Below are 60,106 nucleotides of genomic sequence, written 5' to 3' on the forward strand. Positions count from 1 at the left end.
CCCAATAGATCAGTAGCTGGCATCAGGGTAGCCCAAGACAGGATTCCCACAGATCACATGGGGCCAATTATAAATAAGTAGAAGGGACAGTGAGTTAAAATTTGTGTTACTTTCTCCCTTCAGATCAGCTACTATGTGCTTATGGAAAGTGCTTATGGAAAGGTCGATGTATTTATTTTCTCTCTGCAGAGATCTGCTTTGCAAAAATGGAGTGTGACCAATGATATACCAGGTCAGACGTTCTAATTTCTTAACTCCACATACCTTTCCTTGACAGACTTCATTTATTTGAGTGATTTAAGAGGCTGAAAAATACAATTAGAATCCTAAAGGACAAATATTTTGAATACCAACAGCTAGAAATCACACACCCTAAGGAAGATAATCCTACCTGACACATAATTTTGTTACCCCTTATCACAGAAAGGGCTTCGTTCAGTTGTATTCCTGGAAAATATATGATGCTAAGAAGGTTTACTGTAAAAAATAGGAACTTCTTGCTTGGAAAGCACAAATGAAACAGAAGACATTAATTTCCAAGTGGTTTAGCTTGAAACTGGTGTATACAACATTGCCTCTCAAGATACACTCAGTGAAATGATTATTCTAATTATATTTTAACATAATTGACTTCATTTTTTTTTTATTTTTATTTAAAATTGATTTTTCTGTTTGCTTTATTTCCAAGAATCTACAATATCAAGCACTAGTTTCTAGCAAGATGAATAAGCCCAGCAGTTATCTCAGGCTTCTACTCCGTATGTTTTGTGTTTTTTTTTTTTTTTTCCATTGGCTCATGGAATTAGGTAAGATCCTGGTATCTAAAGATTTATACAATATGAAATAAAACAGTGTGAACAGGTACATGAATAACAGTTATGAATGTAAATGTAAATGTAACAAATTTCAGAATCACCAGAGTGCAACAGTTATAGTTAAAACTTGATGAAGAGGCCATCAGTCATGGCCTCTCACACTTGTTAAAAAAAATGACCATCTAATCTGGAAGAGAAAAACGATAATGTAAATAAATGATATTTTTAGGTTTCATCACCAACAATTTAAAAATAAAGTAATTTATACTCAGATCTCCTCAAGTTTGTACTGCCTCAGTGTCCTGAAACAGTACGCTGGATCTGATGAATATTTTGATGTTCTTCTAGGGCACTGCTTTTGCAACAGAGATTTAATAGGTGGCTAATTTATTTTGGGTGTTACTTTAATATTCTGCAAGATATTAGCATTTGCTGTATTGTTCTTGCAAGATATGAGAATGTGTATTTAATTATTTCTTCTTAGGAATAACCAACTTTTCACAAAAGAAATAGGATGTCCTTTGATTTGTTATTTTAACTATTTTTCACATTGTATAATTTCATGTACTTGCCTAGATTTTCACTGTCACTTCTGTATTTATCTTTGCTTTCTGCTTGTTATTATTTCATTTTCCTATTATTTTAAATAACTGCTTTATCCTCCTGAGTTTAGGATTTGCCGTGGTAGATAAGCTATCCAGCTGAATGTTCTATTCATACCAAAGGTGCAAAAACTAAGTAATTTTTGTAGTTAAGTAATTATGTAATCATCTGTCAGCAGCAGCAGTTTCTTTCTGTTGCAAATGATCAGTTGATTCACACTATAAAAAATGAAAACATTTACCCTTTCTGATTATTTCTATCCTATGTAATGTAACTGTGGTAATTGACATCACTGAGAATAGTGTCATCTCTTCACTGAATCACTCTAACCTATTACTGTCAGGCTTTCAGCAGAAGTAAATTGTTATTGCTCTGTTGATTTTCACTGTCTTGTGATAGTTTATACAAGCCAAGGTATCTTGAATCAGACTCCTATATACAGATGTATTTATCTGTCTGTTTTGTGTGTGTGTGTGGAGGAGTGTTTGTTTTTCTGTTTTTAAATGATTGCCTTCCTTTCCTGAAATTATTGCCCCAATTTCCCAGGTATAAGCACATTTACCTTCAAATCTCAGACATTCCCAGTCTGATTCTGCATATATCCGTCCCATAAATGAAATTGTTGAATGGAGACACCTGAGATAGGAAGTATATGGTTCCCTTTGGACTATGTAAACTGATTTTTTATCCTGCTTACTGTAGCACTCTCATGCTGCAAACAGGTGTAAACGTTCTATTTATCACTTCATACATATCTAGTATGCTCTGTATGTCTCATATAGTGCTAAATATTGCAGACCTACTGGAGCAATAGACATTAAGAGTGTGACATGCTTGATGTCCTCAGTGTCACCCGATTTGGGAATCTATCCATGATAATATATTCCTTTGCTTTTTTTGCACAGGACTAGATAGATATCTGAAGAAAAGGTAACATTATTGATATAAAGACTGAGACAAGTGCATTAAATAATTGCATCTGAGTAAAAACAAGGTAATCATTCTGATTACCTTGCATCTGAGTAAAAATAAGGTAATCATTCATCATTCTGAAAAGTTACTATGCATTACTAAGAAAAATGCACCTTCTGTAAAAAACTGTTTGTATATATTTGCAAAGATAAGTACATTATACTGCCTTTAACATAAAAAGGTATAATGTTTTACTTGTATCTCAACTAGTGATAGTTTTAATTCCATCAGATAAGGTTACATTTTATTTCAAATCTAAGGAATTCTTTCTTCGCTTGGGCAAAGGAGGTCAAAGTATAGGAGAGCACTGCTGGTTCACTAAGCAGCTTTCTCTTGTAATACCATCATGAACTTACTGGAACTGCCTAATTATACATGTGGCTGCCTCAAAAGCCATATATACTGTGACTACTATTGGCTTCAGTGAATTTTGGATGGCCAATAAAGTTTTAGATAGGAAGTGACTCAAATCCAAAGATAGGCATAGGCACTTAAAGTAGGTTAGAGGAAGATTACAAAAGCCTCTAACTAGGTTGATTGTCCCATTATAAACACCTTAAGAAGTTGTCATAAGAAAAATCATATAAAATCCTTGGGGCTAGAGATTTTGCTTCACTTGCTTTCTCAAAACCTTTGCGCATACACACACACACGTGTTTATTTTCTCTCTTATTCCCTTGCAATTGATACAGGTACTTTTTTGAAGAAAGTTTTAGTTTTGACAAATAAACACCTAGCAGTGGGAAAACTGCTTGTTCGAATGTTCCCAATCTGTTCTAGCATGTTTGTATTCATCAGGAAACAAGGAGTTTTTAACTTGGTATATTTTATTTTCAAGTATGCTTGCTTTGTCCTCATCTGAGTGCACCAGTGTTTGATGAAGGTGTAATCACCAACCCCTAAGCTGAAGATGGAGATGTACTGGGGAGATGTTACTGCTATACGTGCAGCTAGACCCTCTGATGGAACAAGCTTCATACTTGGATGTTTCTGAGTGTGCATTACTCATAAGATATCTAAGCCAAGCTGCTGTGATGTTACGATTTAGAGGCTTACAGGGCCTTGCAGCTGCCAGAAGTGGGTGAACATGCCAATATTTGTGTGTTTAAAGCTTGCAATTGTTTTTTGAGATGAGGTGCTTAAAAAACATGGTTTTGCTCACTTCTGACAAGATAAAGCAAAACTGAATAGAATACTATGGATTTCCTACATCTCCTCAATCTTTATGAAGGTTTAATCAGATAATAGTTTCTTCTTTTCACATCACGGAAAGAGAAAATTTATCTCTAACACTAATCAGAGGAGATTTCTCCAGCCAGGAGATCTGGAGAAAGTGCAGTGCTAAGCTAAAAAAAGTGAGGATTTTAATATGCGGTTAATTTGCTAAAAATATTGTTGGAAACATAACAATGTTTTCTTTCTTTTTATCTGTCAGTGAAAAACAGATCCAGCAGTAAGATAGTGTAGATTGTCCAACAGTTTGTCCAATTTATGATTGAGTATTTTGTCTTAAAAGGTTTGCAAAAAGATTTATAATTGAGCAGTTCAAAACAACATTTAGCACAAGGAAAAAATACTGCTTGAGATAGTCATTTAGTTTTATTTCCCCTAAAGAATAATGGGAATAATGGGAGGCCTCATAGAAAACATTTTTATTTGGAAACAGAGCCTGAAGCAAAGCTCTCTGGCAATGAAAACAAGATGCAAGTTTGGTCCCTTCGGACACCTCTTTCGTATGTAAACGTAACAAAAATCCTTTTATAAAGTTAGGGATCAGCCTTTGAAAACTCTGTGACCAGACTGATTTAGCATTGGGGCATTCAACTGGATGTCAGAAAATTTATATTCATTTCCTTCTCTTTCTGCTAGATGCATTAAGTTGAGCAGATCACTTCCTCTCTCTTTTCTGCCTGTCTGTCTGTTTGTTTGTTTGTTTTCTCTACCTGTTATCTTTTTTGTCCTCTTTCTTAGACTGATTTTTAAGTAGTCCAGCTCAGATTAAGACACTAGGATCTACAGGCACTATTGTAGCTAAACGTTGCGTGTTGTTTCATTTGCAATAATTTAAAATACATTTAAAATTGAAAAAAAAAATCAAAATAGAATTTCTGGAACAATGAATTGAGGTGGTGCAAGTGATATGACTTTACTTTTCACAACGCTTGTGAGTTTATTTCAGTTTAGGAAGTGAATCACATTTATGAACTAATCCTCGTAGCAATAACTGTTACAAATGCAGACGTAACTTCTGTTACAAAGGCAGAATGAGCAGACAAGCTCAAATATAGTCTTGAAGGGAAACAAAGGGAAGACTCAATAGGGAAGCATAAATAAGGGCTTTCATACCTAGCAACTCTTGAATCTGAGAAATCTGAATTGTAAGGCATATACTCTACGCTCACTCCCCCTTTTCCAATTTACATTTGTAAATTGTTACTCTTTCACAGGGAGTCAAGGATGTGCAAGGGCTGTTTCTTTGGAATGTGTAAACTTGAAAGTTCCATGACCTGTGATTTTAGCTCTGTGTTGTTTGTTGCAGGATTTGTCATGTCCCTTTCAGGAGGCAAGGGGGAAGAGAGGAGATAACACAACCATGTATTTAAAATGGAGCTTATGGAGTCTGACACAGCTGCAAATGGACAGTCTGTGATGTCAGTCAGTCTTCATAAGAGCATAATGCATAATACACAAACAGATTTCCCAGGTTATTACAACTGATTCTGTTCCTTGCCCACTGAACAACCACATTTGTTTTCTGGCAGCAGGGCAGTTCATGTGATGTGTTCTTCCACAAGGTAAACTCTGTTTTATTTTTGTTTTTTTGTTTTTGTTTTTCAACCTTGAAGTCTCCATGTAGAATTCGAGCTAAGTCAAAAGCAGTAGTGTTGAGGAGTTGTTGGAAATGACCAATTTAATCCCCCAGCTAGTACGAGTATGTTTTGTTCAGTTCAGTCAAGAAATCCAGGCTTGTAAAATGACCCGATAATGGGTTTTGAGGAATTGTTTACATGAGAGAATCAAGACAGATGAGAAACAGAAAGGGTCACTCTTCAGGAAGGACTGAATACACGAAATAGGAAACGTATGTGTCAGCTTTCTTTCCAAGTTCCAACACTGACATGAGGGAAGACCAAAGGCCATATGAGGGAATAAACTTGTGCCTATAGTTTGAATTGCATTTACATCATGATAGCTAAGAGAACACAGTGTTACTAAAGCCTGGTTAACAATGCAGTTGTTTCAATTTTTGGACTGAATAAGCTAAAAAACAAGGTGTGCAAGAGTACCCATTCCCCCTTCAGGACAAAAATTACTGAACTATTAGCAGTCTTCTAATTCGTTTCTCTTTTGCATAAAGTGAAACTTTCAGCCTAATGTTGAACAAGTCATTATACTTATTTGCTTTAAATTAAATTGAATATGTTATTTGTATAAGCCTTGTCATTTGCAATTCATGAGATATTTAATAAGTATTGCAGCATTCAGTGGAATTGCAGAGGAGCAGAATATTTCCCAACAACTATATGCAAAGACCAACTCTATCTTCTCATATTATTAAACAACATGTAACATTTTTAAAAGGAAAAAAAAACAAAGTTTTATGTTTTTAAAAGAAATGATAAATCCCAATCCCGACTGATTTCTGTGTCTCTATCACTGACCTTGAGAGAAGAAGGTTTGAATTGCCGTTATGCATTTTCATTTCAAACTGAATTTATAGGAACTTTTGAAATAAAAATGGTCAACTTAGGAGGGATAAATGTAGATGAAATGGTGTAATCCCCATAAGGAAGCATAATTCTCTTATGAAGTATTTACAATAGCAAGCTTGGAAATCCAACAATAGGTTATATTGTTAATAGGTTGTTTATAGCATCTTTTATTGACTGATTCATTCTTAAACAGTAATACATCTAGTCACCTAGCATTCTTCATGTCGTAGTCAGTTTCTCATCCAGTGTTGATTTAAAAATTGTCCCAGGTAGCAGAAAGTATCTTTACGACATAAATGAGTAAACAGAACATGTAGTTAGGATTACAGCCTTGCAAAGTGCAGAAGTTCCCTGAAATGTAGTTGAACTTTTTCATGCTCCCTTCCTGTGACCCTCCAATACCTTATCTCCTCTCTTCTTGTGATCCTAATGTTTTCTTGGCTCTGCATTCCCTTTATCCTCCTAAAGAGCTTGGCTACTTCTCAACTTGGATTCATCCAATAGGCCACCCGCCCTGGAAACTCTCCTAGTCTTTGAAAGCGCCTTGCAGTAGAGCAGCCCCTCCGCTAGTTTGCAAATGTATTGAAATTTGATGTACATAGCTGCATCAATGTACACTACCATTTGGGCCTGCCAAAGTCATGCAGTAGCAGTTTGTGGTGCAAAGTAATCAGCCTCTCATAAAGTCAAGGTCAGAAAAATTAAAAATTCTAAAATAATGAAAAGGTTTTTGTATTTGTTTCATGAATAACCTTTCTGATATTTTCTACAAAGAGTAAAAGAGAAAGAGGACTTATCTGTGGGGAAATTTTTTTTTCTTTAGGACTGGGAGAGCGCCACTCTGAAGCCAGCTAGTTGTGTGTGTGTTATTAACTGCTATTGTCCAAACTGCTTGTAACCTTTGTTTCTTTGTTATTTTTATGATTGTTAGTGTGTTTGTGTTTGAGTGTATTGTGTGATTGTTATTTTTAGTAGGTTTTCCTCCGAATGTTTCACAATTTTACACTCTGAAGGTATTGGACAAAAATGCTTTTTGATACCTATGATAAAATTTCAGTGCTAAACTTTCTGTACCTTCTAGCGAACAGTATATGAATATTCAATACCTTCAGGAATGAGAGAAGATGGCAACCTTGGCCTTTACAATGTTACTCAGTAGACGGCAGTTACGTAATAGAATTTTAGAGGTGTTAAGTGTTGAGAAGTCTACAATCCCTGAATGATTTATTTTTTACCAGCTAGTTTTAAAATCCTCTTTTATGGTGACTTGTTACAAGTTGGCTCTGATGGTCTTCCTATCTTCCAGTTTGCATATTTGCGTACAATTTGCAAATCTGATCTTCACAGGGGATTTTGTAAAATGAACAAGTATCACAAATGTCCCTGGAATATGCAACTGTGTGAATGTTCAAGCCAGAAATGTGAGTGCTGCTTTGTAGGATGGGCATCACTCTGAAAAACTGAAATTCTTGAAGGAAATAGGGTCTCCTGAAATGTCTGGAGCAAAAAATACTCTGAGTCCTGTCTGAAGTGCTTCTTTGTTGATGTCTTTTTTAGTAAGGTTTTCTAAGGTATGGAAAAGGTACCTTCTCTAGAGTGCCAAGTATGAAGGTGTAAGTCCTTAGAAAACCTGTAGGTAAAAATTCTCCAAGGTTGAATTAACAAACAGGGAAAGCTAATACTCTCACAGTAGCTTGCAAAAAACTAGAAAAGACTCCTAAATTTGTCATTATGTATCATGAATTATTTTAACACAGTTCTCTGCCTCTAATAAGATTTGGCTGCAAAATATGCATATATGCCAATATATTAAGTCGGTAACAAACAGAAAGCCCAGCAATCAGGCAATCACTAACAACCGAGTTGCTAAAGACAATTAGGCATTAAAAGGTCGTTGTCATATGTTGGTCCCTGGATTCTGGATAAACTGGAAAAGAGAAGTGTCTTCTGCTTTTGCCAGAAGCATAAGAATCAAAGATGAAGGATTTATTTTTGACATGTCTAACCATGTGCAACAAGACTTTGGGTAAGTCACTTTCATTTGTTAAGCAGAGTATTCATTTCACGTCTGTGTTGTACAGTATAACTCACTCATATTTTAAACATCATGAAGCTACAAGCATTTTTAATGTGACATAAATAGGATTTATATGATTTTTTTTACATTTGGGTTTGAAATACATAAGGGCATGGAATAGTTCTCTCTTGTTCTATAGTTGCCTATGAATTCACAGACACTGCAGTAGCAATTACAATTTAAGTGATTAATAGGATAATCTATTAATTTTAAATTGGACTCTGAGAAGGTTGAAACTCAAACCTTTTAAATTTTCCCTCAGCTCTGGAAAATTAGCTGCAAAACCAGTATCTCATAGTTGTAAATTTATTGTCCTGTTTTTGTCATGCCAGGCTTTTCTTGGCATATCACAGTTTCCTACACTTACAAGCAAAACTTGTAAGTTACAGGTGGGACTTGTAAGTCAAGCTGTTTGTCTCTTCCTTTGTTATTCACCTTTTCCATCAATAAAGCTCATCTTAAATCGTTATTGCTCAAGAATTTGGCCTCTGTTTGGGATACAGCTCTCAGTTCATTTACTGGTAGGTGACTCAGGAGTGATTTTAGCCCACACTCCCAGAACTAACTAGGCTGTGGTGTACTAACACGAGTGAAAACTAACATTTACCTCTGTCCCTAAAAGTCTATTTTTGTAGTTGCCAAGCAGAAGAAAAAAATCATTTTGAAAAACCTCACATTACAAAATTGAACACAAGACTGGGCATAAATTCTGAATTCAAAAGCACAGCTTCATTAGGCCTTTGACTTTTTATTAATATCTAAATATTAGGTAGGATTCCACTAAACAAGATGTGAGACAAGTCTTTTATCTTGGAGCTCATACTAACCTTTAAGTATCCATGGAATTCCTAACAGAAAATTTACATTATACTGAGGATTAAAGCTTTTTTTTTTGCTTTTCTTCACTTACGCTTACTTAATGTGATCCAAACCTCACTGCTAATTTGATTCTGTAACTTCATTAAGAATTTAAAGTCCAACTGAATATAGCTGCTTATAAATTCAGTTGTTGTATGTAGTCATTTACTTTACATGTGTTACATTTGTTTCTTTTATACAGGATCAAATTTATGTGCCAGTACCTTGTCTGGATTTTCAAGTTTGTTACATCTGTGATCATGAACTTGTCTTCCAGTAAACACTGAATCAGAAATGCTTGGAAGAAGGATGTCATGGAGATAAAAAGTAATTCTCAGTAAGATATTTGTTCAAGTATCACATATGCAAAACTGATCAAAATGAAAATCTTAGGTCATCTTGAATAGTCAAGATTTCCTGTATTTTCTTAAGACAAGGCACATATTGTTTCTACTGCAATAGACTCCAAAGGTAATCAAAGGATATTTCAGTGTAAAACTGGTTTTGTGAGAGGTCAAATACTTAACTATTTTTCATTTATCTTTTGTACCACAGGGGTCTGATTCTCTTCTCACATTTCACATCAACAAAATTCAACTACTGCATAGCTATTTCAGCCTTAGACTCTTGTAAACAGGAAGTCCTGGATTTTTAATTTCAAATACAGATCCATTTCTCATTTTTTAATCAAATTTAACTTGAAAATAGTGCTATTCCCATCATAATAATGTAAAACTCTTGTTTGTGCAAACCAGTCATATAAACTATTAGATAAGGTGATATGTGTAAACATCTGCCATTGAAGCTAATAACAAAAATCCAGATTTATGGCAGAGTGGAATTTGGTCTGCCTATTAGACTTTCAGAGATGGGCAGACCTTCAAGTTATTATGGTATCAAATACATCCTAGAGAATCAGAAAGATCACATAAGATATATTTTAATGCTTTTGTGTGGATTAAAGTGGCTTTCATTCTACTAACGAGTTCTTGTCTAAAGCGAATTTATTTCACAGTGAAATAAAAGGAAGTGAAAAGGATTAAAATGACAGCCTGTAACTGGTATAGTGTTGGTGCATGATGACCTTAAATTTCATCCATGCTAAGTTAGGAGGAACTGGAATCATATACTGAGCCTTAATGATCAGACTTCGGAGACTCCTGCAGTGTTAGAACATATTTGTTTGGAAGTCACATAGTACAACTTCCTACTCAAAGCAGAGCTGGCTTCAATCTTAGAACAATTGCTTGGGGTTTTATGCAGCTGAGTTCTGAACACCTCCGGGGACACAGAGCCCATTTTCAGTGCTTGTTGATTTTCACAATAAAATATCTTTTTCTGTATACACAGTGGGAATTTCCCTTGCTGCAGTTCATGATCATTGCCTCTTGTTCTATCCCTGTGCAACTCTGAGATGTGCCTGGCTCCATCCATCTCCTCTGTAAAAACTCTTTTAGATACTTTGAAACTGCTGTTAGATCCCCTTTTCAGTCATACCACTTGAGACTGAACAAACACAATGCCTCTCCTAGCATATTGTTTGCTTCAGCCCCAGATCATCTTAATGGTCCTTGATGGGAATTGGTCACATTTATTAATGTCTGTCTTATCCTAGAAGGCCCAAGACTGGAGAGAGAATTTGAGATGCCACCTCACAAATGCTGAGTGGGGATCCTAATAATTTCTTTCAACCTCCTGAATGGGAAGATTTTCCTTTTTAATTGACTGTGCTTTTAGAGAATGGACATTAACATCAGCTCCTTCATACAGGGATTTCTTAGCTTTTTTTTTTTTTCTCAGATAAATGATGTCTAACTAATAACATAACTAGTTTAGAAATTAAAGACTGCCATCAAGATGCCAGTTCTATCAGTAGCTGAAAATGAATCATACATATTGATTATACTAAATGCTGTGCATATTTCAGCACTTTAAGTTCATACAAACCTTTCTTTATGCCCTTCATGACTTTACATCCTCTGACTCTAAAGTTTCAGATTTATATTGTGCAACTCATGATTAGAGATAGGATATATTTGATGTTATTTGTCTGTTATTTAAAAATAGAACAGAGTAATACTGACTTTGGTGATAAACCATCTGTTGCTAACTTTAAAAAGAGATGTGGTATTTGTTAATGTGTATGGATTTTACTTGCTTCAGGATCATATAAAACCTAAAGACAAAACAAAATTACGCAGAAGCACTCTTCCCCACTGAAAAGACCATTAGGTGCAGTTTTTCAGTTTTAAAATCTTTGGTAAATTGAGATCCATGAATATAAATTAACAGAATTACATCTCAGAGCATTGCACTGGATGGCAGCCTTTCTCAAGCCCTATCTGTGTAGAAGAGAGAATTCTGAAAATGTTTTGCCCTTCGTGGAAACAATGTAAAGAAAAGGAATCCAAACAAAACTAGTAAAACTCTGCTAAAGTTGGAGAGGTCCGTCCTAATAGTTCCATCATTTTGCTTTCAGAACAGGTTTCATCATCCAGTGGGTCAGATTTTGCTGTAACTTCTTTGCCAGAAATAGTGTATCTTGAAGCAGGCCCCAAGGAAAGACGACCAGGTACTGCAGTAATATCAAAACAGTCAGATTCTTCAAACATGTCTAAGACACCACTGAATCGACCGGTCATCCCACCAAGAAGACCTGGCTTTAGAGTGTGTTATATCTGTGGCAGAGAATTTGGATCCCAGTCTATCTCTATACATGAACCGCAGTGCCTAGAGAAGTGGCGTATTGAAAATGATCAGCTACCAAAGCATCTCCGAAGAATGGAGCCCAGGAGACCTGAGGCCCATGCTCGTGATTCCTGTACGCTTACAGCTGAAAATGAGGCAGCATACCAGAGTGCTCAAGACCAGCTCCTGCCTTGTGAGAGCTGTGGCAGGACATTTCTTCCTGATCGTCTCACTGTACACCAAAAGAGTTGCAAAGGAAATAGCAGTGGGGTTTCATGTTCTAAACCCCATAAATCTGGTAAGGGCCCAAGTTTTGGGTCTGGCTCAACACGTACTGGTCTGTCTGGTGAAGGTCAGCAGAAGAGTGGGGCGGCACCAGCCATATCAGACAAGGTAAACTGCTAAGTAAGTGTGCTGTGAAAGTGTGCTGGGTACATTTTGATGCTATGTACTCCAGGTGGGACTGTGTTCTCGACTCAAAGTTTAAAACTTCTTCATTTTCCGAACAGTCTTCTAACTCCATGGAAATATTTCTCTGCTGAATAATATATAGAAGAAAGTGAAATACTGTGTGCATAAAAGTAACAAAAAGAGTCTTATATTTACTTCCTTTGTTTTCCTATTGAAAGGGGATAGCTGAATTCTCATACTCTTTGGTTATGCAGAATCGTGTCTCTAAAAGGAACCCTTATGTAATACCATTCATTAACAGATTCGATTGAGCCGCTTAGACATACTTCAAATATTACATAGTACATATTAGGCATTTTTATCTAGTTAACATGAGATATGATGTTTCCTTGTACTATAAGCACTCCAGTGATTTTCATTTATTACCATTATTCTTAACTTTGGTATGGAACATCAGCTTACTGAGGACTGCATGTTCAAAGACAGTTAACTCAGAATGTAACAACAACAAAAATAAACAAGACTGCACATTTCTTTCCATTGAATTTGATTCAAGATCTGAGAATAAAGAAGCTGATTCACATTATCCAAAAGCTACACAAAGTTTTGGAAAATGTCGTCTTTTTTTTTTTTTTCCTATGCTTGTTTGCACACAAGCTCTCTTTTGGCCAGGAGTTTTGTAAAGAGATAGCTGTCTAAATTTAGGTCTGGTGTCTAAAATAAATAGCCTGGTTTTTTTAACTAGGTCTTGTACTCCTTATTGCTTACATTACTTCTGAAAATGGGGTTTAGCTGTCTCGGTCACCAAAGCAATGCAATGCTATGCAGAGCATTTCTGAAAATGTTTTAAAAGTGACAACGTTGATCATGCAGTTTTTCAGTTTTCTAGATGCTGAATAAAATGAAAATAATAGCATTACCCCACCTATCATGAGAATAAAGACAATGTGACAGCAATGTGTTGCATTATCCTATTTAAGGCCACTGATTAATAGGTAATGGCAAGTGAGGTTCAATATTCAGCTAAATCTTTCCTAATACATAAATGTATTTCACAGAACATGCAAATAATGCAAAGTACTGTGCACATATATCTATGACTGTGGGAAACTAGCTATTTCCATGTATGACATTATATTGTACATTCTACCATTTGCCAAGGACCTTGCATTACCCTAACGGTGGCCATACAATGAAAGTCAGTGACAACATGTGAGTGAACCAGAGTTGTTTATCCTCTGCACAGTATTTTGTATGCTTTTTTTAAATTTTTTTTTTTTTAAATATCATGAAATATGTCCAGAGTTATAGTGACATACAAAAACAAGTTAGGAGTGTGGTTTGGCATGGAGAAAGATTTTGTAAAAATGTTGCCCTCTTGCGCAAGTAGCTGCTCCCTCCGTGGATTCAGTCACATCTGCTGGCTTGTTGAACAACAACATTATTACCACTTTTCCTTCTGTGAATTCTGAGGAGCCAGAATGAAATGCATTATAATTTCTTCCTCCCTGTGACTGAACAACAGGTTTCCTCATTTGCTTCCAGTAAGTTACAGGTTTTTCAGTCTCAGCAGTCCCAGCAGAACTAATGAGACTGTACAGCTGGCAGGGTATAATTGCCTCTGAAGGAGCTAACTAGTGATGGCTTTCAAAAGGAAAGGTTGATTTTACCTCTCTGATCTCCTTTGTTTTGGTACTTTTAGACCCACCTTGTTGTGCATAGGTGCAGTTTGAAAACAGAGGTAGGAAAGGAAAAACGGAAAGAAATGTCCTGTGCTCCTTTGTGTTGTTCAGGTTGGGAAGACTACTTCCAAGAAGCCAGCAAAGGAAACTTCTTTTCTGTAAGCTTCAATTTTCTATGTGAGGGTTGTTACCTTTGGTAAAAAGTTGTGAAAACTCCACAAATACAGGATGCTGAAAAGCACTATGCTCGCAGGGAGCCACAAATACAATATATTATGAGACAAGATATGGACTGCTGTACAATCTTCACTGTCTTTTACCAGCAAATGGTTTTAATTTTACTACACCAACTACTCAGTTGCTTATTAATTATACAAACAGAATAATAAAATAGTAGTCTGCTTTAGTTGTGGCAGTAATAGCATCAAGCTCAAGGCATCCGTTAGACAAGAAAGATATGGTTAACAAGAAATGGTTAACAAGAAAGATATAGATTAAAACTGCTTCCAACCCTCTTCTCAGTGGACTGATGTTACTTCAGATAGTGTCCTGATGGAACATGAAGGTGAGGGTCAAAGGGATATTTTTTAGAGAGACTTCACGGGATTCTTGGAGGAAAACTTTGGGAGGAGTACAAGTTTCACTTAACAGACCTACTCTGAATATAAATTAGTTGATTATTTATGTGTCCATTTAAATAACATCTTTTTAAAGTCCCGATTCAGTAAGATGTCAGAGGAAAGGAATAATGAAAAAAAAAACAATATATATGTTTAACGAAACTCTAATACTGCTATATACGAAATATAAATATAAATATATAAATATATATTATATATAATATATATTTTTATATATATATAATATATATAATATATAATATATATATTATATATATATATTTATATATAAATATAAAGAAAAAGGCCCTAAAATGCATTCATGATTCAGTAAGATGTCAGAGGAAAGGAATAATGAAAAAAAACACAATATATATGTTTAACAAAACTCAAATACTGCTATATAAAGAAATATAAATATATATATATATAATATATATATATTTTATATATATATATATATATATAAATATAAAGAAAGAGGCCCTAAAATGCAAAGGGGGATTTTCTTCATTTTGAAAATAGAGCTCAGTATTTCTGTCATGCTCCCTATGAAGGATGACCACCTTTCCAACTGCAACAGCTTATGCTGAGGTGTCGCTGTCCTGGACCTCTCTTTCCATTAGCAGTCCAGGATCAGCCAGACCAATATTATGCTGACAAATACTTGTTCAGTTTGGTCATGATTCTGTACTGTTCAGCCCTAGTGCTGGAGGCTGGAGAGTCAGTAATGATCTTCAGCCATTCCTTCCAGTAGCTGCTCTAGCTCTTAGAATACATGAACACATCAGAGTTAATTGTGTCTGGCAGTGTAAAGCAAACAGTCTATGCTTAATAGGCTCTGAGGGATTGCATCAGCTCACAGATGTCGATTCTTGCATACTATTTAGATGCTGTGATACCTTAGACAGTGATGTCCAGTACTGTTGAAACTCAGACTTGTATGGAGCAGAATGTGCTTGTTATTCTTTCAAAGACCAAGATGTTTTCTACTACCTATGTAGATATGTATTAATGACTTTCTATGGATATACATTTTACAATTTTTTGGACAACAGATTGTAATAACTTTAATCCTAAAAATCCTATCAGATGTATCACGATCATCTGGTGCTGCCATCTGCTGTTTTCTTCCTTTTATTTTATCTAGGTACAAAGTAAAAAAGGATGTTAATGATCTCCCCTTTCTGTATTTTAATACAGAAGTCTTGAAAAACTATGTAACAAAATGTTGATCCCATATTTTACTTTAACATAAAGTCATCTAGCCACTGCATAAAATGTAAACATCTTAAGGGGCCTTGTAATTCTAAGGGAAATGGGAGGTCAATTGCAAACAGCATTTGTCTCAATTGCTGCTATTTTGAATCTTTTATTAGAAGATTCGTGGCAAGCACATTTGCAGATAGGAAAAAGGAATGAATGGTTGGAGTGAAACTCACTGCATATTATTATTGTGAGTGATAGAGGTTCCTGCCTTTCTGCATTTACATATTTACATAAATTCCATGTTCACTAGATTCCAGTGATTCCAGTGGAGTAAAATCTGTAGTTACCTGCATCATCGGGCAGAATTATGTGTTGTTGTTACATTGCAAACGTAGGCAGGCAACCAGCCCTAACTCGTTACTCCGTTGACATGAGAGCCACCATAGAGTCTCTCTGTGCCTTATGCAAAGTGCCTCTTACTTGTCAGACAGAATGGACTTGGTTTCTTTCATATAACATGATGCTGTCATTAAGTATTTGTACTGGTTTTTGTTTTTGTTGTTTTGTTTTGTTTTTGTTTTTCTGATCCACTGTTCTTTGGGTAGTTCAAGCCTATGATGAGAGATATGATGAGGGTTCTCATTGGATCAGGAGGTCGCTTCTCCTCCCATTAACTTAAATGGATAATTAAAGGAATTAAGGGGGTCTTTCTCTCCTAGAGCAGAGCTAGGGAGCCAATCTTATTGGCATACGTAAGAGTAAATTAAAAGCTTAATTCAGTACAGGAGGGTTTGACCTCATGTAAGGTCATAACAGCAGCCTGGAACTGATCTCAGGTAGCGTCAGGTCTATTCAAAATACATAGTTATGTGGCCCTCTGAGTTAAATAACTTCATTCATGGTAACACAGACATACTTGACAGTCTTTGAAAAAAAAAAGAAAATACCGAGGCACCAGAGGAAAACCTAACTGCACTGTCAGGTATTTGTAGGTATTTTTATAGTAGCACATTTCCTCAGGAATAGTTCTTCCCTACACTCTTTTCAAAAGCAAAAAACAAAGCCATAAGCAGACAGTTTAGCCACTGGCTTGTGTGTAGTCTCGGTTGGAAAATTCTGGTGATTACAAAAATAGCTTAGTTTCAAACTGCAGGCCTCCAGATGTGACATTCTGGGTAGAAACACTCTGAAAAGAAAAAGAAATGAAGGATGAATACCAATTATAAAAAAATAGAAGTAAAACCTACCATACCCAAGACCCAAGACAGGTAAGCAGTGAACAGTGAGCTGTTAACTACAAATTTTAAAGATATTCTCCTTAGGTTTTAATTTTTCATTTTTGCAAGTGTGTGCTTTTGCAGAGAAGGATTTATGTGTGAAATTTAATATGTGGTGATGGATCAAAAGGGGAGATTTCTACATGAACAGATTTTTTTAAACAATTTCTTCCACCAGGTAGCATTTAGTTATGCTCATTTGATAAATACGGAAAACAGGATTCTCTGTTCAGATGCAGGCCAGGTTTCCCGCAATTGCAACACAAAATCCAGCGTTGTCAGGATCTGGAAAGATCAAAATAGTGCCCATTCAGTCTGCAGGTTCTCAGATGAGACTGCCAAAAGTGCCAATTCAGGAGCTTTGAACTGTGGCAGTCTGTCCAGATCACACATCATGGAGATGACCAGTCTTTGTCTAGCAGACAATGGTTCGATACTGCATGGTATCTCACAGCTACTTTAGAAGAAGTGCCAATGGATTTGAACAAGGGAATCAGATATAAAAAGCTATTTCCATTCGTTAGGGAAATATATTTATTTCCCTGTGGAAATAAATTCCGGGAAATAAATGTGGAAAAATATTTCTGGAAATATATTATTCTCAGAAAACACTGGGTTGTAGCCATATTTCTTTTTTTCTTTTTCTTTTTCTTTTTCTTTTTCTTTTTCTTTTTCTTTTTCTTTTTCTTTTTCTTTTTCTTTTTCCTTCCTTCCTTCCTTCCTTCCTTCCTTCCTTCCTTCCTTCCTTCCTTCCTTCCCTCCCTCCCTCCCTTCCTTCGTTCCCTTCTTTCCTTTCCTTCCTTTCCTTCCTTTCCCTCCTTTCCTTCTTTTTTTTACTGCTACATTAATTGGGAGTATTTAATTTTTAAGTCATTTTGCACCCATCATGTACCAGGACTTCCACCTTGGTTGAAGCAATAGATTTGTATTTATAATACTGCTCCCTACACTAGAAATTATTGTGATCGTGCATGATAAACTTTTTTGTTTGTTTGTTAAATGCATTTGTACCATTCTGGTGGTATGAAAGGGTCCCTGCACACTGAATGTAAATCAAATTGCTATTTTCCAGTTTTCATCCAGTAAATCATCTATTCTGCTGAATGGCTGGGACCAAGCTAATGAAAGTTAGAAAGTAAAGTATGTTTTCAGTATTCTCATACAATATTTTTTAGAAAAACAGTTCTAAAATACTGCAAGTGTATCTATAACAAGCATGCTCACTGAAATGAGTCCCCGCACTTCAAGAGCTTGCACTATATTATCCTCACCAAAAGTTACTTACTGGAGCCTAGAAAAACTGCTTTCAGAAGATTCTGTATCAGAACACAGAGTCTTGCCTCAAAATCAAGGGAGGCATAAGTCATTAGCTGAAAGAAGGAGCTGGGTGAAAACTGACAACGAAAAGTTACTGGGCTTCTAAAAATAACTTGCTATATTCAGCTATGGATAGGAAGAGAAGGTAGTATATATAATTGAATATTTTGTTGTCAAGATGTCTAAGGCCATGGCGTATGAGAACTTGAAAATGTCTATACTTCACAATTCTGTGTGAGAACTTTACAGATTAATTTCAGGTTGCTGCAATACATAGACCTTTGTTCAGCGGTGGGCCAGATGAGAGTTTGTGGGTCAGGATAAATGAGCAGAGCAACATAAGGGACGTTGCTGTGGGTGACTGCCATAGCACACCTGATGAGGAAGTAGAGGAGACTTTATCCTGACAACTGAAAGAAGCCTCACATTGGCACAACCTTGTCCTCATAGGGGGCTCCTGATATATACTGGAAAGGTAGTACAGCAAGCACAAGTAATCCAAGAAATTTCCGGAGTTTTCCGGAGTTCATTCATTGCAACCACAGGTGTTTGAGGAGAAGAGGAAAGGCATTTTGTTGGACCACATTACTTATTACAAGGAAAGTCTGGACAAGGGTGTGAAGGTCACAGTCACCTTTGGCTGCAGTGATTGTAGGATTAAGTATCCTGCAAGGACAGAGTAAGGCAAAAAAAGCAAGAACAACCCCAAACTTCAGGAGAGCTGAAAGGCCTCTAAAGAGTGGCAGAAAGTTCACCTGGATACCATTCATTTAGGAGTACATTCCAGAGGCCAATCCTGGGGCCAGTACCATTTAGTATCTTCATTAATGCTCTGGGCACCTTTAGCAGATTTGCAAACTATACAAAACTAAGAGGAGAAGCTGATATACAAGTTGATTCTACTTCCAGTCAAAGGGCCTCAGCAGCCTGCAGAAATCATCAGAGAACAAACGCAGGAAGTCTGAACATGAGAAATGCCAAGTGCTGCATCTGGGGAAGAGTATCTCCATAAACGTGTACAAGCTGGGGGCTGATTGAGTGGAAAGCAGCTTTGCAAGGAATGGTCTGGGAGTCCTGGGCAGCAAGTTGAACATGAGTCATCAATGTCCTGTCACAGCAAAGTCTATTGGTATCATGCAATGCATTAGGAAGAGTGTTGCTGGTAGTCTGGAGCAGGTCATCCTCCCCCTCTGCTAAACTCTGCTAAACCCTCCACATCTGGAGTGCTGGGTCCAACTCCAGGCTTCTCCGTACAAAGAAGACATGGGCATATGGACCAAGTCCAGGAACGTGTTCACAAAGATGTTTAAGGGACAGGAGCATCTGACATATTTGCAGAGGCTGAGGGAGGAAAGAGATGGCTCAAGGGAGATTTTGTTTCAATGTGCATAAATTACCTGAGGGAATGGAGTAAAAAATAGACAGACCTTCCTCAGTGTTGTCTAGTGACAGGATGAGGGGCAACAGATACAAATTGAAACACAGGAAATTGTGTCAGGATATAAGAAAAAAAACTTTTTTACCCAGAAAAAAAATGCCCAGAAAGGCTGTAGAGTTTCCATCCTTGGACATATTCAAAATCAAATGGAACCATAGTCCTGGTCAGCCTGCAGAGATTTTCCCTGCTTGGGCAGGGTAGTTGAACAAGATGATCTCCAGAGGCCCCTTCTAACTTCAGCTGTTCTGTGGGTGTGATTCAGTGAACTTTTCCCAGCAAAAGTACACTTTGTAGAGCAGTATTTCTTCATGTAATGGAGTTTACATGTGTGATACAGGAAAGAAAGCTTATGCAGATTATTCACTAAAGACATTTTCAGACTGTAGCATAAATGCAAGAAGAGCCGCCCAGAATTTCTTGAATATGCTGATGGACTGACAGAGTCATAAATACTGGAATACGTTATGCCTTTGTCTTAACCAGCAGAGGAAAAAATAAATGTCCACCTCCCTTGCTCCCTTGCTTTGGTCTGGCATGATTCTCTCTCTACCCTTAATAAATTGACAGTAAATAGATTTTGAAAAAAAAAATGAGGAAAATTCTGAGTTGCGAGAATCATTGACAAGCCTCAAAATGATATCTTTGCAGTATGTTTCTGCTTTACTCTGCTCATGGAGTGTGGCTGATACTGACACCACGCCTAGTGCAGGATGTGCTTAAAGACATGGTTTAGTCCATAATCTGCAATTCCACAGTAATTATATATTTTTCAAGCTTAGAATATATATTTCTGGGTTTAGGGATTGAGATAGATACTTTTTTCTTTAGTTAAGCTGTTTTTCTCCACATGCAAAAGCAGATCTGCAGTTCAGAAACAATGAGTTGTTCAGAGTCCAGTCTGCCCTCACTGAAGTCACTGGCAAGATTCACACTGATATCTTCAGGATAAACAAACAACAGTTCCTTCTTTAGCCCCCAGTCCTGAAGTGTCCTGCATAGGTTTTAATCTGTCAAGGTCAAGAATTTCACCAGTTAATTAATCGGTGGCAAAACACAGTTAGTTCCTACAATCACAAATTAATCACAGTTGCTCTTGCTGTTTGGCTTACGAGAGATACTAAGGTCTGATGATGCTTTAATTGTGCTCTGCCTGGAGGTGAGGTCTTTCTGCCGTTGGATTAGCACATCAGTAGTTCAGCTGAGGAAGATTTTGTTGTTCTTTTCCATGTTTCTTTTGTTCAGTAGATTAAAAAAAAAAGTGTTGAAGATGATTACTATTACTTGATCACAGTAACTTGATTAAGCAGAGGAAATGTCTCTGAATATGCTAAGTCATCATTTTCATGATCTTGCAAGCCCACTATGTGAAAATAAGCAAACTATATTGCTATTAATTAGGAGACACACATGGGTTTTCAGTCCAGGATGTACAGAGGAAAATAACTATTCCAAAGTGTCAGTTAATGAGGCAATATATCTTAAAAGCTTCAGGAGAGAATTCTGATATCCCGAAACTGTTAGGAACATTAACAGTGATTTCTCAGATTTGAATCAGTTCTTTCTCCACATGATTGTTTTCATTCGGGGTTGTCAGATTCAAAATTAATGTTGAAAACAATACTTATTCTTCATTACTGTTGTTTTTTGCAGCCACCAGTGATAAGACGGCCACCAACAATTATTTGTTATATATGTGGCCGTGAGTATGGAACAAAATCTATCAGTATCCATGAGCCACAATGTCTGAAGAAATGGCATCAGGAGAATGACATGCTACCCAAGCATTTGAGAAGGCCCGAACCCAGAAAGCCTGAAGTCAGTTACATACAAGGTAATCTACAGACCAAATGAGGAAATGGAATGAAGAAAGTGGGAGGAAAAAAAAGGAACTAGCTTAGTGGTTTGAATACATCTCAATAGCCCAAATACGATGTAGTCATCACAGGACACTACCTAGTTTTAAGCTTTTTGTTAAGCATTCTATTTTTTGTTTGTTTGTCTTTTGTTCTACATCAGTGAGAAATAAGAGCTTCCTTTGCCTTGTAGGACATGTCTCTTTATGTGTCAGTACCTTCTGAATCAAAACATGAAAAGATTAGCAACCTGCTTCACAACTAGACCATTAATTTTGTCTACTTCTGACACTGTAGCAAAGCATATTTTAAAATGAGCAAAAGCACCCAAGGCCTGACCCATACGGTCATTAAAACAAAATATCTGAGATCTGGCTCGGAGATACCTGAGCCAGGTTTTACACCCAGAGTGTTGATTATGTTTATATATAAGAAAAGGTCCGAGCTGTTACTCGATGATAAACAATGAATGGCCTCTAAAATGGAAGTTCAGTGGTAAAATAAGAAAATAAGAAAAATAGTACCAAACGCATAAGAATTGCTAGAAAATAGGGTATTTTGAAAGGCTAACCTATAATACATGCTGTAGTTTCTAGTTTCTATTAAAACACATATGCAGAGGTAAAATTGCAATATCTTCTACAACCAGATAGTAGATGCTGTTAGCCCCCTTTTATTTACAAGCCTTAGAAAATTATTTGGAGAGACATTATAAAGGTTCTATATCCCTAGGACCTTACAGAGCCGGGCTCCCATATTTATCCAAGGGGTGTGTGCTTGCTGTAGTATCAAACTGAATTTTTCTTTTGGCTTTGCTTGGAAGTTGATTTACTTTCATTGGATGCCTTCCCTGACCCTGCCAGGTGGTCTGACCTACACTGGGCCAAGTTCGGACCATTTGCACCCAGGTGACTAACTCACCAGCTTTTTTTGTGTGTTCTTTGTAAGCTTCCCTTAATGTCTGAAAAAAAAAAACAGACAACTCTCCCACAATTCATTGGGAAAGAATTATACATTATATTACTTCACCGCAGCACAAAGAAATATCCTTAGGAGATGTATCTGAAACAGAGCAGCATCAGTGAGAACACTAATCATCTGTTCAAAATAATAATAATAATAGTAGCTCATATAATATCAATAATGTTTATCAGATGTCAAGCAGAGGAGTTTAACCTGCTGTAAAAGATACGTTTGAAAGGCATTTTCATTGTTTTTGCTCTTGTTGGTTAGCCTTTTTTATATGTGTGGTAAAAAAAAATGGAGAGAGAATCCCATCTGAGAGAGGAAGATGCAAAAGGACAATTCAGGTTATTTTGAAATACACTGTTCTTATTATGTGGGAGTGGAAGCAGAAAGACATCTACTCTTTGAGAGAACAATCCAGCAAAAGGCTCCCAGATATGAATCAGAAAATTGTCTCATTTCTGCAGTGAGTCACATCAGGCGCCACACGTCTCCTGTGAGGTGCTCTGTGCCCACACTTCCCAGGCAGCCCAGATCTGCTTCCAGCATGTGTCCCTGCTGATGCAAGTCTGATCAGTTCTGTAGCCTGAGCTGAAACTGTTCCCCCTACAGTTCCTCATGCTCCTGGCCTCGTGAAAATAGGCTTAATGCTGTTCTTTTTCCATAAGACATACTCTGGATCATCTGCTAAAAGCTATAATTGACCCTTAGACCACATACACATACTGCATGTCTCATGGTTTCTCACTTTAAGGAGGAGGGGTTGCCCTGTTATTGAATGGAACGGGCAGTGTTCAAAATAAGTTCAGAAATATTAACTGCTTACATAAAACTTTTTATAACTAGCATAAATCCTTTCTGAAAACTAAAGTGTCATGGCAAGACAACCACTGCCCTGATTACATAGTGTTTTGTTTGTGGAATGCAAACATATGCCTGTAAGGAGAAAGTCATCTCTTTTTCTCTTTTTTTTATATTCAATAAACTTTCCAAAGTACAGAAAATACACATTCATTTCCTGCAAGCAAAGGGGTTATTTGTCTCAGCCAAGAAAAGAAACACTATTTGGTTGCTCTTCTAACAAAAAGAACATTAGGAACAGGCATATTAAGAGATCTAAGGCTTATTGTGGTAATGTGAACCATTGGATATGAGTCATATTAAAACTGTATGGGCCTTTAATGAAGAGATCCATGGTGTGCCAATGACAGAAACCATGGAACATTTTTAAATGTACAGATCCTTTTATTTTTAAAAATTGTCTGCTGCTAACAGTTCAAAGGCTAAAACTTCTTTCTTTTTTTTGACATCTTCTGTATTGTTATAACTTTTGGAAATGGCAAAGCGAATCCAGCTCAAATCAAGACATGTAGATACTTTCTTTGTGTACTTCAAATGAAAAATCTAAGATCTAAATTCAGGCATCAAGCTACCTACCCATCTTTTTTGGAAATGAATTTGAAACAATGCTCTGTGATTCAAGATGGACAGATTTCTTCTGCCCATTCAAGAAGAAAATAAATAAGATTATTTAAAATCAAATTTTTATAATCAAATTATTATGAAATGCAGTCTTGAAAACACATGTGATGCATGCATTTGTAGAATGCTTCTGAAATTTCAGAGCAGTCAGTCTTTCCGCAGTGGAAAGTAACTGAGAGCAAAACTGGGTTAGTGCATAGATGGCAATAGACACATCAGTGCAATGACCTCATTGGAAGCTGTGGCTTAAAAGAACTGTATTTTTTTTTCTGTAAGACGTTTTAGGCTTACCTAACCTTTAGTTAAGTTATTGGCAAAACTTTTATAGACTTCAACAGGAAGAAAATTGGGCCCCTTTTCCAGGGCAGTACAAAGACCACATTCTCAAGCACAATATACTCCCTCTTATTGCCATGGTCAGATAACACATGCTCATTAAACAAAACTTGAAGTAAAGCCAAAAAGTGAAATTTGCTGATAATAGTATGTACACAAAGATGTTAATAATTAGCTAAGAATGCATATCATAACACACAGCATGATGTTTCTCTGTTCTCTCATACAATACAGAATGATTCAGTTTGAAGTTAATTTAATTCAACCCCTGGGACAAAAAGCAGAGTCTTTTTAATAAGTATATGTATTTTTACTCTTTTACTTATTTCTTTCTTTTTCATTTGCAAAAGCAATATGGTTTGGTTAAAACTGAGAGGCTCAGTCAACAGGTATTTCCTGAAAATACTTTCCATAAAGAGTTGAATGTGGCTTTCCAGAATGAAAACTGATACTTTCTTTTTTTAATTTTCCAGCCAAAGGTTTCTATGATCTTGATTCTTTAAACAACGCTGCCTGGATCAGCGCCCAGAACCAGCTAGTTCCATGTGATATTTGCGGGCGTACTTTCCTTCCAGACAGACTGATCGTCCACCAGAAGTCGTGTAAACCGAAACCTGCAAAGTAAAGTGTATGTAACAAACATGCATACACATATATACACGTGTGAGTGTGCATGCACAGGAGTATACATACATACACACATAGCTTCCAACCACACTGTGAGAGCAATAAAATCCAGATGGAGAGTGCATTGTCAGGTCAAATGGTCTGAAGGTCTCCAGAGAAAGCTCAGCAGTAGCTACTGCAGTGTGAAATCAAATGCGGTGATTTTTATCGCAGTGGTGGCAGAAATCCCTCCTCATTTCAGACACTCAGGTAGCACCCACCTTGAAATCACAGTGTGAGAGGGGAGGACATACGTGTACTTGAAGGTAATGTTAAATTTCATCTTTACTCTTCTGATTCTGTGCTGTGTTGGGTACATGGAATATTCAACCAAAGAATCTTCACCAGCTGTTTTTTGAATCACTGTCCTGCCTGGATGTCTGTTGCCCAAATGTGACATATTCTTCATCTCTGCTTCTTTCATAGCCCTTCAGGTTTAGAAAGCTGGACCATGGAAAACAGTTATGCCTCTACTTGCAATACCCTATCGCTGTCTTTCACTACAGAGATACTCAAGAGAGTTTCCTATAGAGATTCTTCTTGTTGTCTTGCTCTTCAACAGATCCGTGAGAGTGGGAGAGACAGTCAAATGTGAGGAGCTTCCTTGTCAGCAGGGACATTCAGATACATGTCCTGCTCTAAATGAATGCTGTCACTTAGGCCTTCAGGAAAAAGGAGGCAGCTTATAGGAAATCAGCATTTTAATGAGGAGTAACTCACCAAGTCTCAATGGAGAATGTCAGAGTGATGTTGCTCAGGAAAATGAATACTTTAAATAATTGTCTTAAATTTGGTCTTCACTTCCATCAAAAATTTGTCTAATCAGTAAAGACTTCCAGCTGAATTAGACTAATTAGAGAAAGCCCATCTTGTCCTCAGCAAGACAACCAGAACTCTTCATTGGCCTCCACTGAAGAGCTTAAATCCATGAAGCACTGCAGTATTCACACTCTTGTGGGAAAGCGCAGCTCACAAAGTCCTTGACTGCCATGGATAAATCTTTCTCTGCTAAAAGAATACAAGTGTGAATCACAAGCAAAGACTGGCTGCTTTTGGAAAACACCATGGAAGTGCCCTCTTCTTGGAGACATTTCCTACTTAAGAATGGTCCTTATAGTATGATTTATCATCTACTCAATAAACCAAACATGCCAAAAATAGTGTAAGTCAGTTAGAGAAACACATCTTTGTCATGAACTTGGTAAAAGAGAAAAACACATCTGCGTCAAGCCAAAATAATCATGATGTGTCTGACGCCTGGAATGAAATACCACCCTTTTCTTTGTGCCAAATGTGACTATAACAGTGCCAATGCAGGCAAAAAAGGGCAGATACTATGCAGGAATGCACAGTGAGAGCTGTTTTAACATGCTATTTTGAAAAATGCTATTGCGTTACACAGCAGAATCATTACCAAAACACATCAGCGAATGGGTTAAAAACGTGAAGGAAATAATACTTCCACAGCATGGAGTGCATTTTTTATTATATTACTTATGCTGAAGCATTTTGTTATGTAGTCAGTGAGTTATTCAAAATGTAAGTCAAAATACAATACAGGTGTCAACCAGCAACCGACTTCCTGGAATGATGAAAGAAACTGTATCTCATGTATGTTTTTACCTTCAGGTTTAGTTCCCTGGAGCTGACCTTTGTATATTTTGTGACCAACGGGACTTTTCCCACAGCATTTGCACTTACTGCTGCACTTACTTACACAAATCAGCTGAAGTGGATGCCTTTACACACCAAAATGAGTTATGGGTACCAGCGTCTTTTCTTTTCCAGGCTATCAAGCTGTGTGATTTGTTGCCGAAGTGAAATAAGCAGTAATATCATTGTTCTGTTGTTAGAGGAACACTCCTGGCCCCAGCCCTGGTGGACTGTTAATTCAGACTGGGAGAGACACCAGCATTCCTTGGTGAAAACAATTTCCAGCACAATCAATGGCACCTTGGCAGTCCTTTCATCTTCCGAACGAAAATTCTATCGTCTGAAGATGGATATCTTCAGAAGTCAAAGGTTCAGTTTCTATTCTGCTCTGCAAAGCTGAACACACCCTGCAGATCTAGCCTTGTTCACTTCTCAAACGTGAGGAGATTCCCATGTGAAGCTGGAGTTGTGCTGTCTCACCTCCTCTTGCCTGGGCAAACACACATGACCTGAGGAGAGAACAGAGGCACAGATCTCTAATTACTGGTCTAGTTCCTAGGGGCAGATGCTGGGCAATGTGAACTCAGGAACCTGGGGGCTGTTGTAATTTACATCAGGTGCTGATCCACTGCTGGGCAGCTTGGTAACTGGAGCTTTTAGGAATGCCATGTAATTCCAGGTTTCTGGCCTCTCTTCCTCTTCTTGGATCCCTCTTCCTCTCGACAGATATAATAAGAACTTTTTGGCTACCTTTGCCTTGCGCGAGTCATCAGACCTTTATTTCAAGAGCATAAATGGTTTTAAAGAGATTAATCACTCTTTGCACAATCAGTGCAATCTCTGTCACTAAAAATTTGTGATTAAAGATTCAGAATCCATATGTCGTTCCACAATGGGATCCTGATGATTTTGATTCTGTAGGAAATTTTACCCAGAATGATTGTTCAGTTTCATTTTAAGCTTTCCCCTTGTCTTCTGGTTCTGCATTATTACCCCCAAGAGCAATAAATATTCCTGAAGGGTTGTGCAGAGTTGTACATACAGTACAACAACACATCTAGTAATCATATTTTCAGCATGGTGGTGTGTCTTGCACAGAGTTATCCCTATGCTGGACTTTCTATCACAAGCTTAAAATATGGTTTCCATGTAATCCTTTGTGGGAGTCAAGTGAAGATTTGGCAAATTGATAGCGGCCTCTACTGGTGATTCCTTTGGGGATCTCTACTCAGTGTGGGTCTGTGAAACAAATCACAGAGGCAAAATACTAGGGGGCTGCAAGAGGTGGTGGTGAGACCAGTGCCTGCAGGAACTCAGAAGGAGGTAACAGATTCAGAGATATCTCAGAGGCATTAAAGATGTGACATCCCCTTCCCTCCTCAAAACTTTTGGTTCAACAACTTCCAAAATCACCTATTAAAGGCACTGACCTAACAGTGTGTATCATTGCACTTCAAACACTGACCTAGATAGGGCTATCATTCACATATCCAGTTATTCTGTCATGAGCTTGTTGGCTGAGCTTGTCAGCCGTGATGATAACCTGCACGAGCAGGAAAAGATAACCTGCACCAGCAGTGACGGTGAGCCCTGTGGCAAGATGTGTTCGCTGGGAAAAGCACTCATGGTGCGTTTGGGAGTTTGCTGTCTTGCAACAGGGTCATACTAAGATCTGGTAAGCATTTTTATTTATTACTTGGCATTCATCATGCTGCATTTTTTTTGCAGAAGAGGAAAAGGAAATGAGAAACTGAGCTAGTTGGCTTCTTTTGTTTCTGTACTTTGGCTATTTGTCACTAAACCTTATCGCATCCATTGCTGGGATCCCCTTCAAGCCCCTGTTTCCTGCTGACACAACACACCTGACTTGAAAGAGATAGATAGAAAATGTTTTCCAGTATTTCAAAATTAGGACATTCCATTCATTTACATATCCAAATATGCTGCTTATATCTAAATTATATCTGTAAAATGTACAAAAAGTCAGAACATGGCTGAAGTTCAAAGTTTAATCATATTATACAAATGAGCATGATTTTTTAAACTGTAAGCACAATGCTTTTCTAATATTTTAGTTAACCAGTTAAATCAACCAGCTCCAACTGAAGAAACAGACAGAAAGCAATCATGAAGATCTTAGGCTAAATGAGTTTTACTGAAGACTTCAAAAACTGGACATTAGTAAAAGAACTCTCAACTGCATAGCATGTACTATTGTATATTGCTGGGTAAATAGGGTGTGTGAAATGGTATAGTGTCTCAATTTGAGAATGTCACAGTTCTTCTTTCTTTACCTTATAAGTCTCAAAAGGCCTCACATCTCCAGGGGCCATAGTAAAAAATGTGCAGAGTAGTTCAGTGGACCCTTTTCCTTAAACACTACCAGCACTTGCTAGCTTCAGGAACACAGATTTGTAAATACAGTTTCTCTATATAGAGCTAGTAAGAATCTATATTGATCTGTGAGTTTTATCTGCATGATATAGACCTGGAATAAATATCACACTGTACACAAGTTATGCTTCAAATACTGCTTCCTGAAGCTGTCATGGTGTATGCTTAAGCTTTGGTTGAGGTTTAGTAAACATAAAATATGATTCTACATCCACAGGAGCCAAATCCCACACTGGCATAAGGGTACAGAATGGGCCCAGGAAAACAAAAGGATCAATTAGTTAGACATTGCTGTGTATGTGCCTTAATCAAATTATTTCATAGGATTCGTTATGGTGATACACAAGGCTTCATGATGGAATTTTACCATTGAGGCCTAAGTTTATTATTACTACTGGGTTCAGAGAACTGATCTAAGCAGAAAGAATTCCAGAGAGGCTTTCATCTGAATCTGTTTTTTCTTCTGGTCTCCTATCCACCCAGGTATCTAGTTTTGGTTCACTCTTAAGTGGGATAGATTGTATAGATTTTTTTGAAATCTGTATTTCTGAATTATATCAACCAAAGTGGACTGAAGTCCTGAGACATGACCCAGCAAGATGATAGGATCATGCAAGAAAAATATTCATTTGGGACATGAGGTCCACTAGGAGATAGAGCTTACAGATCTTGAAAGCTCTCAGAAATAGCCTGAGAAAGTTCTGCAGCTGGGACTGGCAAAGGTGTCAACTTCCCTGTCAGCTTTTTTCATTCTGGGTATTTTCTTTTTTGTGCATATTTTGCCTCTGTTGCACTCCTATTCCAGCACCTCAGAGTCTCTTCATCTTGACCTTCATCCCTTCCTCCTTGATGACCTTCACACATTGGTTTCCTCTCCTGCTCCTGCTATTGTATCCATAGCGCTTTGTCTCTGCATTTTTCTTGCAGGACAAACTTGCTGTTTGTTTATTAGCTACTTATTTCCAGGAAAAACTAGGAAGCTTAACATTTTAAATAGGTCAATGATACGACCTTTGGAGGCTATCACACTTTTCTCTGTTGTATCAGTTTGTTGCATTCTGTGTCTTCCCTAACTCTTTAGATAGCTAACCTCTTGGAATCTGCAATCTTAAATGCTGTGCCTTGCCGTCTTACCCTCTTGTTCTTCAGTCTCATAACTTATGCACACAGAGAAATACTGAAACTAAGGCATGTAAGGGCTAGGAACCATATATGTGTATTATTGAGAAAGGAAGATATCTGGCACTGGCAGTTTAAGGAAAATTTTGATAATCATATGTAGAGTTAAGAGAGACATGACTATAGGATTAGAAAATCTACCTGATAAGTGATAATCCAGGAGCTCATACTATTTAGCTTATCAAAAAGATTAAGTGACTGACTGACAACCTACACATATCCAGATTACAGATACTTCTTCCCAGCTAGAAAGGTCCAATGAATGGAATTCTGTGCTGCTAGACAAATTCATAATAGAAATAAGGCAGAGATTTTCTAGAACACTGAAAGCTTATCAACATTTGCTGTAAATTGACAATATTTATAAGTCATGAATTTTAAAAATCCATGCGATTCTGAAGGCAAAAGCAATTGATCTGGGATAGGATTTTTAGCTGAGTAGGGTAAGATTAACTGGTTTTGGAAAGTAGATCAGACTCTAAAATTTGATTTGGTTGAGGACCTCTTGAGAGCAGCAGTGGGAGAGAGCTCTGAACACAGAAGAGAGACAATCTTCAGTGGAAGAGAAGCTACCAATCTGGTCAGAAAGAGGAGTCTGATTACAAAGCAGATAACTCTTTGCCTTTCTTGTTTTTCACTCTAGCCTGAAGTGGAGAAATATTTTCCTATGTTCACTCATACGATGTGTAAATCTACGTGGTTAGTGAACTGACTCAGGTTAATTCCATGCTTTATTTTTACAATACATCTAATTTAAGTTATTCCAGCTACTGTCCATTTATACTAGGTTTAGAGCCCAGAAAGTTTTAAAGAAAGGGCACCTCCTGATGCAGCTTATGATAAAGGCACACACCTAGGACCTCTTTTGCTGTTTGCCACCACCACTACCTTGCACAAGCATTGGGTATGTATTAGCTTGGAGGAGGCAGTAGTATCTCAGGAGCAAGATCAGAGCATAGACTTCTCCAAGAGACCTTGGTAGTGATGTGCTCCAGAGGGTGATCCAGAGACACCCATAGACTCAGAGTAACCCAGATTCAAATGCATATAAAAATGCTATATAGCTCTCTTCTGTGTGGTATCTTCCTCCTTCCCTCCCCTCCTTCACCACTTAGCCTTGTTTAAGGCATTTGGATAGAGGTGTCTTCTCTAAGCCAGTGTATTGCCACCAGACTGCAAAAGATGTGCTGCAAGGATCCATTGTGTGGATCACCCTGGCATTCAGCTTATTTTACAAAAGGTAAACTGGATGCGGTCAAATAATAGGGCAGAGTTACATGTGACAGAGTTTTTAATCCTTTGATATATAATGTTTACATTACATCATTTGGAAGATAAGATTTTAAAACAACAAACATGCAATTTGAACACAGTTATGAATGTATTTATCTTTAGATATACCAAAGTTATTCAGCCTGTTCAGCTTATCAAAGGGCATACTGAGAGCCTGTTTGATCACAACTGCACATGTCATGCTTCGTCTCTGAATTTGAAAAGACGAACCAAAGATGGGGATAAAAACAAGCACTAACAATCACAGGACTGAGGTGCCAAATATTTAACTTTGACACACAGAGCATCTTGTGCATGCATTATAAGTTCATCTCATTCAGGTAACTTACTAGTGGCAAAAATCCTCACTGATAGGGAGTTAAAAATACCCAGTAACTTTTCCAACTCTTCCAGAATGACACATTTATCAAAACAAACCTTTCCGAACAGTAAAGAGAAGACAGCCGGGCAAGCTTATCTCTTTTCTTGTGAAAGAGTCAATGGAAAGTGTCTGCTACTGCTTTAGTGTCTACTGTTTACTTCAGACTATGAAGCTGAACTGAATGCCAGAGAGGCTAGTCCCTGCCAGCTGGTAAGTTGTGGCTATGGTATGAAGTGTTCTGGACAGGTAGTTTTCAGGAAGGTAAAGGGGCCTTTCCACTTCACCTGTAAGTATATGATTGAAGGAGACAAGTGCTTGTATACATTGAGAGATCCAGATGTGTCTAAGACCAGAACTGTCAGCTGAGTGAACTGTAGGGAAAGCTGTTGGCTTTTGCACATGTTAAACAGGAGCTGAGGATGGTCTTTGGGCTTGATGGCAGGTAAGTGACAAGTATAATGCTAGATAGCATAGGGTAAAGAGTGAAGGTAGATTTGTGAAAAGGTTCATGGCAATGCTGTTCACAGCTTTCAAGCAAAGCTTTCCGGTCCTATCAGAGCTATAATTTGATTTCTTCTTGAGAATGACCCTATCACATTTTGTAAGACTTAGCTATTATAATGAGAAACTGCATGTGGAGGGGATCAGGTGATAGCATATGTCCTAAAGGCTGTGGTCAGTGACTCCAAATCTGGAACACTATTGCTGATCTCCATGACCAGGATGTATACTAAACCTCAGCACATTCCAGACAAGCCTAGGGATTTTACAGCACGCAAAACAGCTAAAGGAGAAAGGTTCTCATCCTTGATATTAGCATAGCTGGCGCTCTACATTTCCAACAATCCAGCCTGAGGTACAGGGATGGATCAACTCATACTTCTCTGAAGCCAAAATTTAACGCAACACAGCCCTTACTCTGTTTTCCCTGCTTCTTCAGTTTCCTTAGTCCAATTTACAGCCTCCAACTGTCTGTATCATCCACCAGTTGAGTCCCGCAGCTCATTTCTTGATGAGATCCTGACTGCAACGCGTCTCTTCACGGACAATTATTAAGCTGGTGACATACTGGCTCTCTCACAGGCTAGGCTTCCACATTTTCTTTTTAAACTTCTCATCATGAGTTTTCATTTTTTTATATATGATTGCATAGGAAACTCTGGATAGTACAATTATACTCGTGATATAGATAATCAGTCTAAAACAGTCATATAAAGTAGCTTTTCCTTGCATTCAAAAGCTGCAGTGCCATTCTTAGAGTCCCCACTAAAATGAAGGAGCCTGAATACTTGCAGAGCCATTTAGAGATAATTTAATGAATAAAAGCAGCACAAGGACCTGTCAGAGCTTCACTGTCCTCATTGGTGAAAACTGTCGTGAAAAGACAGCTTGATCAGCTTTGCCGTGCTGTTCTCCACACAAACAAGATGTTTCTCATGAAGAAGTGCTGGAGCAGGAGAAGGATGGCAGGTGTTAAAAGCAGAATACCACCACGTGGCCATTAGGTTCTTACCATGTTGTTCAGATGTGTCCGATCAGGACATAGGAAAGTTTGCCTCTCTGAGACAAAACCTGCATGTCTGAGACTGACATACTGACAACATGGCTATGCTACAGATTGCAGTATTGCATTCAAATATCCAACTAATTTCAAAATCTGACAGCAAAAGCAGTCTAAAACATGATGTTCAAGATGGCCTAAAATACCACGTTTCAAAGCAGATTTTGCAGCATGCATGATGTGTCACGCTGTTCCGACCTGTGCCTGCCTTAACTCCTTTTGCATTTCTAAATGGACATGAAGCCTAGAAGCAATAGCAAGCTAGAACCCTTTGAAGAATACCAAACATATTTTACATGAAACTTTTTTTTTTCAGTTATATGTTTGCCCAGAGGACTTCAATGTACATTTGTAAATGCTCTGATCTGGAGAAGGGAGAAATAAATGCCAAAGAAAGGTGAATATTTTTAAACTACATTGAGGAAGTTTTTCTTTTGTCTCTATTTCAGTAGCAAAATGGTTAAGAGAGAAAAGATAGTTTAAAGTAGAAAATAGAAGACTCAGCCTTTTCTAAAACTAGCTTTGTGCTTTTTTTCTTCCATCACAAGTTTCAGAGTTTCAGATTGAAAGGATATTGTATTTTTTAATTTAATTTCATTTGTTTCCTGAAATCTGTTTGTGTGGAAGAAGCAATATTATTTTTGTAACGTGTACGACATCTTGATGGTGAAGTCCTATATGTATTAGTTTCTTTCTTGTCTTTTTTTTTTTTTTTTTTTAGCTCTGAAGAGTTATTGGGTATAGTACACCAACAAAGAAAAGGTGTTTGAAAAGCATTTTGTTTTGCTGTTACCAGTTTTAGTCAACACTTATGTCTACACTAGGTTTGCTATAGCTTCCTGTGGAAGTGCTACTTTGCAAAAACATTAACAACAACAAAAAGTAAGCAAGAAACTGCATTTACATAGTTTCTTCAAGTTTGAAATAGGACTGGTCATAGTATAAGTCACACAGCACCCTAGGGTATTTGTGTAACTACACAAGGGGCTAAAATATGCAGTATAGAGGAAGTGTCAATTATTCTAGAACAACTACTGAAGTATTTGTTGGTACCCTGTCATCATAGTGTTAAACATTGTATTTCAGCAAGAATGCCCTGCTTTTCAGAACATCAGATGTGTTTTGTCCCTTCTTGTAGCCTGATGCTTTCGTATAAGAGAACAGTCACCAAACATGGATCTTAAAAATTGATTTACTTGCATTTTAACAGAAAGCAATTTGAAGTTAAGTTTAGTGGGGAGGACTTAGATGTTTGCAGGTTAGCACCAATTTAAAATCGTTCAAATTAGACTCTTGCAGAAATTAGCAGTGATTTGGGTGGCTTTTCGGTGGTATTACTTGCCCATTCGACTTGGAGTGATTAACCACTCTGTGTTTGCAAGAGGATTTGAAAAACTGTAAGAGAACTGTCTGGTCTGCCTTGTTTGCTCACGACACAGCAAAGCCCAGCAGGTGGCAATATAAGCACTTCTCGTAATTTGTAATCATTAAACTCTTGCCATCCAATAGCATTATTATGACTTAGTCATTTGTAACTCTAACATGTCTGGAAAAAAGCCCTGAACATTGAAGGTGATTTTATTTACTAAAATAATGCAAATTCCATGTGTGAGAGTCTGGCATTCTTTCCATCACTGGATCCTTCCTGTATCTCTGGTATTTACCGAGTACTATTCCATCAATTCAGGTTGAAGAGTGTCTTGCAGTTGCTGAGAACGGATTGCATCTAGAAATATATCTCAAAGATTTTCTTTACTGAATGGCTTTCTGAAAGATGTCAGAGTTAACTCTAATCAGAGCTTTCTCTTGAAATGCTGTTCCTTAGATGCATGTCACATGAAGTAAATATTTCCATCTGGTTAAGGTTTCAGAAGGTTTATTCTATCTGTAATTAATCAACTTCCTTCAAAAGCTTTGTGTGACTGTAAGGTCAAGTCTCCTGCTAGTTAACTGATCACCTCTTACTTTTGTACATGGAAGTACATTGTTTGGAGATGAGTGAAAATACTTGAGATAGGAGCAGAATACTTTTGCTTCTAAACTCACTCAGACAAAGAGCTCAGGGAAAAAGGCATAGTAAGTTACACAGGATATATTTAAGGAAGGTGTTTTTAGTGATAAACTACTCTTATGAGGTGAGCTGAAGTTCTGCACATTTATATGCCTAGAGAAATACATCAAGCAAGTGAGCCCGGCGGACATGAAATTTTCTTCCGGGCTTCTGGGTACTGAAGTAACTGGAGAGTCCCCCAGGGTGAAATTAAGAAGCAAGAGTGCTGGAGAGCCCTGGAAGTCTGCAAGTACTGTTAAGAGATCTGACAGACTGTAATAACTATAATACTTTGCACTTCCATCACACCTTCCAGCCAGCACTCTCCAAGTATTTTAAAATCAGCCATTAGTTAAGGCTTACAGTTTCTGCCAGGCAAGTCTCATTAATACTGTTGCAAAGCTGAGGAATTGATTGCTGGTGTGCAATCGTACAACACTAATCTTGCTTTCTTTTGCTCACTCTGGCCTCCAGGAGCTAAACCCTGGGTAAATTGTGCAGTGGCAACTTGGAAGCTTGCAGGAAGTCTGATCCTCTGAACTTCCACAACCAAGAGAGATTAAAATTTGTATTTAATGTTGCAAGACTAGTTCTGAAATGTCACATACAAGTACTGTATGTATCAATCTGCCTGTATAGAGCTCACTTAAAATCTGTGGAGTCTTCTGTAGTGTTGCAGATAAGCAGGTCTAAGTAACAGAGAACAAAATAGGGGTTATAAAGAGTAGAAATTTACTGGGAAACCTGCTCTATCACAGGCCCCTGATTCCCCAGTTATATTCATGTAATATAATATGTGCTACTCAAATGCTTGTCTGGCATCTGGAGTGAAAGATGCCTACACTGCAGACAAGCCACACACGAATGAGAGACCAGTTCATCCCAGGTCTTTCTCCTTACTCCCAGCTGTGCCTACAGCTTACGTCTTTACCCTGTGTTAGAACTGTTCAGAGGCAAAGTATAAGTACCAGCAACTCACCTGCTGCACAGCAATTTTCTCCACTTTTGGCCATTAGCTTTTGGGTACTCTGATTTCTCTCTTGTCCCGCTGCCCCCACCCCCCAAAAGAAAAAAAAAAAATGAAATGAAAAAAGAGGGCAGTCTTAGGCCCAGGCCCAGTCCTAATCATACAAAAAGTCCAGGGGAGATCACGACTCTGCCTTCTGGCCGGGCTCTGCCAAGAGCGAGATCCCAGAGGGGCAGCATCAGAGTTCTGAGCAGGTTGCTACACGAACTGAAGGCCAGGCAGTGAAAGAGACAGAGGACATCCTTTCCAAAGCTGGGCTCTCTGGCAGCTGTTCACGGGAAGAGACCATAGTCTGACAAGTCACATATTTCTGCCAAAAGTCTCATAGTGCTACTTGTGATCTGTGGCTCCCTGGCCTTGGGGCCACAGTGTGCCCCACAGTGGGGACCTGGTGTGGAAGAAAAGCATCGGGACTGCTGCCTGCCATTACCATCTGGGTTTGATGAAAACAGCTTAGCTGAAAGGCCACCCAATAAGGGGAATGCATGGACACCTCCCTTTCCCTGGCTGCCCACAATCGTGTGGACGCTCTGCTTCTGGGCAGGAGCCCGTGGAGGTGAGCAGAGAGGTTTGCTGACAATTGTTCCAGTGCAGGGAAGGCAGGGAAGGAGGTGGGAGGCAGCAGCAGGGAAAGGCGTGCGCCTGGGGGGCATAGATATCCCTCGCAGGGTGGAGTATGGGAACTGTCAGCAGCTTCCAGAGCTTTCCCACATCGCTCTTCCCTGCTGGGTACCACCCACGAACTGCACGGAGGAGCTCGCTCTTTTAGTGGCAGCTTCCCATGCCCAGAACTTGCACAGAGCCACTGCTGCGTCGCAGTTGGCTCCCCCGCAGCTGAGAGTGATATGTGCAGCAACAGCGACATTTTCTATTGTGTGTGGGGCTCCATCACTGCTCTTAACAGCATCCATACCCCACCGCAAATCTGGCGCCATTCACAGGATCACACAGTGAGCAGCCACAAGGGATCACATGAACATCTCCAAGAGATATTCAGCTTTCCCAGTTTTTAAATACCTCCACTGGCTACTCTTCCTAAGAAGTGGAAATCCAAATCACAGACCTCAGTACAGTATCATTAGACTCAAGTTTCTTGGTGTCCAACCTATATATATTTAAGAACCTGACCCTCTTGTTTAAATATCCATCAGAGGAGGTGGTTAAAAAAAAAATGGTATTGCAGCAAGTAGGTGAGCCTTTTGGATTCAAGCATGCATTGATTTTGTCTTCTTTTTATTACATTCTCTGAGCCTGGCCTATTAATTTCTTCTTTTCTCCCTTCTATTTTCATTTATTGTCTATCTAACCATGCCTGTGTTGTGAAACTTACTTTAAGTTTCAACTGACATAATTTAAGAACTGCTAAAACTTGACGGAAGGGAATTTTTGTGTGAACATTATGTATGCTCTACCACAGAGTTGGAATTCTTGTGGATGAGAAACTTGGTGGAATATCATATTAGCAAAATGGAAAAAAAAGAACAAGACTGAGGGCTGAACCTTGGTCTCACTTACATCAGAGAATTCACTGAAATTAATTTGATTTCATTTGGGGTAACTGAGATCAGACTTTGGCTGCAGCGTGTATTCTGTCAAAGGCAGAAGACCGCATTCACTTCAGGGACAGCAGTCAATTACATAACCATCAGGCTGCCTTTCCTGTGCAGGTGGTGCAATGCTATATCATGTATTTATTCTCTCTAAGTATTGGACTTACTGTATCTGCAGCTTCCCAGTCTCCATGAGATGTTTCTTAATGAGGAAGAAAGTAATGGTTAAAACCAAAGATGGACATGAACCACAGAGTTCAAGCCCAGAGTAGAATGCTGCTAGGGGCTGGGACTTGGAAGGAAGGTTTGTTCTAAGGTTTCGGCTCATCTAACTAATATGGAGCAGAAATGAATCGGGGGAAGCTGTTTGTCGCCTGCAAGCGTCTACAGGTGCTCAGCACCAATTTAGATAGGGATCACTAAGTGTATTCACAAGTGTAAAAAAAATTGTACTATTGCTCACAGGCGTGCGGGATTCCAGAGAGCAGCAGGAATAGCATTTCAGTATCCTCCTGACCTTGAATTCACCTCGTCTTTTTTCCGTACATAAACTACTGTAAATATCAGATGTGACATACTACAGTTTGATGCAAGCCAGTACAAAATCACACATGGTTCATTTAAAGAAATACCTCCTCTTTTAACAACTGGATGGAATCAAAGATGACCACATTTCCGGCATTTCCTATATGCACCTGATATTTTCTTCTGCAAGCTCTCAGTTACTGCTGGAAACACTGCACATCTTGTGCAATAATGCCAAAGATAAGAAAATGACTGCATTGTACTGAAGCGTAGCAATTGTTCATTTTTATCCTTGCAGTACAATTCACCTCGTATTACTCACAGCAAACCATATGCCGGGTATTATTTTAAAGGGTGGTGAAAGATATATTTTAAGCTATAGGGAAACTTGCCCAACCTCTGCCCCATTTCCTTACTGAGGATGGGAGTGGAGGATGTGGTTGCTAGTGCGGAGCCCCACAGATTCTGCTGTGTACAAGAACACAGTAACAAGCTTCTAAGAAAGCTGGGCACAGAATCTGACTTTGAATAAGAAGAACCTTCTGGTACTAGATACCAGATTAGTAGCAATTCCCAACAGTCCTCCTTTATTCCCTTCATTTCCACTGTCTAAGGGAGCCAGAAAGAGCAGCTGCAGCATTTGGAGAAAGGAGTGATTTAACCAGCCTAAATTCTGAGTGAGCTGTTACCAATTTTAAAGGGAGAGAATAGCTGGACCTTATCTCCCTGCAGAAATCCCCTCTAGGGAGATGACATGTTACTTACTCACCAGGTGCACGTAAAACTGACACCCACCTCAATCTGCTGCTTCAACTTTGCCCCGGTGCTAAAGCTAATATGTCACTGTCCAGCCGGGTTCTCCCTCACCACAAACATTGGCCCCTTTCTGCATGCAAAAGTCAGGCTCTCTCCACGTGTTCTTCAGATGACCCAGCACTGGAGGAGACACTGAGGTCACACCTACAATCTGGAGACAAAAGAAATGGCTATAAAATTTGAAGCTGATTTCAAACAAGAAATTCTTTTTCTTTTAAAGAATGCATCCTTTTCCTCCACTGGAACCTTGAATACATGTATTCAAACCACTGAAAAATATATTTAATAGCAAAATTTATCCTGTAATCGTGATGCCGTCATTTGAAAAACACCATTGTAGAAATACCCGGGCAAAGAACAAGCCCAGAGGGATAAAGGGCAGTATTAAGATCTTACAACTGTTAGTCAATTAAATATTTTGCTAGTATGGAATATGGGTTGAGTTGGAGAATGGAAAATAAGAATAGTAACTTGTTTGCAACATTTTCCCAAACACTTCCCTTCTATCTTTATCCATATTAAAAATTCTGAAATACAATCTATGCATCTGTGAAATGTTCTAGGAATTATAATACTTACCAAAATGTAGATAATCTATAGCACTAATGTATTTGTTATTTGCAGGCTGCTTCAAAAACTACAGATGAAAGAGATCAGATAAACCCCAATTTGCTATTGTTAATCTGATGTCTTAGAAACAGAGTTTCTTCAGTCATAAAAATGTTTTCCTGAAATGCATATTTCTTATTAAGCAATCATTACTAAAAGTCAGTAAACATCTAAACAGAAAACCACTCACTTTTCTTGACACTAGATTTAGATATTTCCCTGCACAGCGTAAGGCAAAGCACAGCAGTAGCGTGTGTGTGTGGCTATTGGGCAAAGAAGGGAAGGAAGCAAAAAGTCCTTTAAAAATGCACCAGACATGAAAAAAATATTCTGTCATACAAAAATATGTATGAAATCCTTTTTGTATGTATTTGTATTACTTTTCTTTCAGTCATTTTGAGGTTGTTTGATAGTTAGTTCACTACCTACTCTGAAATTTCTTCACAAAAAGCTATGGGTGCAGCACAAATGTGTCACTCTTTAAAAGCTGATACATAGTGGCAGGAAACACTGCAAGAATGGTCTTTATCAAAAACAAGCACCGGGTGAACCTGGCACATTGCAAGAGATCAGTGGCCAAAAGATTATCATTCTTGAGTGGATTATTTTTTACAATACGAGCTCCATTTCTTGTTTGCTCTGTTCCAACATGAAAGCTATGCCGTTGGTGGGAAGGGATGCTGTAGTTTGGAATCAGGGACAAAAGCCCTGTGCAAACAAAGGAGTGTTTGCTGATCCCAAGCCCTGCTTGCCTGCAGCCCTCCGGCGCTCCAGGAGGTCTCGTCTCAGCTCTGTCACCGGCGTGCCCCGTAACGCGAAGGAAGCGCAGGGCTCTGGTTTCCAAACAAGATGCTGCTGCTTGGCCTCTTGAGTGATGTTTCACTCTCAGGCATGCACATTAGCGAAGGGATCGCTTGCAGACATTCAGTTTACAGTGCTGCTCTTGTTAGCCACAAAGCATAACAAACTAAAATCCAACCGCTTTCTGGAGACATTGGAATGACCTTTTCCATTCGTTATGGCCTTGCATTTTATCTTTCTATCTGTAAGCCAGTCATTGCAGCAAAAACTAGAGCTGAAATCTCAGTTGTACAATCTAATAAAAAATGTTGCCATTGATTTTGTTGGAGCCAAAAGATTCTGGGCTTTATATGGCATAGTTTTCTATTTGACTTCTATTTTATTCATTGAATAATTCTGTGTACATTAAAATAATATCCTGTGCTTTTAGCAAGGAAGCAGCTATCATTTTATTCTGTGGCACAGTGTTGCAACACAATCTTGGATCATCACACAAAAAACTGATGATGTGTCACCAATAAATGCTTAAATGGAGCAACTCTTTAGATCTGCAAAACAATACTGATAGTGTGGGTATTTTTGAAGGCTCAGATTCTCCTCGTTTGGATGCGTTCATGTTTTTTGCCATATCATTTCAGCTGGACATTTAGAAATTAATGCAACTGTCTTACCTCCGAGAGATTATTTATTTAGCTTGGTGGGTGGCTTAATGTAGGGAGTTCTTGCCTGGGTGAATATTTTGTTCCTTTAAACCACAAATTCAAATGCAAACAGCCGAAATTCACCTCTTCATTCTTTCAGATCAAAACAGAATTTCACGCCCTCTCCTTTGTTAGAAGGATATGAGTTATACTAATTATTCTCTGGCATTTTATGCAAGAAGAGTTTTTCCAGTACCTTTGATCAATCTTCTTTCTTCTCTTTATTGCCTAACATATCTCATGTGGGTTAGTTTTCTCTCCTTCAAGGCAAGGCAAACTGGTGATTCTGCACAACTATAATCCCTAAAGTGCTAGGTGCCTTGTAATAAAACACAAACAAAAGAGTCAATGCCATATGAAATAAATATAAGATACCGTTCTCTATTAAAACGGCTTCATGGGACAGTAAGAAGCTTCAGAAAGACTATTTCTCAAAAGCAAACGAGGAAAAGGAGTGGTCAAAGATCATCTTGGTGTTCTCCCAGTGCAGCAGTACCCTGTGTAACTGACACCAGCCTGTAAAATATAGCTCTGATTCCTCCTTTTTATTTATTTTTAATATTCCTAATTTAGCAGTGCAGTTAGCAACTGTATTCATTAGAAGCTTGGAAACAATAAGACTTGTACCCCTCTTATGCTTATACAGTGTTTATGCTATCTTAGAATGTTTATCCAAAACATATTTGTTTCCAAAGGATAATAGCAGCCTGTTTTTCCTTCAGTGAAATGAGCAAACCAAGTAGCATGGTTTTTCAAGAAAGCAGGGTCAGCAGAAATAATAGTAAAAAAGGACCTGATTTCCTGATGTTACTGTTCAATCAAAGTGTTTTTTTCCTTTCCTGGTTTAAACTTATGTCTACTAGAGCCTTGGTTCTTTGTCTGTCTGTCTCTGTTGAGACACCAGCCCATGAGATAATGGGCTGCCATGACAGAAGCCATGACATTTTTCCTTTGTGTACAGTGCCATGCACTTACTTTAGACTGTCACATTTGACAGATGCCGTCTGTGGTGTGTGAATAGTAAGTTTTGTAACTGTGACTGATTATGCATCTTGTAAACTTTCAATAATAATTATTTCAAGAATAATTCACAAAAAGAACCTGCATTTGGAAACTCTTTCCAAGTTTGTTAGATGAGAATTTAAACTATTGCAATGACCCCCATTTCAGCTACAAGACATATATATTGCTATCCTTACTCCAGCTAGTGTCTTCCCCTAGAATGGCAATGGCATTTTTGTGTAAACAGAATCAGATGTACTATATAAATATTTAGAGAGCTCAGTGCAAAAAATAATTTTGTGATTTTACTGTGCAGAGAGATTTAACAAAAGTTATCTTATATGTTGCAATAATCATCATTATGATATGCTGGCTTGATTTCTTCTGTCCTACAGCTGCTTGGCGTCAAGTTACTGATACAGAATGACTCTAAAGTTTATTACAGGAACACTACTTCTACTGTCTCTGAATGATTTGGTATCATCATGGTTTGGATGGCTGTAACACAGATGAACCCCAAAAGGCAAAAATATTTTGAGTTTGCTTGCCCAAACCCCCTCATATTCAATATTTAATATTTCAAGGGGTTGTGGCTAAAGAAAATAGACACGCTATAAGAAACAATGGGTTTCTATTTTGGAGTACTTTAGAAAAATAATAGAACAGGAAAAAATATGTCACGCTGGGCTGCTAAATGGCATCCTTTTTCATGACAGCTCAATTAGCAGAAAATCCACCCAGATACAGCAGCACCAGACTCAATCCCTTCCTCTGCCTTTGGGGATGGAAACAAACAGCTCCCTTCAGAGCATCTCGACCACTGTGCAATGCAGCACCTGGGGCGGCGCTCTGATCTGCCTTGTTTTAAAGTCTTTCACTTTGTGGTCATCACTAAATAAGTGCGGGAAGGCAAAACCTCTTCCCCTGGGGAGAAAGCCAAAGAGGCCGCCACGGGGAGGGCAGGGCCCAGCGTGTGGCTGCCTCACACCAGCACCAGGAGCATCAGAGATGGGCACCAGGCCCCGGCACTGGGTGCAGGAGCATCGGGCAGAGCCGTGCGGAGGATCCCGAGCCTGGAGCCCCCTTGTCCAGCTGGAGATGTCGGGGGCCCCAACAGGCACCTCTCACCCGTCCCTCCCCAGAGAAAACATCAGTGTCTGATGGATCCCCAGGAGGACCCTCCTCACTGCCCCCCGGCTGCGCCTTAGGGGAAAGGGCCTGGGGCAGAGCTGGGTCTCTGTGCGTCAGCAGAGACTGTCGCCGCGTCTTCCTTCCCCATCCCGCACTTGCACATCCACGGCTCTGACACAGGGATGGCGGCACGGTGGGAATTCCGGTCTGTGCTGGGGCAGAGACGCTAAAACACCACAAATAATATCAGCGTAATAATGTGCTGAATGCCGTGAAAAGACGTAAGAGCATACAAGTAATACAATGATTGGTACTGAAAGTATCTCAGTGAGGATGTAATTTTATGGACTAAATATATGTAAATATATGGACTAAATATATGCGCACTGAGAGCAGGGTGACTCAAGGCTGTTTTTGCCTTTTTAGTTTTAAATGAGACAGTTAACTTTAATTGCTGCAGTTTTTCCTTACTTTTTGAAAATAACATTAACAATATTGTTAATAACAATATTAACAAATAACAAAAACAACTCCTGTTGATGTTGTATCACTTCCAAAATCCAAAAGGATCAGTTATATCCATAGAGAGCAAAGCCTCTGCTACTGACACCATATCCTGCCTGCAGCCTCTCTGGATCTGATATGTCCGTGCAGCCATTACAACGAGTGCCTTTTACGAGACATTGCCTCTGATATTATTATCAGGCTCTCCAGGCACGATACCCTGCGAGGGCTGTCAGTGTGGCGCTGTGATACAGTATGTCACTGAATTTTTCCATAATGTAGCTGAAACTGTCACAAGAAACAGCTTACTAAGGGTGGTGTGTGAGTGCACACAGCTTGTGTGCTGGGGAAAATGTTTGTTTTAAAGTATTTAAAAGCATCGTTTCGCAGTAAGAACTAAGGGACTTAGTCTGCATTTCTTTTATTGTTGCCAGTGGCAGCTTCTTTTGTCCAAAGAGAGTAAAATATGCTTTTTAAGTTCTTGCAAACCCCTGGAATGTGTGGTTTACAACTGTATTAGGAACTGACCTATAATTACCACTAGACATGGCTCTAGTAATTTATTTGGTAAGCTCCTGAAGTGCTGACTATTTCATTCCTTCTTATAGATCAAATTTAGGTTGTACAAGAGCAGGCAAAGCAGAGGGACGTGGTTTCTCCTCACTGCCCCTTACCCCAGGAATTCTAGCAAATCATGCTGTTCCTGGACCCAGTCTCGATCTAAACATTTTCTTTTCTTCTGAATCCATGGCACCAAAGGATCTTTTACTCTGTATAATCCAGGATGATTAGTAGTTCTTCTTTTATAAGTAGTTCTTTTTTATATGATGCTAGTACTGGCCAGCATTTCTAAGTAAATAACATTAGTGTCAGCAGACAACGCAAGGGCAAACAAAGTGACCGTAAGAGGGTCAGAAACAGGTTATAGACACTGTCTTGCTGAGCCCACCCTCTCTTGGTAGAAAGCCCGGCCACCTTTGCAGGACCTGGATAAGCCCAGGCTCTGACTCCTTTCCCTCTGCCATGTGAAAAGACTGTAGCAGGGATGACCCCATGGGGAGTGGGGCCTCTGGTTCAGCCACCCGTTTTATGTACTTGCTCAGGCACTCATGTGAGACGGAGATCTACCCCTCACCCGGCCAGAAGACTGGCCCTCGGAGCAGGCCTTTGCAAGCAAAACTGGAAGCCTCGCTTTCTATGAATTAGCTAGTGACATTTTTTTTTTTTTTTGTATTTTTATCAACTTAGAAAATTCTTAAGTCAATTAATGTGTAAATAAACTTTTAGTCATATCTTAAAAATTGGGAAGTTAAGTCTTTTTGGACTTCTTTTAGCACAAGTTTCATGTAAAACTCATGAATATTTGATGAAAAAAAGGTGAACTTGCACTGGTAATTTTACATTATACTGTTGTCTTTGTATAAACTTCATTTTCTCATTTCATCATTTTCTCATCGATTTTCTATTCAATTGAGCTTTAAAAAGAACAAATGAATGAGAGGAGCGGACCGAAAAGAATTCATAAAATAATATTTTCGTTCTGTATGTTGACTGAGTTAATTCGGTGGATTTATTTGACCAAATTCAAATTCAACACCGAATATGCAAAACCAAACCAAATATTGCTGGTTTCATATAGAGTCAGATACAACCATGGAGAACCTCTGCTTCTAACCACAGATGTACTAACGACATATACAAAGCAGGAATCATTGTGATTAGTACATTAAGTGGCAAATAGCATAAAACTAAACTGTCAAGGCAGCCTAGTGTCCAGAGAACATCTTACAAAGCTTCGGATTCAAGAGCTACCTTGGAATTCCCAATGTGAATACTAAATAATAGAAGAAATGGTTTCAGGATAACAATTTGGGAATAGGTGAGGACTAGCTGCATCAGTTCCTGACATGTTTTTTCACTACTTTGATCATGATGGTCCACAAAACTCACTAAACATCATTAATCCAAACTGAGACTTTAAGAAAATATTTTCCTTTTTCTTGCAAGATAACGCAAGATGAGAATTCATTTTTCCATTATGATTAAAAAGTATTAAAATTGCATAATCTGCGATTTTGAAATTGTGTGTGCATAGCAATTATTGTTAACTATAGGGTTAAAATGACACGGTCTGGTGTTCTGAAAGTAGCAACTGGAAATGGAAGATGGTTGTGCTACCTGTTAGAAAGGAAGCCAGAAATGTGTCATCTTCTTACACAGGTGCAAACTCCCCTGCCAGTGTGCCGAGCTGGATGGCGATGGATCTGGAAGGGATTTTTGTGGTGGTAGTCAAGTGCAGTAGCTAATTCAGTAGGGACAGCTGGGAGTTTTGCTGAAAGGCAAACATATTATTTCAGGCCCACTGCCATGCCAAAGCACTACACAACTTCAGCTATCCAGAGTAAGCTGAGCAGGTATTGGTCTCCTTGAAGGCTCTCATACAGACATAGACTCAGAATCAAACTCAGAATTTTAATTCTAATGTTGCTATTAACCTGGGGGTTTTAGCTTTAAGAAATTGAAACTCTTCCATTATAGATTTTCCCAGGAGTAAGAAAAAGAGGGCAGAATATTGCCCTCTCTGAATATTGCAGAGTGTTTGTAGAGAAGACTCCTGGTGGTCAACATGAAGATGTCTTTTAGGCTTGTCAGCTATTGAGAAATTCCCTCTCTAGATCAAGAGATTTAGAAATATAGCTAGGTATATATTTTAAGGAGAAGGAGAGGAAGGGGTAGAAGAGTTCAGCGAAGTGTGCTATCCATCATAGAAATAGTAAGACAGCTTACTGTCTTTGGCCAGAGGTATGGTACTGAAAATACAAATCAAGTAATGCATAGATTGGTATGTACCTCAAAAATGACCTTGTACAAACATAAAAAAAAGAGTAAAGAGTAACTATTTCCATTAATGTGACAAGAGAAAAATTACTTGCATTTTTCTATACATATTTTTAAAACTTTTCTCTTGGTGGTTCTGTCTTTCTATCTCTTTTCTACTTCAGTTGAGAAGGAGGAAGATGTTTTTGATTCTGGAATCCACATAATTGGTCAAAATATAGTATCTTGTGGAGAAAAAAAAAGCCAGAGAAAAGCAGGTTGTATTCTTTCTGGTACTTTTCTACCCCTACTTTATATCACTTAAATGCTCTAACTCTCTCTGTGAATGATTATAAAAAACATAGTCACACAATGCCTGAAAGCAAAGATGATACCACAAAACTGAATGTACTGACTAGGTAACTCAAATATCAGGCTGTGCCTGTCAAATGCTTATAGCACTCTTTGCAGAGATCAGTTTACAGGTAAGCTCTTGGCTGTAATATCTTCCTACAAATCATTTGACATTAGGTATTTCTTGAACAATAAGTATATTCACAAAGGTTTCTTAATGGGAAATTCACACTGACAAGAGAGAGCTACATATGAAGGATAAATTGTTTGTTATAAATAAATAATGTAAATTGTTCTGTCAGCAGCAGAGGGAAGGCAATCCTCCTTAGCTTTGTTGTATGGATATAAAGAACATAACATGGCAATCTTTAAAGGAAAAAACTAGAGCACATTAAATTTCCATTTGTAAGTGAAAAAGAGATTTAAGTTACAAAGAAAAGTTGTCAAAATTCTCTAGAAACAAAGAGTTTTAGGTTCTGAAATATGGAAGAGCCACTCCAATGACAGGTGTGAGGAAAAAGTGAGTGACAGGAATAGCAAATATGTTTAGCTATGAAATTTCTGTGGCTCCATGCAGAATAATTTCAGGTACCAAAGAGTAGTACACAAATAGCCTACCGTGAATATTTTTACACTCATACTAGCTAACTTTCCTCTGAGCTCCTCTGTAATACATTTCATATTTGGTATATTCATGTTCCTTCATTTTCCTGCCTGTTTTGCCTGTGTCCTCCTTACTCTGGTTCATTATCCCAATTGCATTGCCCAGTTAAATGGAGAGCCCTTCTCCATGCTAATAACCTAGTTGCAACCGCGTACTTTGTGGATCTGATCTTGAACCAAATTTCTTGGGAAAATATAGTGAAAGATAAGAGTGAGCTTTTGGATAGTATTGCTGTATTTGCAGTGTATGCTTTTCATTTGTGCTGTGGTGATCACAAGGGACAGGTGAACTTCCAACAATCGTATTTTTTGTTTCCAGGGCAAGCCGTTTTGCTGCTGTTGTTATAGTTGGCTCGGAATTACGTAAATTCTGTTGTGCTTACTCAAATTCAATAGATTTGGTGGTATTATAATATTTGGATGGGGAGGGGTCTCTTTCTCTTTCCCTCTTCACCACCTCCAGTATCAGTTCATGCAATGCACAGAACCATAGGGGCTTCAAAATTTTCCACTAATCCTAGAGTAGAAGTGCCTGAATTTGCTTTTCTTATGGATATATATGATTTACTGCACCAAAAGAGCAGGTTGGCATGATGTTGTTTGTCCCTTATTTGCCACATTTTTTTTAAAGAACGTTGTTTTCGTATTCTAAGATGAACTGATAAACCTCCCTCCTGCCCTAGTTCTCAGACTGTACTGTAGTCTCCTTGTGTGAAAATCTCATATGATAAACTTTTCATGAATTGGACTTCCAGGATTATAACTGAGAAAAACACTGACTTATAAAGGTGTTCTTTCATGCGTGAGGAGAAAGGTTTATCCAGCTTGATCCTATTATAGACTCTGTTAGCACAGCTTACACTATTACCATGGCAGTGCTCCTTAATACCTCTGAAGTTAAAAGTCTGTCAGCATTTCTTCAGCACTCTCTTTGAACAACACCCCCTCTTCTGCCTCTCATAAGCTGCACAAATATATGTCCTTTAAACAATCTGTTTTGACTACACAAGGCACACGGATATTTATAGCTGGGGTTCTGCGAGATTGCAGGCTGCATTATGTACACTGAAAATGGGCAATCACATCAAAGGCATGTGAAAGAAAAAATAGAATGGTGATGAACTTACTCTGTGGTTTCAGGAATGATGATTTTGTGGTATAAAGCAGTGTCTATTTCTATCAATCAGCTCTATTTCTGTGTTACCATATAACAGCTTGCCTGAACCAAAAAAAAAAAAAAAAAGAAAGGAAAAAAAAAGGAAGCGAAAGAAAAGAAAAACCAAGATAGTCTAAGCTTAAATTCCACTGTAAAATAAAGCATTAATAAAACTGTTTGTCTGGCAGATTGGAGGGATCTGATACTTTAGGAGTGATCTGAAGCCTAACTCCACTCCTACAAATGTATCTTGTTATTTTAACTATGAGAACAGTTTCATTATGCTTCCATCATGTATAGAATTACATCAAATAAAAGACTTCCTATATTACCAGTGTTGCACTCTCTGGCTCCCTCAGAAGCCAAGCTTGACCTTTAAGAGTCTGCCTCTAAGGAGATGCAAAGGGCAAGCACAAGATAAATGGTAAATGAGTTGACCCTTGCAATACGGAAATGTGCCATCTTTTAAAGAAGAATCCTGACCTGAATGAAGGCAGTGGAAATTCTGCCTTCTTTTCAGTAAAGCTAGAATTTCACTCTGCATGGGAGTGTGCAGTACTTACACAAGCTCACGTTGAGCCCTGGGCATCCTTTTAAAAGAAAGAAAGAAGAGTCTCACTGAAAAAGATTGTTTTAACTTAGTTGACCCAATTCTTTTCACCACAACCCACATAGGAAGAGACAGTAAGTAGTTCACTGAACATATGCATTAAAACAACAAAGCAAACAATAATTAAGAATATGAATTTAATAGTAGGTTCTCCATAAGAGCAAGGATTGCTCCAAACCTTATTAAAAATTAATTAATCATAGAATCATAGAATCATTAAGGTTGGAAGGGACCTCTAAAGGTCATCTAGTCCAACCCCCTGCACACGCAGGGTCACCTAGAGCACAGGACTGTGTCTAAGAGGGTTTTGAAGATCTCCAGAGAAGGAGATTCCACAACCTCTCTTGACAACCTGTTCCAGTGCTCTGTCACCCTCACTGTTAAGAAATGTTTCCTTAGGTTCCTCTGGAAATTTTGGTGTTTCAGGTTTCTGGCCATTACCTCTAGTTCTGTCAGTGGCCACCACTGAAAAGAGGCCAGCACCATCCTCCTCGTTCCCTCCCTTGAGGTACTTATAGACACTGATCAGGTCCCCTCTCAGCCTTCTCTTCTCCAGGCTGAACAGGCCCAGTTCCCTCAGCCTCTCCTCATAGGGCAGATGTTCCAGGCCCCTGATCATCCTTGTGGCCCTGCGCTGGACTCTCTCCAGCAGCTCCACATCCCTCTTGTACTGTGGAGCCCAGAACTGGACACAATACTCCAGATGCGGCCTCACCAGGGCTGAGTAGAGGGGCAGGATCACCTCCCTCGACCTGCTGGAGATGCTCTTCTTAATGCACCCCAGGATCCCATTGTCCTTCTTGGCCACGAGGGCACACTGCTGCCTCATGGTCAACTTGTCGTCCACCATGACACCCAGGTCCCTCACTGCAGAGCTGCTCTCCAGAAGGTCAGTCCCCAGCTTGTATTGGTGTCTGGGGTTATTTCTCCCCAGGTGCAGAACCTTGCACTTGGCCTTGTTGAATTTTCATGAGGTTTTTCACTGCCCAGTTGTCCAGTCTGTCCAGGTCCCTCTTGATGGCAGCGCAGCCCTCTGGGGTATCGGCTACTCCTCCCAGTTTCGTGCCATCAGCAAACTTGCTGAGGGAGCACTCTGTGCCTTCATCCAGGTCATTGATGAATAAATTGAACAGGACTGGACCAAGGACTGACCCCTGGGGAACACTGTTACCCACAGGCCTCCAACTAGACTTGGCACCGCTGATCACCACCCTCTGAGCTCTGCCATCCAGACAGTTCCTAATCCACCTCACTGTGCACTCACTTCCAGAACGTGCCCAAGAGGATGCTGTGAGAGACGGTGTGAAAGCCTTGGTGAAGTCGAGATAGATGACATCCACTGCTCTCCCCTCATCTATCCAGCTGGTCATTTCATCATAGAAGGCTATCAGGTTAGTCAAGCAAGATTTCCCCTTGGTGAATCCATGTTGACTACTCTTGAACACCTTCTTGTCCTCCACATGCTTAGAGACAACACCCAGGATGAGCTTCTCCATGATTTTTCCAGGTATGGAGGTGAGGCTGGCTGGCCTGTAGTTGCCTGGGTCCTCCTTCTTGCCCTTTTTGAAGACTGGTGTGACATTGGCTTTCTTTCAGTCTTCAGGCACCTCTCCTGTTCTCCAGGACCTTTTGAAGATGATGGAGAGCGGCTTAGCAATAACAGATGCCAGCTCCCGCAGCACTCTGGGGTGCATCCCATGAGGGCCCATGGATTTGTGGGTACTGAGTTTCCTTAGGTGCTCTCTGACCCAATGTTCCCCTACCCAGGGCCAGCCTTTCTCTCTCCAGGCTTCTTCTCTTGTCTCTGGGGTCTGGAATTTCAGAGGGCTGCCCTTGATAAACACTGAAGCGAAGTAGACATTCAATTACTCTGTTTTTTCTGGGTCTTTCATAACCAGGGCATACACCCCATTCACCAGCAGACCTATGTTTTGCCTGATCTTCCTTTTACTGCTGATATATTTGAAAAACACTCTTATTATTTTTAATATCCCTTGGCAGATTTAATTCCAATTGTGCCCTAGTTTTCCTTGTCACATCCCTGCATTCCCTGACAACATTCCTATATTATTCCCAAGGAGCCTGTCCTTTTTTCCACTTTCTGTATACTGCCTTTTTCTGTTTGAGTTTTGCCAGCAGCTCCTTGCTCATCCACGCAGGTTTCCTGCCCCCAACCCTCGCCTGACTCAAAAGGATGCACTGCTCCTGAGCATGGAGGAAGTGCTGCATGAATGATGTTATGTGTCTCATTCATAAGAAGGAGAAATGAAGAACCTGTGTTCTTCATTGCAGTCAAACTTTTTGAGTGATCAGAAACAGTGAAAGAAATTCACTAACTGTGGATAAAGAGAACTCAAAAAAACCTTCTTTTGTACTCACAGTTTTGTTGAGGTCTTAAAATAGTAAGGTTTGGTTAGGCAGTCATAACCCTAACCCTACATATCCATCCTCTTCTCTTATAAGGTAGTATTTCAGTGTATCAGAAGTTCACAAATTTTGTAATAATTTTTGCATTATTGACTACTTATTGTAAATTTACTTTGGCTATAATTCAGAAAGAAATAGATGGACAATGCTGCCCAGTACACATATATGTTGAAAAATATGATAAAATTGCCTCATCTGTTGCTGATGTAATAGTTGAAAGAGCAGGATAAAAACTCAAATGCGCTCTGTATCATGTTCACCAAACAGTGTAGTATATTTGTCTTAAAGCCACTGTGCAGATAGAATGAAACAAAGATTCAGTTTGAACAAAATATGTACTTTGACATTATTCCATGTGTCATCGTCATGCTGACAACGTGGTAAATGAAGGACAGATATGGAACAAAAGTTTGGAAATACAAATTTCCACAACTGAGATATTGAAATAAAAAGAACTAAAGAAAGTGGAAAGAGAAAAGGGTGATAAATAGATCACATCCACCCCAGAGAAATAAGATGTGGCAAGTAAATTTCTTATTTCCTCTAGACAAGAATTACCTATGTAGTTACATACAGAATTTTGATTTGAGTGAAGTTGTTTTTTCGGGAAGGGTAGTTTGTTTGTTTGTTTGTTTGTTTGTTTTGTTGATGCTGCTTTTATTTATCTTCCTTTTTATCCTAGGTTAGTCCTACATGGTCTAGAATTACACGATCTGAAGGAAAAATAGAGCAAAAGGAAGACATACACTGAATCAAGGATATTTGATGTAAAACAGTAGCTAGCTGAAGAGCTTAGAGAGACAAAGGAGAATGTTTGAGATTTTGGTGCTGGGTCAGAATTATTTCATGTCCAACTGCTTGGAATGTTTTACTGCTTCCTTAAGCCAATAAGGCATTGGAAAGCCATCCAACAAGTCCAGGGACATGTGCTATTTCTGTGCAATATTAGAATAGATGGTTAATGATGACTTGACATTGGGAACAAAACTGGACCTATAAAAAGACATATGAAAAAAACAATGCATTTCTTCACCTTATCTGTTTGGTTGCTATTTCCTGTTGCCCCCACAGAAGAACAATACTCTTTGTAATTAGCTCGTATGACTGAAAGTCCTGTAAGGTATTTCACTAACAGTTAACACTGCTCTGACCTATCTTCTCTCTGGATCTGCCAACTGTCTTCCCCACTTTCTTCCACATCATAATCAAATTTTCACCTTCTTACACTCAGTGCCTTGTATAATCCCTCCTCTGTCTGCATCTTTGCCATCAGTACTTCAGGTTTCTGCCTGCCGTCATGTTTCAATACATTTGGAAAAGCTTTGTGAACTCAGGATGTTTAACCCTCATAGATGCTGAAACTGCAAATTCAATTTCTTTCCTAAATGGGGTGGTTTCAAAGGAAATGCAGGATTCTGGTACTTACCGTTGTCAAGATATAGATACTATTTCATTTTGTCTATCTTATTCTTTAAAAAAATTACAAATCCTTTCTTTTTTAATTCATTGTTATCTCCGTGGCCTCCAATGTTTGAACTTCTGTTTACATTTTGCTTTTGCTGCTATCATTCTTAAATGACAAAAGTGACCTTTAGGATGACTTCAGACTTAGCCTTTTCACGCCTTACTATTAGTAAATATCATAAAAATAATACCTGGTAGAGCACCTTCATTGTAGTGGCTGGCCAGGAGACAGCCTGTTTAGCAGATGGAGATTTGGCTAGGATGATCAATCAGTTTGTGAGCTTCCATTCCCCGTTATTGCACTGTACCATATCTGGCCTAGAATAATTTTCCACAGGGTGAAGGGACTTAACAAACTCTGATAGTTTAGATACAGCATCTGATTCAGTACGCTTCTGAGTTAAACTCCAAATTCTTGATTCAAATTTGCTGAGGCATTCATTTTCTACTTGGCAATCGCATAAAGGGGTATGGGGAGAGGGGGGCCGAACAGCCTGATCCTTGTGTTGGTCCAATGCCAGCTCCCAAACAGTTTTAAGCGACCAAAAGGCATTTCTAAACTACGCCAGCTGCTAGGAGTTCCTGAGGAGCCATCTGTTAGGCTAGGGCATCCACAGCACAGGCACAGTCTGGCTATGCAGCTTCCAGGCTCAGCACGGGGAGGAGAAACTGTACGCAAGGCGCCGGTGAGACATTAACGTAAGGCTTCCTTGGAAGTTGGGCAAATCCTGACCTGCCAGCTGACAAGTTTCAAGCTCCCTTGCATTGCTGCAGATCGGCAAAGAAACTAGACAAAGAAGAGAAAATGTAAGTCCACTTCTTGGTTCTCAAGGCCTAAGCATTCTGGTGTTCCTCTCATTACCCTGAAACACCATCAAAACAAGGGCAATCTAGAAGAACAGAATCGTCACTAAGAGCAGAAGCTGGTACTTCTATGGTGGCCCATGGGTGTGGAGCACACTGCCAATAGAGACCCAAATAAATTAATCTGTTTTCTTCTGGAGGGAAAAAAAAAAAAATACTTATTCCTTTGCCAGTTCAAATAACAATAATAGCTCAAGGGAAAAGACACAAAAGAAAGAGGAGGAGAAAAGGAAATGTGTCTGCAGTAGGCAGAAAAATAGCTCCAATGTAGTACACAGGGAAAGGAGGATAAAGACAAAGAAAATAATAAGATTGAATAAGATGTATTATCGTTGGCTACTACTATGATTCTTATAGACATATTGGAGAGAAGAAATGAACCATCAGAGACAGAATCTCTACTGGTGTAAACCAGCATCATTCTTCCTTGACTGCAAAAAGCTCTGCCAATTTAGAACAGCTGTTATTTGGCCCATATTGTTTTTTTTTTCCTGGTTTTATTTTTGTAAATCATAGTGATGATCATGGGACAGAGGGTGGGTTGACAATACGAGCTGTGAATCTCCTGGGACATGTCTGCTGTTTTGAGTTTTCAAAGTCTTTTGAATGCTTAATGCAATCCTATTTGAATAACTAACAAAGTTTTCTTTGGCAGAAACCCTATTTGGTATCAGAACAACTAAATGATGACTTCAAATGATAATTACCAGATCATGTTGCTGGCTCATAATTGCATGTTTGTGTGTTGGGAGAGGGAGAAATTAGATTCTGCATCATTGACCATGTCAGGAGATTGCTATTCTGAGTTCAGAGGGAGTAAGTTTAGGCTTAAACTGAGCTTTTGCTTTGAAAATATGCTTTCTTTTCTATGGAGAACAACATTTTGTTTCTTAATTAGATTTTGGTCTATTTTGCCCCTAGTCTTTATGTGCTTGTCAAGTATGTTTACAAAGAGTACCACAATCCAATAAGATTTTACAACTGCAATTTTTTTACAAATAAGATATTACAAATAAATACGCTTATATATTATTCAGCAGTAATGGCAGAGATGTAGGAAAAAAAGCCTAAATTATTTCTTCTTTAGTTCATAGACCTTTTAAGTAGCTGTGATCTAGGTATCAGGAGATGGCAAACACATAAATAATTAAAACAGGGAAGGAAAACAACAGCGAAATAAAACCAAGGCAAAGGAAAACTGGCTTCTTCAGAGTATCCGGAAAACTGTCTGAGAATATGTTGTTTTTAAGTGCCTCTGCACAAGGAGAAGAAAGAAAAGGACTGTCGTGGACAGCCAATGAATATTTGACTTAGATTAAATCACTTTGTATCGCAGTCCTGACTTAAAAATCCAGTTTGGTGGGTTAACTACTGTAAGTGAATACACGATCCTCCTATGTTTTCCTTTGTTCATATTACTATTTCAGATCATATCATATGGAAGTTCACACAGGGAGGTGCTTTAGTAAGCTCTGTTGCTCATAGGTGTGCTGAATAACTTCAGGATGATTTGGAATTTTTTTTTGTTTTTCTTAAGAAACTGTTCTGATTATGTTCAGATATTGTGAGCAGTTGAGGAAGGTGAAAACCCTCGACAAGTGACCACAAAAATCAATGTGCCTTTTCTATGATGCTGAGGGTGAAGTGGCTGTTTTCTGGGACAAAGCAGTGCCTCTAGTGAACATGTCCATGCTCTTTTGACTGATGCTCCTCTATGAATAACTCTGCTCTGCTTTTGTGCAGCTGCTGCACCCACCTGCTACCATCTTTTTTTTGAAGGTTTGTTATTATTTTTAATTGCATATTATCTTTGACCTTGACACGAGCATTTAGAAAGATTGTTTAAGAAGGGATCATGATGAGAATGACAGGTAGTTGTGTAGCATGGACACAGTTCACACCGTGATTTCTATAGGAAACAGTGCACACTACTGCTTGAACTCTCTTCCTTCGAGCAAACTCACCAAAGAATCCTTCTATCTTCCAGGTAATTCACAGAGAATTAAGAGAGATAAAGAACTGGTGTTTACTGCCAAGAATGGATTTTCAGGGACTGCTTTTATCCATCAGTGTAACAGATTCCTTTCACAGAGATAGTGTGCTTGTATGTTCCCCAAGATCCAGCTGGCCTAGGAAAGAGAAAAGAGACACTTATCCTACCTTTTAGAAATTTTTCCTCTTGAATTGGTGGCCCCCAACCTGCTTCCCCTGAGGCTGACTGCACTCTTGAACTCTTAATTCCAGCACTGAAGTAGCAGGTTCACTCCTGAAGTTGAAACTTTTTCACCGTCATCTTAATAATAATGACACAAGAGGCCCTCTCTTGCGTAGAGATTCATTATGGAATAGCCTAGAAGTCTTCCTTTGCCTTTTCCCTTGGCCTTTATTACACAGTCAGTTGTTTTCTAGAGATTTCTCCAGATTCTTTTTCATATTGCTATTTGAGCAATTACTTAAATATTGTTGGAAATGTCTTGCTTTGACCTAATTCAGGATGTAGAGCCTTCTGTCAAGTGATTAACAGTAAATGTGGATTAAAAATTCTTAGAATCATGTTATTAACTGGGGCTTCTTCAAAACAGCTTAATTAGCAAAAGCTTATTACTGATTGCAGTTTGTAAAATTTCACATTAATTTGTAGGATTACTATGATTAGAATTCTCTTCAAGCTCTTAAAAAAAGTTTATGATGGTGCAGCTTTTGCTTAAGGACCAAGTCAAACACACTGTTTGGTTTTAATCCAATTAAATGTGTTGCACAGTCAGGATTTCCTTTAATGACTCATTCATACCCTACTGAATTGAAAAGGATATGTGCAAAATAACATTGAATTTAAACTCCAAGACTTTTGACTTCTTATCTTGCCTCTAAATTGGCACCATGCAACATGTTTATGATCTAGTCAAATAAAGAAACAGTTCCTTTTTCCCACCTTTTTTTTTCTCTTCTCTAATGAGGTCATATAGAAGAATGTAGGTCATACATACAGGATGGGAGGAAAGTAGAGTGCAAATCCTGACAACGAACTGCGCACATATTCCCGGTTTAACGTAGTTGCTAAGTGAAGGAATTCCCACAAGCTAGTTAGGTGCCATAAACTAATGCAAGACTCAGCCGCTTTGCAAGATCTGCTGCTGTGTGTGCCCTTGTCTTGTGGTAAATGCAAGCCCACGTGCCCCTGGGCGAGACAGTGTTCCCGGGGTCAACATATGCGTTTGAGACTGGGGAGAGAAGAAGCCACAGGGCAGTCACGGAGTAGAGGGGTTAATCTGTTAATTCGGGGTCCAGTCTTGCCGCAACCTGTTTACGTGGCTGTATCCACACGATATCTTAGCGCATCTAGCAAGCAAACATCAAAGAGAAGAAAGGAGATTTTACTGCTTGTAATGTGTGTTTTGAGGACTACACTTAAGGCTTTTTTGAATTTGTCAAGATTTATTTTCCAAATGAAAATCTGTGACTTCAAATAGCCAGAAATTGTGCACTTGTCAGGCTTAGGGAATTCAAATAAACAATTTATTTGTTAATCAAAGGACATTTGAAAGCTGTCTTGAAAATACATAGGAAGTATGTAAATGGTAAGAAAATTCATGAGAGCAGTTTCGTTTTCATAGCAGGCAAAGGTGTAACTAAAGTCAGCATCAGAGTTTTGACTCGAAGAGCCAAGCAAGAAACTGGACCAAACATGCATAATTTAGCAGTGAGGCTAATTATCCGTTATGCCAATGTAGTTAGGAGTGTAGCGATCAGGATTAGATCACTTTCTGAAAAATATTCTCTAGTTCAGACAGGAATTAAGGGCTTTTATGCCAGAAGCCAGAGTGGCTGATTATGGTAATTGTTTCTGACCTTTTGATCCAGTAATGCCATGCGCTGGCTTTTCAGCCGTATGTATTATGTTCAGTTCTCCTGCACGGTCCTGCTACACATGTGAGCTGCTGCATGGGTCTCATGTTGTAAAACACAACAGAATATATGAAATCAGTAAGCATTTAATAAAAGCCAGGTTTGAGATTTCTTCCCTCATGCCACTGTAGAAAATACCTTCCTGTGCAATTCCAGAAGGAAAGCTGTATGCACTAAAAGATGCTTTCAAATTAATTATTCAGGTTTTCTTAATCCTATTTCTCCTTGTGAATGGGGATCCACCCTGCATTCTTTTCAAGGCAGCTTCTTGCTCTCTGAAATTTATTGATAGTAGTTTGCTTCAATGTGGGCTTACAGATCAGGTTCAGGCATTACAAACAACATGAAAAATGCAAAAACGTGGCAGAAAAAATAATTCATTTTTATTGCAGACTGAGATACACAGTCTCCAGGTTCCTTCAGATGTACCAATTACATGCTGAAAAAAATAAGTATACCATCAGATGCATGAAATAAAGATATTTGTTGTAATGTAAGCTAAAAACAGCTAGTCATTACTTCCAGTAGCATGACATGTTTTCTTTGTTCTCTTAATCAAACAGAACGATACCTATACATAGACTGTCTGTTTGCTTACATGCTTTTCAGAACAGAAATGCCTTTCCGGACTGTTTCTAAACAGTGTTTTTGAACATTATTTTATATATTGTATTAAAAAAAAAAGAAGCTGGAAAAAATGAGAATTATTTGGGGAAATTTGAAATAAGGTGAACTGGGATCTGTGTCCCATTAATCTCTGCTCAGAAACTGAAGGTGAAAATAGGAACAATGCACCTGCTGTGGGCTCACTGTTTTGAAATGAATACATAGGTTGTATAATGTTTTCAGAATTGTGTCTATTCTGACTGAGACTCGGAGAATAGTTAACATCATCATAGATCATATGTTAAAATTTTGTTCTTTGTTATTTCAGCAGGAACATGATAGCAGCTACTTTTCGTTTAGCATGATGCCATAGGTCATGTTCTTTAGTGAAGATAGCACACCTTGGCAATCCTAGGTCACCATCTGTTAGTCCACAGTCTGCCTTTGTATATGGGGTACTTGAAAACCCCTCGGGCTGTAGCAGCTGTTTATCTATACAGCACAACACTGATTCCCAACCTTGCTGTAATTAAGCTGCGCCAAAGAAAAATGGCCACATACCGCATGGTACTGGGGTTGTCTCTTCAAGGTCTGGCTGCCTCCTTTCCGTTCCGCACCTTCACCCACTCAGGATGGCTGCATATTTCCAGGAACAAGTGCAGAGGAGCTGGAGCTCCTCTGAACAGCAAAAGAATAGCAAAGCTCCTGCAGGATAAACCTGTACGGGCTTCATGCCTTAACCGGAACATGCTTGCGCTTTCATGGGCAGTTATTATCTAGCAGTACAGCACTTGCTGTTAAATTTGCTTCAAAGGTACCTCTAATAGGACTTTCTAAGTAAAAGGACTCTGCAGTTTTTTCTTCTTTTGTGAACGCCAGTGGAAGGATTGCTGTGATTGCTACCTGTTTCTATTGCACTCAGAGAAGACCCAAGGATTCAGTTCTGCAAGGTGCTGCTTGTCTGCAAAGGATCTGGCTTTTCCCTCATGCATCCAACCACAGGCTTTACAGTTACACATACACCAGCCTCAGCTTCATCCGCTAGCCATGCTGAGATTCAACTTTCCAGAGGAGTAACATGCAGCACATTTTCAACCTG

The 60,106-nt window shown here is 38.7% G+C and overlaps 1 protein-coding gene across 1 annotated transcript; it reads left to right on the forward strand.

Annotated features, from left to right (window-relative positions):
• The first annotated feature begins 9,352 nt into the window (after positions 1 to 9,352).
• On the forward strand, positions 9,353 to 24,984 carry ZNF475 (zinc finger protein 475). Its single transcript, XM_010227784.2, has 4 exons — positions 9,353 to 9,365; positions 11,518 to 12,119; positions 21,331 to 21,511; positions 24,791 to 24,984. Exons 1-4 carry the CDS (start codon positions 9,353 to 9,355, stop codon positions 24,940 to 24,942), a joined length of 948 nt encoding a protein of 315 aa, XP_010226086.2. The 3' UTR covers positions 24,943 to 24,984.
• The last annotated feature ends 35,122 nt before the right edge of the window (positions 24,985 to 60,106 follow it).

This window comes from Tinamus guttatus, unplaced genomic scaffold, assembly GCF_059628265.1.
Source record: "Tinamus guttatus ecotype Peru unplaced genomic scaffold, ASM5962826v1 Tinamus_guttatus_pri_ptg000591l, whole genome shotgun sequence".
NCBI lineage: Eukaryota > Metazoa > Chordata > Aves > Tinamiformes > Tinamidae > Tinamus > Tinamus guttatus.

What these genes read in the sequence shown, in the direction of transcription:
- ZNF475 (XM_010227784.2), top strand. An exon ending in CACCAGCCATATCAGACAAG is followed by an intron (nt 12,120 to 21,330) that starts GTAAACTGCTAA and finishes TGTTTTTTGCAG; the next exon opens with CCACCAGTGATAAGACGGCC. An exon ending in TGAAGTCAGTTACATACAAG is followed by an intron (nt 21,512 to 24,790) that starts GTAATCTACAGA and finishes TTAATTTTCCAG; the next exon opens with CCAAAGGTTTCTATGATCTT.